The 72,089-nt window shown below is 39.6% G+C and overlaps 1 non-coding gene and 1 pseudogene across 1 annotated transcript; both read right to left on the bottom strand.

Moving 5' to 3' along the window:
- Positions 1-29,471: 29,471 nt before the first annotated feature.
- Positions 29,472-29,598, bottom strand: LOC112129996 (small nucleolar RNA SNORA25). Its single transcript, XR_002912319.1, has one exon. It is a non-coding gene; the product is annotated as a small nucleolar RNA SNORA25 (small nucleolar RNA).
- Positions 29,599-33,145: 3,547 nt separating this feature from the next.
- On the bottom strand, positions 33,146-34,050 carry LOC100938278 (transcription factor TFIIIB component B'' homolog; annotated as a pseudogene).
- Positions 34,051-72,089: the final 38,039 nt, after the last annotated feature.

Consider the following 72,089-nt stretch of genomic DNA (forward strand, 5'->3'; position numbering starts at 1 on the left):
TGGGGCCGCCTCCACTCCCGACAGCATGTGAAAAGCCCAGCTCCTCAGCCTAATTCAGAACAACTCAACACCATGCCAGCTCCCCGTGTCGGTGGGAATGGTCCCTCTTGAGGCTGTGTCTCCGCCCGGCTTTTACCTTCTCTCTAAAATTGATCCCAAGAGAGTTCCCTTCATGTAAATAAGCCCTGACATGCTGATCTTCACCTTGAAGTCAGCTTTGAATGGATGCTAACCTGTGACACAGGCTTCCACTAATTTGCAGGAGAATCAGGAGAAAACCAGATTTTTCTGCAAAAAAATAAAAAGCAAAATGGTTTCAATTGATAGGATGACTTGGTTGCTCTGCGGGGAGTGGAAATGGGGACAAGGGAAATTAGATGAATAAAGCGAGGGTCTCTCAGGTGCGTTCAGGAGAAGAAGGAGACAGCAAAGCTACACCCGGGCTTCACAAAACCCTGTGCCATAAGCAGTAACATCGCAACTTCATGGTGAGTAAACTGGGCCCAGTCAGACTAGATAATCTTCTGCAGAGTCACAAACAGGCCTTGTTCCAAGACATTATCTCCTGGTTAATCAGTAGTAAAGGTGTTGTTTATGTGATCTCAGCCGTGTGATCCTCAGAACTTCAAGTTAGGGCAAAGGAGGTCAAGACAGAGTGATTGTATTCTCTTATTTTTGTGTTTTTAGAGACAGGGTCTCACTCTGTCGCCCAGACTGGAGTTCAGAGTGTGATCACAGCACACTGCAGCCTCTTACTCCTGGACTCAAGAGATCCTTCTACCTCAGCCTCCAGAGTAGCTGGGACTATAGGCACACAACACCATGACTATTAAAAAAAAATGTGTAGAGATGTGGTCTTGCTATGTTGCCCAGGCTGGTCTTCAACTCCTGAACTCAAGCAATCTGCCCACCTTGGCCTCCCAAAGTGTTGGGGTGGACTGCAAAGCACCAGGAGCTCCACCCTCAGCAGGACAGGAGAGCTTCTTGGGCAGGACTAAGTGGCCTCTTTAGAGGACACCCACATCTCTACAGACAGAGCACCAACGTGGACCCTAAGGAAGTTGCAGGTGCAGCTGATGGCAATCAGGGCATTGCTACCTGGGGAAAAGCTTTTAGGCTGGCTTCCAAGAGGGCTGCTGGAGTGGCGGTCATTCTCTTCTTAAATTCACCCTTGTCTAGGTTCTGAGTTTGTTAATACTCAAGAGAGCATATCTATTTCTCAGTGGTAGACACAACTTAACCAAGAGTGCGATACTCATGTGTAAAGTCGAATTTGCAATAAGCCCACACCATCGACCAGTCTTTCACTGCCTTCAGTCTGAATGGAAAGCCACTCTGCTCATGATACTAAAGTGAAGACTCACTGTCCCAGAGACTGGGTGGAAAGCCACTCTGCTCATGATGAGAAGTCGTTTCAACATATTAAAGTGAAGGCTTTCTCTAACATAAAAAGTTGCTTGCACAAATGCGTTATTGAGCATTGCCACGGAGGTTGTGGGAAAGTCAGAGACATCATCTAGAGCTTTTCACCGGTACAAACCCCAGCTGGACTTGCTCTTCCCCATACCTTACACCATTGTGGTTGACAGCTCCACAAAACTTCTAAATCTCTCTGACTCTGTTTCCCTTTTCATTGACCTCCCGGCATCTCCCCCTCTCTTTTTCAGAATATTGTCGTTCTGTCCTTGCTCTTGCAAATAGCAATCCCCTCCTCCAATTAATATTTCATAGTGTATAAAACACACTATTTCCTTAAATTGGGGTTCAGCCACTATAACTAGATATCACGTGTTACAATGCTTTTGGCCTTGCAGGCTCTAAATTCTAGAATATTAACACTCACGGGGTAAATTCTCGAGGTCCTTAGCCACAGTAAGAATGGCTTCATCAAACGCATAGGAATACTAAAAAAAAATCCTAGCTTAGGCTTCCTCAGCTCTGGAAAATATTATACTTTCACGTCCGTGGTCCCGTGAGTCTCTGGCCTCCCCCTCCAGGACTCAGCGCTGGCCGCCTCTTTCTGCATGAATGCAGCATTACTTAGTGTGCAGTGGATCAACTTGGGGTGAATTGTGGCAGTCTTCGGAGACATCTTGTGTTTTAAGATTATTTGTCCATCTTTTCTCTCAGGTGTTGATTTCATAATGTAACCTTTACGAGGTGATGACATTTTCCTCATCATCAAGTTCTGGGGAGGCTTCGCATGGTAACCACCAAACTGCAATGCCTTTGAGCCAATAACAATCAAGACCAACAACAGCAAGCTGGTTTAAGAAAAAAATCAGTGCAATCCCTGATTATAGCCTGTCTGGGTTAGAGGCAGGTTTATAAAACGTGGAAAGCGTGATCTTACTCAGAATTGACAGTACCAGCCAGCCTTCCTTTTACCACGATTCCTGTATTTTATTTAGAAGGGGCTGGCGCACAGACCCATTCTGAGACCCTGATGAAGCTGAGGACTCTCTCCTGGGAAAAAAGCACAAGCTCCCTCTGCTCCCTCCACATGGACGGACACACACAAACACATACACTCGCACACATACACACAGAGATACACACATACCTACAGTGCACACTCATGCATCCACAGGCACTCATACACACACACACACACACACATACGTACACAGAGACATACAAACATACTCACATACAGAGATACACACATACCAACATCACACATCCACAGGCACTCTAACACACACACATATATACAAATAGGCACAGAGACACATGTATACATACAACACTCACATGTATCCACAGACACACACACACAGAGACACACACACAGAGACACACACAAACATGCCCATGCACATACACACAGAGATACGCACATACCAACAACACACACACACATCCACAGGCATTCTAACACACGTACTCTCACACAGACACACACATATATACATATACACACAGAGACACATATATACATACAATGCACACTCACACATATCCACAGACACACACACACAGACACACTGATATACACAGAGATATACACATACAACATACACACATATTCACAGGCACTCACACACATACACTCTCACTCATACATATACACACACACCCCTATACACAGAGATACACACATACCTACAACACATACTCACAGGTATCTACAGACACTCTAACACAAAAACGCTCAAACAGACACACACATATTTACATATACACACAGACACACATATATACATATAACACAGGTATCCACAGGCACACACGGGCACACACACATATACATGGAGACACACACTTGTACAATGCATGCTCACACATATCCACAGGCAGTCACACACACACACACTCACACACATTACTGCAGGTACCTTCAGGGGGCTCACAAACCCCTTTGGTCTGTCCAGGAATCACAGTGTTCAGAACCCCTGCTTGGAATGAGTGCAGGTAACCTGAAAACTGATGTCCAGGGCACCTGCTCAGTGACCTAGGGTCACCCATCCCACAAACACTGAGTGCCCACCGCCTAGGAGGCAGCATGAAAGGTATAAGCAGGACTGTCCAGGGCACTGACTGTGGGATTTACTCCTGTGAGTGTGTGTGTGTGTATATATATTATATATATAAAAAATATATATAATATATATAAAAATATAATATATATTATATATTTAAAGTGAAGGTCATAACTCTGGCAAGCGCAGGAGTTATGAAACTTTTGGAACTCTTTAGTTTCAAGAGTTTATGATGTATAAATGGTACACGACAAATAATGTGGTCACATTCAGTCTCAGGTATAGATGTTTCATTTTTTAGTATATTTTTAAAATTTGAGGATTAGGAAACAGATGGACAGATTTTAAAGCTTTCTGGAGAAGATGATTTCGTTATCAGAACATAACTAGTAAATTAGTAATGGGAACATTCTCTGTGACACGAGCTAAACCTATTTTTTTGAATTTTAATTGCAGTTCTAATGGGCCCACCCCTTCCATTTCTTAATGAACGTCTTGATGGTTGCTGGCTCTGGTGCCACGCAGCTGCAATGGGGGGTGGATGGAAGCAGAGATAAAATCCCTTACACAGGCCCGGTACGGTGGCTCACGCCTGTAATCCCAGACCTTTGGGAAGCTGAGGCGGGTGGATCATGAGGTCAGGAGTTCAAGACCAGCATGGCCAAGATGGTGAAATCCCGTCTCTACTAAAAATACAAAAATTAGCCGGGCGCAGTGCGCAGGAGCCTGCAATTCCAGCTACTCAGGAGGCTGAGGCAGGAGAATCGCTTGAACTTGGGAGGCAGAGTTGCAGTGAGCTGAGATGGCGCCACTGCCATCTCCAGCCTGGGCGACAGAGCGAGACTCTGTCTCAAAACAAAACAAAACAAAAAATACCCCTCACATATGCAGCTTCCCTCTCCCAATATCTGGTCAAGCTTGATGCTTTATCCATGGACAATTCAGACTCAATGTGCATTATGTACTATTTGATATTGATGTAATGACATCTGTGCTTATTGGCTGAAGTACACGATATCTTTCATGAGTAAAAATAGCTCTTCCCTATTCCACTCTCGCAATGGGGAAAAGTTGCCCCTTCTACCCTCAGGTAGTTGGCTGTTGGCCTCTCACCTGCACACAGACCTCTCAGGCCCTCACAGCCCAGCCTGCAGCAAATGTTGGCAAAGACTGTAAATGTGTTTTCTCCAGTGAGATTTTGTTATATAATCTCTTCATTACTTTGGCACATGAACTATAAACCACTTGTAATCAACTATGTGCTGTGAACAGTTAGTGATATTGTTTCCTTTCAGTCATTAAGAAACATGTGAGATATTATCATGCTGTATATAGAGCCCTGGAGAGTTTGAATTAATTCTCTTGCATTTTTCTTCCCACCATGAGACTTAGAGCATCATCTCTTAAGTGGTTGCTTTCTGTTTTCAGATGTGTATCTGAACAATTATTTTTTCAGTTTCTCTAGAGATCAAAACAAGGTTTTGAAGATCCTACAGAGGGGATGATGTTAGTACCTGCAACCCTTGCTGCAATTCTGCAAGGAATTGGGCACTAGGAGTTCTTTTCCAGAGTCTTACCACGTTCACACAATTCTCATTTTGCACAAGTTTTCATAATGCAAGTAAAATTAAAAAGGTCCATTCGTTAGAGCATAGGGTGTGCATTGCAGAGATGGCGATGGTTTGCAATGCGGCCTCGTAACATGTGATGAGGTGTTGGAGCTACGAATTTGCTGCTCCTTAAAACAGGAGTCAGAGTCATTGTGTTTGAGTGCTCACTGTGAACTGAGGAACGGGTTATTTATGAAGGTGGACTTCATGGATCAGAATGTGATCTGTCTTGGTGCATGTTGCCTGTACACTTGAGAGGATAGGAAGGACGTGTATTCTGCTGTTGCTGGATGGCATATTCTGTATGGCATATTCTGGATGGCAGACTATCTATATGGATATTCTCGATGGCATATTCTATAAATGTCAGTTACATCAAGTTGATTGACTGATAGTTTGGGTCATCTATATCTTTACTGATTTTGTTCCGTATAATACTGGAAGTCCTAGCCAGAGCAATTAGGCAAGAGAAAGACATAAAGGGTATCCCAATTGGAGAGGAAGAAGTCAAATTAGCCTTGTTTACAGACCACGTGATCTTATATTTAGAAGAACTTAAAGATTCCACCCAAATAAAGCCTGTTAGAACTGATAAGCATATGACACAAAACCAGAATCAATAAATTTCTAGGCCACCAAATGAACTTTTCAACCCATGTTGCAGCTCCGATGCAGAAAGGGCACAGAGGTAGACACTCCCTGCATGACAGCAAGAGAAGGTGGGAAACTGAGATCAATGACTTTCCTTACACCCATCAAACAGCAGAGCTTGCAAAACAAACTGCCACCCCAAATCTGAAGAAACAGGAGGATCCAACTAAATGTGGCACCAGAGGTTTGCTTCCCTGGAGTGGAAGTCCCTGAATGGTGCATGGTAGGACCTCGTGCTGGGCTGGTGGCTTTGACCAAGGTCTCAGGCTGGAGAGTGGATTAGCGGAGAGCAAATGGCTCCTCCAGGCTGCGCCATGGGTGGCCTGGGGCTCACATTCAGGGGCTCACCTTGCAGAAACCCCACCGGGTTCTCACATCAAGGACTCGGGAAAAAGCCCCTCATGACTCTGAGAGAGGGAGGGGAGATACCCTTCTATGTATCACAGACCTACCCTCCAAGGGAGACTATCCCATCTAGAGGACACGCAGAAACAGCACCCTCCTGGAGAAAGGGCTCCACTCAGCCTGCCCTGGCCTTGCTGGAGGTGGGGCTTTTCGGGAAAAGAACAAAGAGGCTGAAGACAGGGAAGCCAGTGGGTGGGGAGGCCGGGATCCTGGGGGAGGGGTGGGAACATTGTGAAGGCCACACCCCAAGCCCTGGGGCCCTGTATTGGGCCATTGTTGCATTGCTATAAAGAAATACCTGAGACTGGGTGATTTATAAAGGAAAGAAATTCTACTGGCTCATAGTGCTGCAGGCTGTACAGGAAGCCTGGTGCTGGCAGATCTACTTCTAGGGAGTTCTCAGGAAGCTTCCAGTCATGGTGAAAGGCAATGGGGAGCCAGCGAGTCACATGATGAGACCCCGAGCAAGAAAGAGAGGTGGGGAGGTGCCACATTCTACAACAACCAGATCTCCGGAGAGCTCACTATTGGGAAGACAGCACCAAGCCATGAGGGATCCGTCCCCGTGACCCAAACGCCTCCCTCCAGGCCCCTCCAGGTCTCACCTCCAGGGATCATGATTTCACATGAGATTTCGGTGGGACAAATATCCAAACCATATCAGGACCTAAGAGATGGAGACTTCATCAGAAAAGGATACACCCCTTCTGCCTGCCCCAGCCCCCACCTTACGGTGACACCAGCACGTTCAGTCTAACAGCAGCAGAGTCCAGCTGAAGGCACTGCCGGTGGCACCTCTCAAAACAAGGAAAAGGTAACCTGTTACCTTGAGGGCCAGCAGTGTTCCAGAGGTGGGGGTCCTGCCTTCCAGGCCACCCTGCAGAGCAGAGGTTGCAGCTGGCCCTGGGGACACACACATGCGTGAGGAATAAGCCTGCATGTGGCATGCTGCCGACATAGGAGCATCTTTAATATTTTGTCTAATAATGTGTAAAAACTCCTTTACTACTGACACTCCTGCAGAAAAGGAGAAACTTATTACTGTGACTTAGAAACATGTTGGGTAAAACATTATCCACTGAATCATTTTTATAAGTTGATTTTGAGAGCACTGAGTGTCTTAGAGAACACTGGCAGAGAAGAACCTACTATACTGGAGAGCAATTAAAAAATCTGTTTCAAAATGTTCTTACACTTTGTTTCTGCATTGGTTCATACACTGTTTCTTTTAGGTCAGAAACTTCTGTGTGTCATTTTGAAATAAAGGTTTAGATTCCACCGCATTTTCATATTTTAATAAATATCAGTGATGTACAAGAACTGAGCATGGATAATTAAAACACATTTCACTTTTACTTTTTACTGAAATATTATATATTTCCAAAAACATAAATATTGTAAGTTTATAGCTTAATGATTTTTTTTTTTAACAGAACGTGCCTGTGTAATCAGAACCCAGAAAAAGGAAAAGAGCATTCTTCACCACACAGAAGTTCTGGTGACAGTCTTTCTAGTTATTGGTAACCCTATCCAAACTGCGTTGATTAGGTTTTCATGTTTCATAGAAATGGATTCTTACACTACTTGCTCTTTTGTGTCTGGATTCTTTCATGCAACATTACTTCTGTGAGTTTAATCTATGTTGTTATATTTACCCTTAGTTTTCTTTCTTCTTTTCTAATGCTGTGTATTTTTTTTTTTTGGGGGGGATGGAGCCTCGCTCTGTCCCCCAGGCTGGAGTGCAATTGCTCAATCTCGGCTCGCTGCAACTTCTGCCTCCCAAGTGCGAGCAATTCTCTGCCTCAGCCTCCTGAGTAGCTGGAATTACAGGCACCCACTACGACGCCCGGCTAATTTTTGTCGTTTTAGTAGAGATGGGATTTCACCATCTTGGCCAGGCTGGTCTTGAACTCCTGACCTCGTGATCCACCTGCCCTGACCCCCCAAAGTGCTGGGATTATAGGCATGAGGCTGTGTAGTATTTTACTTTGTGCTAATTGTAATTTACTTATTCTACTGGTGATGGACATTTAGGTAGTTCCAGTTCTATTTTTTGAGTTACTACAAAGGAATGCTATTGTGAACATTATTGTACGTGGCTTTTGGTGAACATATGTAGGTATCTTCACTGGTTGTGTGCCTAAGCATCTAATGTTGGCCACAGGGCATTCAGATATTCAACTTTAGTATATGCAGGCAAACAATTCTACAAAGAACTTGCATCAGTTTAAACTCTCCCAGCAGTGCATGAGAGTTCCAGTTTCTCCATATGCCTGCTGACACTTGAAGTTATTTGTCTTTTTTATTTTGGCCATTCTTATGAGTGCATAGTGGTGTCACTTTATGAATTTAATTTACATTTTCTTTTTAAAAATTCTGGTTGACGAATAATAATCATATATATTTATGGGATACGCTATGTGTTTTGATATATGTATCCACTGTAGAGAGAGTAAACCAAGCCAATTAACATACCTATCACCTCACTTATCATTTTTTGTGATGAGCATGTTTAGAAGCTACCCCTTTAGCCATTTTGTAAAATGCAATACATTTTTATTAACTATGGTCAGCACACTGTGCAATAGATTATAAAAACATACTCCTCTTTGTCTAAGAGAAACTTGGTGCCCCTTGGCTAACCATTCCCCTTCTCCTGCCCCTGAAGATGGATAAAGCTGTGCACCTTTTAATATTTCATTGACCATTTGTTGTCATCTTTTTTGAAGTCAGTTCGGTTTTGAAAAATTCATTTTTTTCTCCTATCTGTTTTTCCTCATTCAGTTAAGGGGTATCTCATGTATTTACGATACAAATCCTTTTCTGGAAATGTGTATTGCAAACATATTCTCCTACTCTTGGTTACTTTTTCAGTCACTTTTTCATTTGTTGTTTTGCTGGCAGTGTTGTCTAAATTCTCGCCCCTATCACTCTTTTTAAATTACTACAGCTTTATAATAAGTCTTGATATCCCTTTTATAAAATTGAGCAAGATTTATTCCGAGATATATGCACAAGAGTGGGGGTGTTTGACATAAGGCATATTCATATATACTTTCTCTAATACATCATATGGTTCTTCAGAATATCTATAGGAATTGTTGCATTATCAACATTCTACTCCTAGAATGAGACTTTAATCTTATTAGTACTGTTTCTTCTAGGCAATGGGTAATCTGGAACTGCAAATACTTAAAAAAAAATTAAAGACAAACACAGAAAGATTGTGTACCATTTGTATGAATTGATGAGTTTTTCATACCGTCTGTCTCATCTTTATTCTCTGGGACACTGACAATTTTATCCTGTTTCCCAGAACAGGAGAAGCATCCCACCTGTAGTCATTCCTAGGAGTGGGGCTTAAGATGATGCTTTTCCGTTTTAAAACGAGTAGCAGCAGTACCCCCCAGGAGGCCAACTACGCTTTCATTCATTTATTTGTTAATGTAGCAAGTATTTATTAAATGTCTGCTGTTGCCAATACATCAGTGAACAAAATGAGTAACATCTCTGCCCTCCATGGAGCTCACTTTGTAGTACTTGGAGACAAGCAATAACAATGAATATTAATTAATTGCACATTTTGAAACAGGAGCTAACAAATTTGATGAAAGGTAGGATACAGAAGATGAGGAAAAGAGGATTCAACAATGAGGCTATGGTGACTGGTATGATGATGCAGCTGCCATTGACTGATATGGGGAAAATGAGAGAAAAAACAAGTTTGGATTTCAAGTGTTTATGTAGAGATGCCTGCTAGACAGCAAATAAAACACTTTGAGTAGATACACGGATGTGTGAGACTGGAGTCCGGGAGGGTGTTGTGGGGAGGAGACGCACCTTTGTGAGCACCATGCTGTAGATCTATTCAGCGCCATGGACCTCATGCTATCAACAAAGGAGTGAGGGTATTGAGAGAAGATGATAAATTCAGAACACATACTCTGGAGCACTGTAAACTTTACAATATGGAGAGAGAAAGAAAAACCAGCAAAAATAATTAAGAATCAGAAATGAGTGAGGTAAGAGAAAATCAAGGAGACTGTTGCATCCTGGAAACCAAATAGAAAAGTGTTTCCAGAAGGAGGATGTGATTGGCTTAACAAAAGCCACTGAGGTAACAATAAGCAGGATGTATAATTGGGTTGAGAGGATGACTTGTAAACTCCATGAAGGCCGTGCAATTCGGAGGACATGGGAAGAGAACTGGAGAAAGTGAGTTAGAAAACTCTCAGGAGTGACACTTTTCTTGAGGAAAAGTATAGAAAAAATGGTTGACATCTGCAAGGAGTTATAGAATCAAAAGGATTTTTGAGAAGGTGGAAAAAGTTAAACGACATTTGTGTGCTGATGCACACGACCCAGGAGAAAGGGAAAACAGGTGAGGCCCACGGGAAGGCAGAGTTTCTGGAAGGAAGTCCTTGTGTTCTAGCGCCCACGTGAGGGAGTTGAATTTAGATGGGTGCATGACTGCATCCTAAAGAATGAAAAGAGAGAAAGTGAGAATAAGATAACAGCTGCAGATGAGTCAATTGGATAGTGGGAGATTGAAGATGTTTTCTAGTGTACGAATCAATCTTTTTTTTTTTTTTTTGAGATGGAGTCTCGCTCTTGTTGCACAGGCTGGGGTGCAGTGGTGCGATCTCGGCTCCTTGCAACCTGCGCCTCCCAAGTTCAAGCGATTCTCTTGCCTCAGCCTCCTGAGTAGCTGGGATTACAGGCGCCTGCCACCAAGCCCAGCTAATTTTTGTACTTTTAATAGAGACTGGGTTTTGTCAATCTTCTTAATAAAATACCAGCTACAGGAACCAGCTGAGAGTGACAATGAGGAAAGAGGTGTTGGAAGTAGATAGTCTTCAAATGGGGGCAATTTTGCTCCCCTTTGGACATTGGGCAGTGTCTGGAGACATCTGTGGTTGTCACAACTTGGGGAAGAAAAAATGATACTGGCCTTGGGTGAGCAGAGGCCAGAGATGCGTTTCAATATCCCACAATGCACAGGGCATCCCGCACAGCAGGGACCCTGGGACAAAGTGCCAACAATGCCGAGGTGGGGACACACTATGAAAGAGTGAATGAGTGTTGTGTGTTGCCATACAATGCTGAGGGCACATCTGAAATCGATGATCAGAGATTGAAGTGAGTTCACTTAGCCAGGCGACATGCTTTTCTCCAGATTTGTTTAGCAATGGGAAAGTCGTGTAGAGCAATAGAGTTGGGGCCTGGACAGCGGTAAGGAGGTAAAAAGGCCATGGGTAGAGTTGAGCATCTGAGCGAGGGAATGACGGCCATGGCAAGTCATCTGGGGATGGAGGGAAGTGAGGATGGCGGAGGGACGGGGCAGTGCAAAGGTTTTAGGATAAACTGTAGGGCTCAGGGGGCCAAGTCACTAAGGAAGCTGGGGCACTGGACATACTGAGGTGTGGAGTTTTACCGGGATGTAGTTTTTAGCAAGTCCATCGTCATGGGAACCAGTGGCTGAGTTAGCCTAAGGGAAAGGCTATCAAAAGAGAATAAATAAAAAATGCCAGGATTTTGGAAGGATCGTGTACATTGATGTGAAAATCACAGATTATGGCAGAAATGGTGTGGGGAGTGGCAGTGACAGGAACTAATTCTAGGATTGGCAGAGACCTGGCCTGGGAGCCGCAGACAATTACCATGAGAAAGGCAGGGAGGTGGGTATGACGGTTAACCTTGAGGGTCTTCAGAACAGAGAAAAGCTGTAACATCTACAAGTGGAAACAGGGGACTATGAGGACCTCTACTCCTCCTACCATCTTGAGAGCACCAGGGTAGGGAGAGAGGGACAGTGAGGACCCTTATTGCATCCACCCCTGGAGAAGGCAATGAAGCAGCTCTCTCGGGGAAGACCCTGCTTCACTTATAGAAGAAAGCGCAGGGCATTTAGAGAGAAACATCATGAGGTAGGATATTGCTGTGAATGATGTGATCTGCAGAGGACAAAATGGACAGGCCTAGGAACCAGGAACACTGGGCAGAGGGATGAGAAAGGGAGGTGCTTGGGACGGTTTGGGGAGGTGTGTATGGGGAATGAGGAACTGGGACTCCCGAGCTTCTTGGAGAGTTCTATCAACAGGACTACACAGTAAAATACAATTATTCCAGAGGGATTCAAGGCAGGTGGTGCTGGTGAAGCACTGAGGGAGGTGGGGAACTAGAGGAGGGGTCTTTTCTGGAGTATTTGGAGGCCCGGGGTTACTCACTTCCTTATTCCTGCCATTGGTGTGGAAGCAGGTGGATGATGGTCCTGTCCCGAGCATGTAGCACTGAGCTGTGTAGACCTGCGGTTTCTCCCTTAGTTAATGGGCCATTTTGGTTGAGGTTTCTGAATCTCTGCAAAGCAGGGGTGCATGAACATTTGGAGTTCTAACTCTAACACCAGAAAACAAGGGAGAAAGTGAATATCTCTATTAGAGGCATTGTAAACACGGGCAAGAAATGCCACATTTGAGTTGAGTCTGCTGACATTTATTCCAGATGTAAGTATTCCCAGCAGGCTCAAAACAGGACGATGAATCTTTCACCTGCTTCATTAACCTGAGAGGGGCATCAGAATGATCTAACAAAACAACTACACAATGAGAAATATTTTCTTCATAGTGATTGAAAATGGAAGATGTTCCTTGGTCCAGATGGGTTCAGCTGAGACAGTAGTTGGCTGTGCACCAGGAGCACATTCCACGCTCTTGGCTGTCCGTTTCTCACAACAAGAAGTCTAAGCCTAGGAGTCGTTGATTTGTGGCTTTCCAATTAGACTGCCTAAGTTCAGAATGTTTAACCACAGATGCATCAGACTTTTTTTTTTTTTTTTTTTTTTTAATACAGCGTCTTGCTTTGTCACTCAGGCTGGAGTGTAGTGGTGCAATCTCGGCTCACTGCAGCCTTGACCTCCTGGGCTTAAGCAATCCTGCCTCAGCCTCATGAGTAGTTGGGACCACAGGTGTAAGCCACAACATCTGGCTTTCAAAAATTTTTCTTATAGAGATGAGGGTCTCACGATGTTGCCCAAGCTGATCTGGAACTTCTGGGTTTAAGCAATGCTTTCACCTCAGCCTCCCAAAGTGCTGGGATTATAGGCCTGAGTCACCGCACCCAGCCAGACATAAATTTCTTATCCGGATTTGATGGCCTTAGCAGCTCTAAATAAAAATAAAATAGTAAATATTGGTTTGTTGTTCTTCCTAGGGAGCCAATATCTTCATGTAATGCTCCGAGTGCTGTGAGATGCTCCCTGAGTACACAACAGCCATTTCTACCACCTCTTCTCACATCCAGTCATGCAAATCTCCAAAGACAAGGTCACTAGTTGCCTGTGGCTGCTGTGACAAACACCACAGCCTGGGGGGTTTAAAACCACAGAAATCCATGCTGTCGCGGTTCTGGAACCAGAGATCTGAAGTGCAGGGTTGGCAGGGCTGTGTTCGCTCTGAAGGGTCTTGGGAAGGACCTTCGTCTCTTACAGCTGCCGGTGGCTCCCGGCAATCTGTGCTTTTCCTTGCTTGCGGCCACATCCCCCAACCTCTGCCAGCCTTCACATGTGTTTTCCACTTTTTAAATTTTTTATAAGGACACCAGTCAGATTGGATTTAGGGCCCATCATAGTCCAGTGTGAACTCACTTAGCTGCAAAGACCCTGTTTCTAAATAAGGTCACATTCCAAGGTTCCAGTGGTACCTGGGTTTTTGCGGGACACTATGTGATCCAGCACAGACAGTTTCAATCGATGCCATTATTTAAGTCATTCAAGATCCCAAAGAGAAGCTCAGTTTCTTTCCATTTTGAGGTCAGGGGATTTCCTTCAATTTTAATTTAATGTCCACTCATGTATTTTTCCTGCCTTCCTCAGCAACCTGGAGCTGTGCGGACTGAGACTGAGATGCATCGCTGAAACTCTCTTTGGGTGTTTTCTACCATTTCTTCTTGGAAAAGAAGGTTTTACCTCCTGGGATTTTCAAGAACCTCTAACTCCTCCATTGGGGACCATCTCCAGGTACCACCAAAAAAGAGCACAACAGCAGCCTTGTGGATAAGTCCTGGTCTGGAGTCAGCCACGGCCGCACACATCACTCAGAGCTGCATCATCGGGTTACCCCGGCAAGGCTGCTCACACACCCACATCGAGGGGTGTCTCGTCACTGCTGATGACTAGCACGGTGAATGTTCTGCTTCGTGGAGAGACTGTCAGAGCTGGAATATCCATAGGCTTGTAATCTTCATGAATACTTCCTCTCTCAATTGCAGTGAAATAATATGGCTCCTCAGTCCATGAAGTCCATCAATAACTGAAATAGGCTCGGAAAAGCCCAGGCAAGAGGCAAGGAAGATACTAAGCCTCAAACGTTTGCTTCCATGCTACCTTTACCCTCACCTGCAAGGTCAGGGACATCCAGAGGCCTGGTTTTCTTCTGGCTTCCTTTGTGGCCCTTTTCTCCCACCAGAGCTGAAACCCTCCCCTGCTTTCCCCAGAGCCAGGCGGTAAGGGCACACCTGCACCGGCTCCATGTTACTCGGGGGGATCCAGCGTTATTTCACCGCAGCTCAGGTGGCAAGGGTAAAATCGCTCCTAAATATTTGTTCCTCTTGTGATTTTATATTTGTCATATGCTCAGCAGAGGCTGGATGGATCCAGTTCTATTTTTTTTTACTTTTTTTTTTTTTTTTTTTTCTTAGACAGAGTCTTGCTCTGTTGCCCAAGCTGGAGTGCAGTGGCACCATCTCGGCTCACTGCAACCTCTGCCTCCCAGGTTCAAGCGAGTCTTCTGCCTCAGCATCCAGAGTAGCTGGGACTACAGGCGCCTGCCGCCACACCTGGCTAAATTTTGTATTCTTGGTAGAGATGGGGTTTCACCACATTGGCCAGTCTGGTCGCAAACTCCTGACCTCATGATCCATCTGCTCGGCCTTCCAAAGTGCTGGGATTATAGGCGTGAGCCACCGCATCTGGCCTCTTTTACATTTTTAAAGGTTAAAAATATAATATGCATTCTGAAAGTTTACACATCATAAAGTGTAGAGCTCGATGAAATTTATGAACTGAACACAACCATGCAACCAATATCCAGATCAAGACCCTGGAACCCCCTCAAGCCCCTTCCAGTCACAGCCACCCCCATGTGTGGCCATATCTTAATTTCCAAGAGCTTTCTGCCCATTTTTGTACTTTGTGTAATTAGAGTCATGCAACATGCGCTTTGTCTATGTCTGGCCTCTTGAGCATAGCATCACCTTCATGAGATGCATCCGTATAATTGCTTGCAGCTGTGGGCTGCTCGTTCTCATTGCTGCAGAGTTTTATTCCATTGTGTCAGTATGCAACACTGGTTTTTTTAATGATCTTAAAGCAGCTTCACCTAACAATGTGTAGCATTATGTGGAAACCTCACATACTGTTCTAATGTGTGATTTTCCATAAACACAGATTCATCTAGTTAGTTCTTCTCACTAGTCACATTCTCACATAGTGCTAAAAGTTAGCAGGAGTTGCTGACATTTCATCGGGCACAATAAAAAATCGGCTCTGCTTCCTTATATCTGTTTGGGAGTGTGCATATCATATGTTTGCAATGGCGAATTCCTGTTTTGCAAAGCATTGTTACTGCAGCCTCAACCAGTCTTAAGGGGTGTTAGCAAAAGAATAGAAATTGCAAGCTTCCTTGATAATCTCAAAAGTGAACAAAGTAATTCTCTAAAGATCTTTGCAAAAAAAATTAGTCATTTAATTTTATGACTAGAGGACCACCTAACATATAATCCAAAAATATATAAATTAAATTCCTATAGACAAAACCACAAAGATGAACAAAAATGTGCTAGCTTTGAGTTCTCCATTCAAACTCTGCCTTAACCTTTTCTATTCTAGGAAGTTCCTGAAGATAAAGCTATTTGGATTAATTTACCTGGGATTTTCTTATAGGGGCAGCAAATTTCATGGAAGGGCAGATAGTAAATATTTTCGGCTTTGTGGATGCTGAGAAACAAGGTCCTCTAAACTTTGAGCAAATCTTCTCCATCAAAGATGAATAGCTTTGTTCTATTTTGTTTACATTTTACATAGCTTGGGAACAGTACCAAAGAGGCAGAATATGGAATTTGTTCCATGGTTCCACTTCACTGAACCTGCTGGAGGATGATGGCTAGAAGGATTCCTTCCCTCTGTGGCTTCTGGGGTGTTTTAACCCAAACTGATATTCATTACAGCAGCACCAGGAACCGTCTGCCGAGCCCTGGGGCGGCGGGTGGGGTGGGGGGGCAGTGGCTGTTGCTGATCGGGATCAAGAGTGAGGCTGAACACCTGTTTCTCCATTCTGCTCTCCCTCCAGGAACCTGAAAGCTCAACATGAGTTGAAGTGGCTGGAGGCACGTGAGTCCTGCACTGATAGAGGCCGATTCTGTCAAGCCTTACCTGGATGATGTGTGTGACTTTTCCCGTAGAAAGGAGCAGGCTCTCTCATGAAGCCTCCATTCTAGCCTTTTGTGATCACCTATGACCTTAGAGGGGTCCTCTACAACCCCGAGTCCCAAACAGGTGAATACAGAGTGGGCTCACACTTATTTCTCCACTATTCCTGTGTTCTTTCAGGAGGCTGACCATCAAACCTACTTAGAAATCAGACCTTGAATGTAAGTACATGTTGTTCATTATCTATATCCTTTGCATGGCAGAATGTCAGTTATAGGATAAATAACAGAGGGTAGGCTTTGTACCAAGTCATGGTGACAACAATACAAAGCAAGGCTGGGCGCGGCGGCTCATGCCTGTAATCCCAGCACTTTGGGAGGCTGAGGAGGGTGGTTCACGAGGTCAGGAGTTCGAGACCAGCCTGGCCAACATGGCGGAACCCCATGTCTACTAAAAATAGAAAAATTAGCCAGGTGTGGGTCACATGCCTGTAGTCCCAGCTACTCAGGAGGCTGAGGCAGGGGAATTGCTTGAACTTGGGAGGCTAAGATTGCAGTGAGCCAAGATCGTGCCACTGCACTCCAGCCTGGGTGACAAAGCGAGATTCCGTCTAAAAATAATAATAATACAAAGCAAGTGCTGAGTGTCAAGTGATGTAACTTTGGAGACAGCCATGATCCTGATTTCTCCGTGTCCTTTGTTGTTTCCAGGGTAACAATATGAACCACTGATTTCACCATTACTAATAAATATAATTATATATTCATGTTTGTAAATTCTAGACCATTAGAGATTCTAGAACATTAGGTACATGGTATTCACTTGGAAATATTTCTAGAAAGGAGTTTAATAATAGTAATTACTTGAATTTGTAACTTTTAATCTTCAAAAAATAAGAAATGCAATGCTGAAAGAAAGAGTCCTTGTGGAAAGTAAGCCAAGAGATTCTAGGGCTGCTTTGAATTGAGTTTGCAGAAAATTGTCTAGATGATACATTTCTGTCTTATAATAATTTGTAATGACTCATAATTTGTGCCATTTATTTGGCTTTTCTTTTTACCAGGCTAGGTTTTTGATAATGGCCATTATTCAGCTCATAAAATGTGCTCTGTGACTGACTTCTTTGTTGGATGCTGAGTAATATTTTACATAACACCTGAATTTCTTTTTTAGTATGATTGACTTTAGCAATTAATATATTGTAATGCTTTGGATAAATCATAAGTTTCTCAATTTCATGTTATTACTCTATATTTTTATTTTTTATATTTAATTCAATTCTTAATTTTATAGTTTATCACTTTTAGTGATTCAATATTTTGGTGAATTTTTAAGTATCCTCTCATATTGTTCAGAGGCTGAATATGATCTTGGAAGGAGGCAGCACCAGCAGGAACGGGGCATTGTCCACTCGGAGTCATTCCCCAGCGCTCCGTGCCTTATTCTTTCTCTTTGTCCTTGTTACGTAAAATGTCTTTTACTCTCAACCTGATTTTTATTCTAGAAGTATAAGCTTGGTTTCCATCATTAAATGCATGCCATGTTGTGTTGGTTCACAATGTTTGATGCTCTACTCTGTCTGCTGATCCACGTGATCTTTCTGAACGATCATAGACATGCCTAATGCTGCCTTCATACTCTATATAGACATTCAGTGAACCTCTGTTAAATTAATAAATGTCGAGTGATGTTAACATACCCTTCCTGGGTACCACTTCCAATCAAAGGTGCCTGCCCATATTATTAGGTTGGACAATTACTGTGCAACAGTAATTGTGGTTTTTGCCATTATTTATTCATCCTTAATATATTTATGCAAATTCTCTTAATTATTTTATACCTTTAAAAGTATTAAAACAACATGATTAAAATGCCCCACAAAATTTGTATCATTGTTAAATTTCTACTATGATTCTGTTTGCCTAATGTATATGGCTGTATATGCATTTATTATTACATATTTATTATTAGTTGTACCATTTATCATTTGGTAGAAATTTAGCTTATTGACATCCTTATTCAATTCTTGAATGGTAAGTTGTTTTTTAAAAAATGTTAAGTTAAAAAGAAGAAAAGCCATATGTAAGTTAGGTGTAGGCATTGATGCATCTTTCTTTTACACATACACAAATGAACACACATACAAACACACACACATAAAACTTGGTTTTGTGTATATTACCCTTTTAAACATCATGAACTTAACTAATTTTTTTTAGAAAATTCTTTTCAGGCTGGGCACAGTGGCTCACACCTGTAATCCCAGCATTTTGGGAGGCTGAGGCGGGTGGATCACTTGAGCCCGGGAGTTCGACACCAGCCTGGCCAACATGGTGAAACCCCGTATCTACCAAAAATACAAAAATTAACCAGTCTATAAGCCAGTCTCAAAATAAATAACTAAATAGGTAAAAATTAAAAAATCTTTTTCGTAATATATTTTATTTGCTAAAGTTTTCTAAAGAATATTTTACCTAATAAAACTTTTAATTTGTAAGTCCCTTTTTCCACAGCAATTATTATTTGAAGTTGTATAGAGACAAATGACAGCTGTTTGGTATGTAAAACACACACACACACAAATCTGTGTGTTTGAGTTTTATTATTCTGTGCTCTGCTGTCTACATAGGGCTAACATTGATCACTTTTTTTTTTTTTCGTCAGCATAACTTTTTCTACCCATTTCTTTGCCCCTTCAAATCTGCTGTTTCCACTGGCTGTGAACTGAGGTAGTTATGCAGGAGAGCCAGTTCTATGTCATAGGGCAGAACATTTTTTCTATTGAATTATGTTTCATTTATCTAACAAACATTTATGGATTATTATCTCTGCCAGACAATGACATACACACATACACTATTCATGTTTCCTGCATTCAATGAACTATAATGTAATGTATTATATTATTATAGGATATATACACACACAAACAAGTTTCAATTATATAAAACAGACAGTTTCAAATGCTGTAGAGAACCATACATAGCAATACATTTGTGAGTGCTTATAAATTATCTATTTCTGAGGATCCACTTTCATGATTGGGTTGTGTTTCTTTTACATTTATTTTTAAATGTATACACAATACCATTTTCACTGTTCAGGTCTATGAGTTTTGACAAATGCATAGTCATGCAAATGCCATCACAATCAAAATATAGAATTGTTTGATCACCGTTGAAAAAAATCCCCCTGGTGGCCCTTTGAAGTCAAACGCTTAATCCCTGGAAATCCCTGATTTGCTTTCCTTCATTCTGTTTTTTAATCTCCAAGAGAGTCATAAAAATGGAGTCACATAACATGTAGCTAACATGTAGCCTTTAGAATATGGCTTTTTTCATAGGGTAATGCATTTGAGATTCATGCATGTTATGTGTCTACCAATGACCCTTCCCCCTTTGTTATTGGTGAGTGGTATTCTCTACTTTATGTAGGTACTGGTTTATTAATCCTTTTCCCAGTCCAGAGATGTTGAAGATGTTCCCAGGGTTTGTGAATTGTGAGAAAGCTGCTATAAACATTCACCATTAGGGGGGTGTGTGTGTGTGTGTGAGAACACAGATTTTCCAATGTTCAAATCTGCTTCGAATGAATATCTAGAAATAGGATTGCTGTGTTCATGGTGAATATATGTTTAACTTTGTGAGGAACTGCCCAGTGTGTTCCAGATGGACTCTGCCCTTTCACAGCCCTCCCAGTGATGCATGAGAGTTCTATTTGCTGTGCATCCTTCCTGGTATTTGATACTGTCTGGATTTTTAAAAAATTTTAGCCATCCCCATAAACATGTTAGTTTTTTTCGTTATAGCTTTAATTTACATTTTCTTAGTGACTAATGATTTTCAGACTATTTTATACGTTTATTGTCATTTGCATGTTTGTTTGATGAAATATCTACATCCTCGGAAAACTCACTTATTAGTTAAAAAAATAAATGTCAGCCGGGCGCGGTGGCTCACACCTGTAATCTCAGCACTTTGGAAGGCTGAGGAGGGCGGATCACAAGGTCAGGAGATCGAGACCATCCTGGCTAACACGGTGAAACCCCATCTCTACTAAAAATACAAAACAATTAGCTGGGTGTGGTGGCGCATGCCTGTATTCCCAGCTACTCAGGGGGCTGAGGCAGGAGAATCGCTTGAACCCGGGAGGCGGAGCTTGCAGTGAGCTGAGATTGTGCCACTGCACTCCAGCCTGGGTGACAGAGTGAGACTCCATCTCAAAAATAAATAAAATAAATAAATAAATAAATAAATAAATATCATGGGATTTTAAATATAGACAATCATGCCATCTGTGAATATAGACAGTTTTCTTTCTTTCTTTAAGATTTTTGCTTTTATTCCTTTGCCTTGCCTTATGGCACTTGTTAGGACATCTAGTCCAATGTCGAATACAAGTGTTAGTGTGAATGTCTTTCTCCTGTTCTTCATTTTAGACCATCCATTACGTATGAGATTAGAATTTTTTTGTAGATCCCTTTTGTTAGGTTAAGGAAGTTACCTTTATTCTTCCTAGTTTGCTTAAGTTTTACAAATTATTATTATGAATGAATAACAAATTTTACCAAATACTTTTTCATCATGTGTTGAGATGATTTTGTAGCCTTGTCTACTGTAATCTTTTTAAATGGCGAGTTACACTTACTGATGTTCAAATGTTGAACCAGATACACATTTTTGGAAGAAATCTCACTTGGTGTGATGTACTCACCTTCTTATACATTGTTGTGTTTAATATTTGGTTGAACATGTTTATATTCATGAGGGCTATTAGTTATAGGTTTCTTTTTATATAATTTTTTCCTGGTTTGGAGTTAGGGCACTTCTGGCCTCATAAAAGAAGTTCAAGAGTATTCTTTTTTTTTTTTTCTAAGATATTGTGTAAAATTGGTATTATTTCTTTCTGAAATATTTGGTAGAATTTGCCAGTGAAACTATCTGGCCTTGAGTTTTCCTTGTCTAAAGGTTTTGCATTATAAATTCAATTTCTTAACAGGTCTAAGATTATTCAGATTATCTACTTCTTTTTCAGTGAGTTTTGGCACGATGTGTCTTACTTTTCAGAAAACGTTTATTTTAGATTCAGGGGTACACGTGCGGGTTTGTTACACAGGTAAACTTGTGTCACGTAGGTTTGTTCTTCATTTTTATAACTGCATGGTATTCCATGGTGTGTATGTACCATATTTTTTTCATCCATTCTACTACTGATGGGCATTTAGGTTGATTCCATGTCTTTGATATTACTGCAGTGAACATACAAGTGCTTGTGTTTTTTTTTTTTTTTTGAGATGGAGTCTCGCTCTGTCGCCCAGGCTGAAGTGCAATGGCTTGATCTCGGCTCATTGCAAGCTCCGCCTCCTGGGTTCACGCCATTCTCCTGCCTCAGCCTCTCGAGTAGCTGGGACTACAGGCGCGTGCCACTACACCTGGCTAATTTTTGTATTTTTTAGTAGAGATGGGGTTTCACCATGTGAGCCAGGATGGTCTCAATCTCCTGACCCCGTGATCCATCCGCCTCGGCCTCCCAAAGTGCTGGGATTACAGGCGTGAGCCACCGCGCCCGGCTGTGCTTGTTTTTATGACAGAACAATTTGTATTCCTTTGGGTATATACCAAGTAATGGGATTGCTGGATTGAATAGTAGTTCTGTTTTTAGCTATTTGAGGAATTCCTACAGTGCTTTCCACAATGGTTGAACTAATTTACAATTAACTTATAACTAATTTACAATGAATGTACTAACTGTAAATTAGTTCAACCTACCAATAGCGTATAAATGTTCTCTTTTTGCTGCAACCTTGCCAGCATCTATTATTTTTGACTGTTGAGTAATAGCCATTCTTAATGGTGTGAGATGATATCTCACTGTGTTTTTGATTTGCATTTCTCTAACAATCAGTGATGTTGAGCTTTTTTTCATATACTTGTTGGCTGCTTGTATGTCTTCTTTTGAAAAGAATCTGTTCATGTCCTTTGCCCACTTTTTAAATGGGTTGTTAGTTTTTTTCTTGTAAATTTGTATAAGTTCCTTATAGATGCTGAATATTAAAGCTTTGTCAGATTCATAGTTTGTAAATATCTTCTCCTATTCTGTAGGTTTTCTTTTCACTCTGTTGATATTTTCTTACGCTGCAAAGAAGCTCAAGTTTAATTAGATCCCATCTGTGAATTTTTGTTTTTATTGCAATTTCTTTTGGCCTCTTCATCATGAAATCTTTGCCAGTTCCTGTGTCCAGATTGGTATTACTTAGGTTGTTTCCCAGGATTTTTATAGTTTTTGTTTTATGTTTGAGTATTTAATCCATCTTGAGTTGATTTTTTATATGGTATAAGGAAGGGGTCCAGTTTCAATCTTCTGCATATGGGCATTGATTGTTTTTGTCAGCTTTGTTGAAAATCAGATGATTGTAGGTGTATAGCCTTATTTCTGGGCCCTCTATTCTGTTCCATTGGTCTATGTGTCTCTTTTTGTACTAGTATCATGGTATTCTGGTTACTGTGGCCCTGTAGTGTAATTTGAAGTCGGGTATCAAGACACCTCCTGCTTTGTGCTTTCTTTGGTAGAATTAGCCTAGGACCACCCTGGCTATTTGGGCTTTTTTTTGATTCCATATGAATTTTAGAATAGTTTTTATCTAATACAAAATTAGCCGGGCATGGTGGTTCATGCCTGTAATCCCAGCTACTTGGGAGACTGAGACAGGAGAATCGCTTGAACCTGGGAGGTGGAGGTTGCAGTGAGCCAAGATCGTGCCACTGTACTCCGGCAACAACAGCAAAACTCTGTCTCCAAAAAAATATATATATGGATATATATAGGTTTTTTTTCTAGCTCTGTGAGGAATGTCATTGGTAGTTTGATAGGAACACCATTGAATCTGTAAATTGCTTTGGGCAGTATGGCCATTTTAATGATATTGATTCTTCCTATCCATGAGCATGGAATATTTTCCACTTGTTTGTGTCATCTTTGATTTCTTTGAGCAGTGTTTTGTAATTCTCATTGTAGAGACCTCTCACCTCCCTGGTTTGCTGTATTCCTAGGAATTTTATTATTTTTGTGATTATATGTCTTTCAATGTATTGTTCTATTTTATCTAAGTTGTGAAATTTATGGGCACATAATTGTTCATAGTATTTTTTTGCAATCCATTTTATGTCTGTAGCATTTGTAGAGATATTCTTTATTCATTTTTGATATTGCTGATTGGCGTCTCCCTTCTTTTTTGGTAATTTTAACTAGAGATTTATCATTTTTCTGATCTTAAAATTTTTTAATGCTATATAATAGTTGTACATATTTTAGGGGTATATGTGATATTTTGATATACTCATATAACGTATAATAATAAAATCAAGGTAATTGGGATATCCATCATCTTAAACATTTATATTTTCATCATACCGGGAACATTTGAATGATTTTCTACCAGCTATCTTGAAATATAAAATAGATTATTGTTTACTATAGTCACTCTACTGATTTATTGAACACAAAAGCTTATTTCTTTTAACTATTTTCTTGTACCCACTAATCAACCTCTCTTTGTCTCCCTCCACCACCCTTCCTGGCCTCTGGTAACCACTGTTCTATTCTTTATGTTCCTGAGTTTCACTTTCTTAGCTTCCACATATGAGACAGAAAGTGCAATATTTGTCTTTCTGTGTTTGGCTTATTTCACCTAACATAATGGCCTCCAGCTCCATCTATGTTGCTGCAAATAACAAGATTTCATTCTTTTTATGGCAGAATAGTATTCTATTGTGAATATGTGTCACATTTTCTGTATCCATTTATCCATGCATAGGAACTTAGGTTGACTCCACATCTTGGCTATTGTGAATATTGCTTTAACAAACATGAGAGGGCACATATCGCTTCAATATATGGATTTTCATTCTTTTGGATATATTCCAAGTAATGGAACTGCTGGATCACATAGTAGTTTTATTTTTAGGATTTTGAGAAAGCTCCATACTGTTTTCTCTAATGGCTGTCCTAATTTACATTCCCAGCAATAGTATAAGAGAGTTCCCCTTTCTCCAAATCCTCATCAACATCCATTACTCCTTGTCTTTGTAATAAAAACCACTTTTAACTGAGTTGAGATAATATCTGCCATTGCTGAACTCCTTCTTGAACATCAACAATTCTTAGATTTGGTCTTTTCAGTTAATTTTTTATATCTTGTAAGTGTTCTTCATTCCTTTATATTCTTTTCTCTGTTATTCTCTCTGACTGTGTGTTTTGAAATAGCCTGTCTTTGAACTAACTGATACTTTCCTCTGCTTGATCTGTTCTAACGTTGAGAGCCTGTAATGAAATTTTCAGTTTAACAAATATATTTCTCAGTTTTGGAATTTGTGCTTGATTTTTAAAAATTATTTCAATCTCTGTTGAAGTCAGGTAGCTTGATGCCTCCAGCTTTGTTCGTTTTGCTTAGGATTGTCTTGGCAATGAGGGCTCTTTTTTGGTTCCATATGAATGTTAAAGTAGTTTTTTCCAATTCTGTGAAGAAAGTCAATGGTAGCTTGATGGGGATAGCATTGAATCTATGAATTACCTTGGGCATTATGGCCATTTTCACAATATTGATTCTTCCTATCCATGAGCATGGAATGTTTTTCCATTTGTTTGTGTCCTCTCTTATTTCTTTGAGCAGTGGTTTGTAGTTCTCCTCAAAGAGGTTCTTCACATCCCTTGTAAGTTGTATTCCTAGATATTTTATTCTTTTTGTAGCAGTTGTGACTGGGAGTTCACTCATGATTTGGCTCTCTGTTTGTCTATTTTTGATGTATAGGAATGCTTGTGATTTTTGCACCTTGATTTTGTATCCTGAGACTTTGCTGAAGTTGCTCATCAGCTTAAGAAGATTTGGGGCTGAGATGATGGGGTTTTCTAAATATACAATCATGTCATCTGCAAACAGAGACAATTTGACTTCCTCTCTTCCTGTTTGAATATGCTTTATTTCTTTCTCTTGCCTGATTGCCCTGGCCAGAACTTCCAATACCAATACTATGTTGAACAGGAGTGGTGAGAGAGGGCATCCTTGTCTTGTGCCTGTTTTCAAAGGGAATGCTTCGAGCTTTTGCCCATTCAGCATGATACTGGCTGTGGGTTTGTCATAAATAGCTTTTATTTTTTTGAGATAAGTTCCATCAAAACCTAGTTTATTGAGAATTTTTAGCATGAAGAGGTGTTGAATTTTATCAAAGGCCTTTTCTGCATCTATTGAGATAATCATGTGGTTTTTGTCATTGGTTCTCTTTATGTGATGGATTCCGCTTATTGATTTGTGTATGTTGAACCAGCCTTGCATCCCAGGGATGAAGCTGACTTGATTGTGGTGGATAAGCTTTTTGATGTGCTGCTGGATTTGGTTTGCCAGTATTTTGTTGAGGGTTTTTGCATCGATGTTCATCGGGGATATTGGCCTGAAATTTTCTCTTTTTGTTGTGCGTCTGCCAGGTTTTGGTATCAGATAATGCTGGCTTCATAAGATGAGTTAGGGAGGAGTCCCTCTTTTTCTATTGTTTGGAATAGTTTCAGAAGGAATGGTACTAGCTCCTCTTTGTACCTCAGGTAGAATTCAGCTGTGAATCGTCTGGTCCTGGGCTTTTTTTGGTTGGTAGGCTATTAATTACTGCCTCAATTCCAGAGCTTGTTATTGGTCTATTCAGGTATTCACCTTCTTCCTGGTTTAGTTTTGGGAGGGTGTATGTGTCCAGGAATTTATCAATTTCATCTAGATTTTCTAGCTTATTTGCCTAGAGGTGTTTATAGTATTCTCTGATGGTAGTTTGCATTTCTGTGGGATCAGTGATGATATCCCCTTTATCATTTTTTATTGTGTCTGTTTGATTCTTCTCTCTTTTCTTCTTTATTAGTCTGGCTAGTGGTCTATCTATTTTGTTAGTCTTTTCAAAAAAACACCTCCTGGATTCATTGATTTTTTGAAGGGATTTTCGTGTCTCTGTCTCCTTCAGTTCTACTCTGATCTTAGTTATTTCTTGTCTTCCGCTAGCTTTTGAATGTGTTTGCTCTTGCTTCTCTAGTTCTTTTAATTGTGATGTTAGGGTGTCAATTTTAGATTTTTTCCTGCTTTCTCCTGTGGGAACTTAGTGCTATAAATTTCCCTCTACACACTGCTTTAAAAGTGTCCCAGAGATTCTGGTACGGTGTATCTTTGTTCTCATTGGTTTCAAAGAACTTATTTATTTCTGCCTTAATTTCATTATTTACCCAGTAGTTATTCAGGAGCAGGTTGCTCAGTTTCCAAGTAGTTGTGCAGTTTTGAGTGAGTTTCTTAATCCTCAGGTTTTTTTTTTTTTATTATACTTTAAGTTTTAGGGTACATGTGCACAACGTGCAGGTTAGTTACATATGTATACATGTGCCATGTTGGTGTGCTGCACCCATTAACTCGTCATTTAACATTAGGTATATCTCCTAATGCTATCCCTCCCCCTTCCCCCAACCCCACAACAGGCCCCGGTGTGTGATGTTCCCTTTCCTGTGTCCATGTGTTCTCATTGTTCAATTCCCACCTATGAGTGAGAACGTGCAGTGTTTGGTTTTTTGTCCTTGCGATAGTTTGCTGAGAATGATGGTTGGTTTTAATTTGATTGCACTGTGGTCTGAGAGACAGTTTGTTATGATTTCTGGTCTTTTGCATTTGCTGAGGAGTGTTTTACTTCCAATTATGTGGTCAATTGTAGAATAAGTGTGATGTGGTGCTAAGAAGAATGTATATTCTGTTGATTTAGGGTGGAGAGCTCTGTGGATGTCTATTAGGTCTGCTTGGTCTAGAGCTGAGTTCAAGTTCTGAATATCCTTGTTATTTTTCTGTCTCGTTGATCTGTCTAATATTCACAGTGGGGTGTTAAAGTCTTTCACTATTATTGTCTGGGAGTCTAGGTCTCTTTGTAGGTCTCTAAGAACTTGCTTTATGAATCTGGTATATAGACCAATGGAACATAACAGAGGCCTCAGAAATAATGCCACATGTCTGCAACCATCTGATCTTTGACAAACCTGACAAAAACAAGCAATGGGGAAAGGATTCCCTATTTAATAAATGGTGTTGGGAAAACTGGCTAGCCATATGTGGAAAACTGAAACTGGATCCCTTCCTTACACCTTATACAAAAATTAACTCAAGATGGATTAAAGACTTAAATGTAAGACCTAAAACCATAAAAACCCTAGAAGAAAACCTAGGCAATACCATTCAGGACATAGGCATGGGCAAAGACTTCATGACTAAAACACCAAAAGCAATGGCAACAAAAGCCAAAATTGACAACTGGGATCTAATTAAAGAGCTTCTGCACAGCAAAATAAACTGCCACCAGAGTGAACAGGCAACCTACAGAATGGGATAACATTTTTGCAATCTATCCATCTGACAAAGGACTAGTACCCAGAATCTACAAGGAACTTAAACAAATTTACAAGAAAAAACCAACCCCATCAAAAAGTGGACGAAGGATATGAACAGACACTTCTCAAAAGAAGACATTTATGCAGCCAAAGGACACATGAAAAAATGCTCCTCATCACCGGCCATCAGAGAAATGCAAATCAAAACCACAATGAGATACCATCTCACACCAGTTAGAATGGCGATCATTAAAAAGTCAGGAAACAACAGATGCTGGAGAGGATGTGGAGAAACAGGAAGGCTTTTACACTGTTGATGTGAGTGTAAATTAGTTCAACCATTGTGGAAGACAGCATGGCAATTCCTCAAGGATTTAGAAACAGAAATACCATTTGACCCAGCAATCCCATTACTGGGTATATACCCAAAGGTTTATAAATCATTCTATAAAGACACAAGCACACGTATGTTTACTGGAGCACTATTTGCAATAGCAAAGACTTGGAACCAACCCAAATGCCCATCAATGATAGACGGGATAAAGAAAATGTGGCACATGTACACCATGGAATACCATGCAGCCATAAAAAGGACATAAATGAGTTCATGTCCTTTGCAGGGACATGGATGAAGCTGGAAACCATCATTCTCAGCAAACTAACACAGGAACAGAAAACCAAACACTGCATGTTCTCACTCATAAGTGGGATTTGAACAATGAGAACACACGGACACAGGGAAGGGAACATCACACACCAGGGCCTTTCAAGGGGTGGGGGGCTAGGGGAGGGATAGTATTAAGAGAAATACCTAATGTAGGTGACGGGTTGATGGGTGCAGCAAGCCACAATGGCACCTGTGTACCTATACAACAAACCTGCACGTTCTGCACATCTATCGCAGAACTTAAAGTATAAAAAAAAAGTGAAAAAAATTTCAATCTCCATTATATTTATCTAATACATTTCTGAGTTGCTTTTCAGTGTTATTTTGAAGATCACTGAGTTTTCTTAAAACTGCTATTTTGAATTCTTGATCAGAGAGCTCATCTACTCCTGTCTAGTTAGGGTCAGTCACTGGCAACTTGATCTGTCTGTTTGAGGAGGTCCTGGTTTCCTGTTTGCTATTGTTTCCTGTGGATGTACATCTGTTTTTGCATTGAAAGATTAGCTAGTTATTTGTTTTCTCTGCCTGGCTTGTTTTGATTTTTATTAGGTAGGTTTGTTCAGAGATTTCTTTGCAATATATCTATCTTTTTTGCTAGGTCACTGCCTCTTCTTGGTCTTTTTAAAGAACCAGCTTTTGGTTTCATCAGTTTTTTTTCCATTGTTTTTCTGTTTCAAATTTTATTGATTTCAGTTCTTATCTTTATTATTTAACTCTTCTGCTTATTGTGGGTCTATTTTTTTTCCTTTAAAAAAAGAAAATCTACTTAAACTTTGAGAAATGTATTTACTTTCCCACATCAACAGTTATGGATTATCATGTCATAATTATAAATGGCTAAGTCTTATACTTCCTTAGGAAAATATAGCACTATTCAGTGCTATGGATCCTATAGAGAATTTCAATCCTTGGTCATAGTGTTAATAGCTCTTGGCTTCACAGCCCCATGAGCCCGCATTGAAATGTCCTTTATTTTTTCTATTTTCTTAAATTGGAAGCTATATGATTGAGTTTAGACCTTTTAATTTTCTAATTAAATATTTAATGTTCAAGTTTCCCTGTAAGCACTATTTTAGCAAGGATTTTCATATGTTATATCAGCATTTCATTCAGTTTAAAAAATATTTTTCAAAAATTTCTGTCAATCTGTTCGTTGGCCCCCTGGCTATTTTGAAGTGTGCTTTTGATTTCCAGGTACTTGGGGATTTAAAAATGTGTTGTCTGGGGTTTTATTAACTTTTAGTTCTAATAGTTTTTCCTTCATGTATGTTGGAGCTCTGTTAGGTGTATGCTGATTTAATATTCTTATGTTTTCTTGATTACTTTATCCTTTTTTGTATAAAATAACTTCTATTTACATAATATATATATACATATATAACATAACTGATTTCTTTAGAACAAGAAAATTTATAAATGACATGATTTTTTTTTTGTCAAAGACTTCTTCAAGCAAGAGAGTACACATGGTCACTTTTGTTTCAAAGAACATGATGGTGAACAATGGATATTAATATTTTTGTTGTGCTTCAACCATTTACCAACAATTAGGCGTCAAACTCTCATGTTGATCACTTGCTAAAACGTAAGTATTCAGGAGAAAAAATCAAGAAAAGATAACAACCTTTAATCATATCTCCTTTAAGATTTATGAAATAAATTCTTTGCAACATCTTGTTTACACGAATCAGGCCTAACGTAGTTCTTGCTACCACGTAAGGTAAATACACTGATTAACTTTCTCTTTTCCAAATAGGTTTAAGGATATAACGGTAGGATAATTTAGCTGGCTGACTTGATTCTCTAGTACAATGAGTCCCTGTATTCTTTATATAGCAAGAAATTCTATCTTCCATAAAACTAGCTTATTATAGATTAAAAAGAGACAGTTGTTAAAGTTAAAAAATATTATTACACAAGGATAAATAATAGTTTAATCATGGCAATCTAACTCCCAAACTAACATTAAGGGAATGAAATCTTTTCAGAATATGAGTTTTAAAAACTTACAAAAACAGGGTATTAAAATAGCAATGTGATTTACTGCCATGATTTCTCTGACATATTAATCACGAAATAAATGCCTACTTGTAGACAATTTCCACTCAGAATTATATAGCCTCCTGTCTGACAAAATGATAAGCTGTAAATTTCACTAAAAGACAATGAGAAAGAAGTGCTCTAACAGCAGTAGTTTCAATAAATTAGCATTACTGTTATACCTGCTGAGACATAATTCTCTTCCATTAAGGAATTTAAAAACTGGCCACCATTTTTTTCAATATACAAACATAATTATCTAGACTCTAAAATATCTTCCCAATTGAAATACTGATCATTATGTAATACAATGAACACAGTTCTAACTTTTAGGCACAACTCATAACTTCAGTGACAAATAACTCATACATACAGACATCAGCACTTTACGGTAAGAAAATCTGGGGTCTAATATAGCGGTCAAACTAAAAGGCCAATCCAGCCACAGTCCTTCATTCAAGTACTGTCTGTGGCTTCTTTCACACTGAAATTGCAGAGCTGAGTAGCTGCCAGAGAGACCATCTGGCCTGTAAACCCAAAATAGTTTGCAGAAAGTTTCCAACTCTGGAGCTAATATATCACCAATCTAAGAGGCTTTTCAAACAAAATCCGAGTAAATTTGCTTTTTGAGAAGTCTGATGGGAACCACTACAGATCTGCTTGGGTAGATCACGGAATTACACGTGTCAGTCATCAAATCTGGAAATTAAAACCTTAAATTCATATTGATGATCATTACTAACTTTATTTTTTTTTTTATTCTTATACTTTAAGTTCTAGCGTACATGTGCACAACGGGCAGGTTTGTTACATATGTACACATGTGCCGTGTTGGTGTGCTGCACCCGTTAACTGGTCATTTACATTAGATATTTCTCCTAATGCCATCCCTACCCCCTCCCCCACCTCACGTCAGGCCCCGCTGTGTGACGTTCCCCACCCTGTGTCCAAGTGTTCTCATTGTTCAATGCCCACCTATGAGTGAGAACATGCGGTAAATCTTATTTTCTGTTTTTAACATCACGATTGTGTTCCATGCTTAAAGATCTAAGTGTTTCTTGAGAATGTAATGGTAAAAAAACTATGAAGAAATTGGCTTTTTAAAAACTAATATATGTCTGTGTGTGTATAAAGGAGATTGCATTTTATATGAAAATTTGTCTCATAAAGTTGAGTTTCCCTTACCCTCATGAAAATCCTGAGAATATATCAGAAATAAGAAAAACAAAAATTCACGGTACAAAGTCAATACACTAATCTGAGGGAAAAAAGATATTCCAAACATATATTAGCCAAACATTTTTAGTTATATCATTTTAAATATATTTAAAATTAAAGAGAAAAAGGAGACAAACATAAAATCGTTAAGGCCTTCTTCATCTATAATCTGAGGGGTGAAAATAGCTAAAACTGAATATCCTTTTAAATAAAAAATGTAAAAATAAATAAGCTCTTTGTTGTGTCATCTTTATAAACAATTATGTTTAAATACTAGTTTTTCAATTAGGACTAATGTTACATCACCATAAACTGAAAAAATATGTATTTTTCAGTCAGACAAACAGCTGATAATAGAAAAGTTCTTTAACATTTACCATACTAAAGTGGAGTTTGACAATTTGTTTTCACATACAGTCATGTTTCCCTTAACTATATGTTCTAAGAAATGCCTTGTTAGGTGATCTTGTGTGGAATGACGCAGAGTATACTTAGAAACACTCTGATGTACAGACTGCTACACACCCTACAGACCGAGGCTACGCGGTATACGCTCTTTGGCTACAAACCTCTATAGTGTGTTACTATGCTTAATACTGCAGGCAGTTGTAACACAATAGTAAGTATCCGTGTATCTAAACATGTCTAAACATAAAAGAGGAACGCACTATGTTATGATGGCTATAATGTCACTAGACGAGAAGAATTTTTTGTCTCCATTTTAATTGTATGGGTCTGCTGTCATATATGTGGTCTGTCATTGACTTAAACATCATTATGCGAAAAATGATTGTACTTAGAAGCAACTGAAAAGGGCTTCATCCTTCATCATCTTCCTCTAAAAGTAAAAATAAAAAAATCTTCACAAAAGAAGTTTCTAAACGTTAAATATGATACAATCAACCCCCAAATCTGTCTGCAATGCAATTCATACAGAGACATATATCCACAACATTCCCAAATGTCCATGTGTGCTTAGCACAGGAAGAGTCAAAATGTAAACAAGAGTTGTTATTTCTGTCTGAGAAAGCAGTCTTAATTGCCTGCTATTTGCAAAATGCTAAATCAATCAGAATGAAAGGAACCTCAGAAATGTTTTCCACTGATTACAAAAGCTTCAAATCAAGCTCATTAAATATTCAAAATCAACCCAAAGAAAAATAGACAGCGATGTTTTGCTCTAAATACTGTTTTGTTGATGTAATTGACTCTGGAAATCCTACACTTAATTTAAAAAAGAAAAAGGCAAAAGATTGTTTTATTCTTTTTCATCCACTTTAATGAAGACATCATTGAAGAAATATTCAGAGACTGTGGTTGGCTTCCCTTCAGGGGCCCGCTTTTGGCCACTTTTATGTCCTTTCAGTAAGGGCTGATCACAAAAAAACTGAGTTGCTGAGCTGCTAATATTCTCAGATTGAGTATTACTAACACTTGGAGATGCAAGCGGATCAGAGGACTCCTGCTTCTTTTTCTGGCTTTCATTGGATGGATTGGATCTTTTCAGATTCTGTCTTAATGCAGGGATAAGAGGCTTTAGGCGTTTCTTACTGTGGACCTGAGTAGGTCCATCAGACTCCAAATTATTCTTTGAACATATGAGAGATAAAAATCCCAGGGATCTTCTGCCAGGTCTGGATAGTGGGGCTTTTGAAGGTGGTGTTCTGCTGTCCATTTGCTCAGACTTAGGAGCAGCATCAGTTCTTTCTTCCTTATCAGACACAATCATTTCATTCTGAGGTAACTGAGGCACATTCTTGTCTATGTGTGTATCGGGAGATCTAGATCCTGTACTCTGAAAAGTTGGTTCAACTTGCTCTTTTTGAGGTTCTGGAGTTGTCAATGTGCTTCCTGAGATAGGAAAAATATCTTGTCCCTTGTGAGACTCCCCTGTTTCCTCAAAAACATCTGTTAATTCCTTTGAGTGCACCTCAGAGGTCTATGCTTGACAATCTTTTCTTAAAGTGAGTGAACAGTTTTTGGCAGGAGGAACGTGGTCATTTTCACCAAGCCTGCAATGAAATCTCTTCCTAGATACAAGATCCAAATTATCAGGAAGCTTTTTAGAAAAGCTATCTCTTCCAGAAATAGATAAACCCATGTCATCTTGACCAACTGAAGTTGCTGGTAAACACTCATGCCACCCCTTTCTTCAGTATTCATTGATTTGACCAATATGGGAGCTGGCAGTGAAGGGTTTGGCATTAACTGTGCAGTGGCTTTGGTTATTTCTTCTACTTTCCATTAGTTTAGTGGAGAAAGTAAAGGAGATTTGTTGAGATTTCCACCAGAGTTAAAATAAATGCTTGTTCATCTTCCCCATCTTGAGGTACATTAGCAACTAGATTCACTGTTAGGTCTTGAGGATTGATTATATTTTCTTGTTGGACTTCTGGAATACTTCTTGGTGTTTACTCTGGCACAGGAAGTGTAAGCACGTTGTATCCTTTAGAGTCCTTCATCTGGGGCTCTTCAACAAAATTTTCACCAAGACCCCTCTCCAAACCAAGCATGCGGGGCCCTGTCTCAGAGGAAGCAATTGGAGCAACTGACAACATGTGAGCCTCTTGAGAGCTCTCTTCTTGATTTTCATTTCTCTCAGTTAGGTTTACTTCTTGAGAAATACTGGTCCCTTTGATACCATGTACGCATGCCAATTTGCTCTGTTCTTTATTCTCTGCTGTTGTAACTGGTCAGAGGTTTTAATCTTCCAATTCTGTTGCTTTGGAAGCATTTGTCTCTGTTTCCCTTTGAGTTTCCAGTTCTTCCCCTTTGGTTACACAGAAACTGGAATCTTCCTGATAATCATCAAACTTGTTGGTCCCTAAAATCTTCTCAAGATTTGGTTTAGGCTTGGCAAATCTACTTCTTATTCTCAAATTACTGGTCACTTTTGAAGTTATATTTCTGGTTAGTGTAGCATTCTCCTTTACTTTCTCCATTAAACTAATTTCTTCTCTGGAACTTTGTTCCTCCAATACAATTTTGTTTTCTTCAAATGATGAGGGAGATGTAGTAATGACAGGTGAAGAGAGCTCCTGACATTCATGAACAATTTTGTGTTTTATATTATCTAGGCTAAAAGGAATATGGCTTTTATTCTTTGAATGAACATGAGGAAGTATACATACTCCTACATCACCCTGTTCAGTACTGATTTCTGACTGCAATACTAGATCTCCCATTGTAAGTAAAGTTATTGCAGCTTCAGTGCTTCCATCATTGGTACCTGGTCCATCTTGGATATGTTCACCTGAGCGTGTGTGTGTGTGTGTGTGTGTGTGTGTGTGTGTATGTGTGTGTTATCCCTCGTAACTTTTTTGTTCTAAACTTGATTTGTTTTTATATTAATAGTGACACTCTAGTTTTCTTTTGCATTGTGGATACTTGTCCTTCCATTTACTTTTAATACATCTATACCGTTATGCTTAAAGTAATTTTTCTTAAAGTAAATTTTCTTAAGACAGAATACAGTTGGATCTTGTTTTTTTTTTAAGTCAACCCAGCAATTTCTGTCTTTTAGTGTGTTTAGATCACTTAATTTAATTATTGAAATGAATGTGTTTAGACCTATCATTTTATTATTTTATTTTTATTCTTTTTATTTTTCTGACCTCCTTTCCTTGCTTTCTTTTTTATTATTTGAACGTTTACATTTATATGTATTTTCCTGTTGGTTCTTTTTCTCTGGGGATCTCTGACTAATTCATTTTTTTTTCTTTTTTCAACATCAGTTTTGCTTTCAGAGCCTTTGCTCTGTTGTTTAGAAATATTTTCAGAGTTTTAGCCACTGTCCTTGGCACACAGTGCTGTTGACTGGTCCTACCTGCAGGGTGAAGCAAGGACAGAAAATAAATAGAAAAAAAAGGATTTTTATCCTCCTCAATCTGTATACAACTGGAGCTTCCTTTTATGGTTCTTCTCTTTAATGGATGAGTTTTCTCTTATGATTTATATGTAGTGCAGCTCTGTAACTGAGGCAGCCCTCATGGCAGGCCTGGAGAGAGAGAGAGACAGAGAGGGAGAGAGAGAAAGAGAGACAGAGGGGGAGAGAGAGAGAGAGGAAAAATAATTTCTCCCATTCTCTGGAGGCCCATTGTCCCAGTTCTTTGTTGATAAGGACACTGTTTTTTTTATTATTATACTTTAAGTTCTAGGGTACATGTGCACAACGTGCAGGTTTGTTACATATGTATCCATGGGCCATGTTGGTGTGCTGTACCCATTAACTCGTCATTTACATTAGGTATATCTCCTAATGCTATCCCTCCCCCCTTCCCCCACCTCATGACAGGCTCCGGTGTGTGATGTTCCCCTTCCTGAGAAGGACACTCTTTTCTTAAGATTTTGTTGTCCGTTTGTATTGTTCAGTGGCCTATGCTTGGCTCAAAGCTGTAGATAAAAGAAAAACACAAAGCAAACAAAACAAAACAGAAAAAAAACAAGAAATGCACTGTGGTCTGCTTGCTGTTATTTTTGGTATATCAGTATTCGTATTTTGTTTGTGGTTTTTGGTTGCACTTTGTGGTATCCATAGTTTGTAGTGAGTTACTCCATTTTGGGTGGAGTTAGAAACTTGAATCCTTCATTTTTTAAAAATTATTTAGCAATTTGGGATTATTTCACAACTCGAAAGCAATGAATCATTGAAAGTATTTCTGAATCTTTAATGACACCTTACTTCTAAGGAAAATCCATGAAACGTGTTAAGTGTAGAATGAGGAAATTTTGTTTTCAGTTTTTATGACATTACCAATGTAATAATTTTCCATAACAAAGAAAGAACATCATATTTCTTACATTTGAAAATTTTTTTCCCTGACTACAATAAAATGATAGATAAATCAGTGTGAATACAAGTAATTAATGCCTTTAGAGAGATGAACAAGGAGCAACTACTTGGTTGGAAAGCTCTTGTTGAGTGTATGGCTACTATTAGCACAGAGGCTGAAGATGCTTAGTTTACATGTATTATTTTCCTTCTGTTCTAATAAATGTCACAAAACAATATTAAGGAGCATCATCTACTAATGCAGTATGGAACATACATCTTGTGGAAATACATTGCCCAATAGAGGCATTGTATGGTCCATAAAATAAAATAAAACAAAACATTATAAAAGAGAAACAACTAATGATTTTAGATCTGAATTATAGTGTTTTCTGTCTTTAAGGCTAATATAGAATTTTATGATGAGAATTTTCAGACCATTATATATATTTTTCATGTATATTTATAATAAATAGGAGTGCTAAAAGCCCTTTTACATACAGTGGGTTAAATTAGGTTTAATGTCATATATTCCAGAAACAAGGTAATAAAATGGGTTCATTCTAGACCCCCTAGAAAATCAGTGATATAGCATCTTACCTCATGATCAAACCTGGCAACAAAGAACCTAGCCCCAAAACACACAAGGAGATTCTTTTAATGAACAAGAATGCTTACCTTTTTAAAAACATAATTTCAACTTTTATTTTAGATACAGGGGGTTGTGTAGGTTTGTTACATGGGTATATTACATGATGCTAAGGTTTGGGGTACAAATGATCCTGTCACCCAGGCAGTGAGTACAGTACCCAAGAGGTAGTTTTTAAACCCATCCTCCACTCCTTTCCTCCCTTCTCTAGAAGTCCGCAGTGTCTGCTGTTCTCAGCTTTACGTCTCTGTGTGCTCAATGTTTATCTCCCACTTATAAGTAAGAACATGTGGTATTTGGTTTTCTGTCCTGCATTCATTATTTTAGGGTTATGGCCTCCACCTACATCCATGTTGCTGCAAAGAACATGATTTCATTCTTTTCATGGCTGTGTAGTATTCCACAATGTATAAGTAACCACATTTTCTTTACTCAGTCCACCATTGATGGGCACCTAGGCTGATTCTGTATCTTTGCTATTGTAAATAATTCTGTGATAAACGTGGAGAATCTTGTCTTTTTGGTAAAATGATTTATTTTCTTTCGGATATATACGCAGTAATGGAATTTCTGGCTTGAATAGTAGCTCTGTTTTTAGTTATTTGATAAATCTCCAAACTGCTTTCCACAGTGGCTGAACTGACTTACAGTGTGTAAGCATTTCCTTTTCTCTGCAGCCTTGCAAGCATCCATTACTATTTGACCTTTTTATTAATAGCCATTCTGTCTGGTGTGAGATGATATCCCATGGTGGTTTTGATTTGCATTTCTCTGGGCATTAGTTACGATTAACATTTTTTCATATGTTTGTTGGCTGCTTGTATTTCTTCTTTTGAGAAGTGTCTGCTTATGATCTTTTCTTATTTTAGACTCACATGTTGTTAACCTACCCTGTGTAACAAGCAAACTATGAAATGCTTTCAGGTGTTCAATACATAAGTGTATGAAGGTACCAAAAGCAACATTATAAATATAATGATTTAACTCACTGAAAAAAAAAATTCATGTATTCAGTGTCAGCTTTAATTTTGATAAAAAATTTGTTTAAAGAATAACAAAATGTTACTATTTTTCAAATGATGGTAATTGTCAATTTTAGATTAAATGATGTATAATAGTATATCTTATATTAATGGAAGATATGATTTGACATAAAATCAAGCTTAGTCCATGAAAATCAAGGTTTTTTTTAAAAATAGTAAACCATGTTCAAATAGAATTTATTTTGTAAATGTAAGAATGTCTAGGCTGGGTGTGGTGGCTCACACCTGTAATCCCAGCACTTTGGGAGGCCGAGACAGGCGGATCACAAGGTCAGGAGATCAAGACCATCCTGGTTAACACGGTAAAACCCCGTCTCTACCAAAAAATAAAAAATAAAAAAAATTAGCTGGGTGTGGTGGCAGGTGCCTGTAGTCCCAGGTACTTGGGAGGCTGAAGCAGGAGAATGGTGTGAACCCGGGAGGCAGAGCTTGCAGTGAGCTGAGATTGAGCCACTGCACTCCAGCCTGGGTGACAGAGTGAGACTCCAACTCAAAAAAAAAATAAAAAATAAGAAATAAAAAGAATGTCTTAAAGTTAGGATATATCTTGTATTATTCATTATTATTGTCTTTGGAGAAAAAAATCTCATCACATAAACCCTGACCAGGCATTTAAAAAATTACAGGCATTAAAAAAAATCTATCCTTGATAAATAAACCCACGATAGAAAGATCAATTATTTTTTTAAAAAGGAGAATGTAAACACATGTCAAAGCCTAATTTGTTAGCTTATAAATATGGTAATAACCAAAGCTTGCACAGTTCTTGAAGAGTATGGGCTAGGTATCAGGTAGATATCAGAACAGAAAGATGAATAAGATCTCATGTCTGCTTCTGAGAAGCTTGACCTGCAGATTCTTACAGTCCAAGTTTTGCTGTGGTATGTGAATGGAGTAGCAGGATCACAGAAGAAGGAATCATCTCTGCTGACTTTTAGAGAGGATGTTCTGTAATGAAGGTATTTGTTTTTTAATTATCATGGTACCTAATATCATTTTTTTGCAAAGATAAATTACTAAATACTTGTAAACTAGGTCAATTGCAGTGGCTCATGTCTGTAATCCCAGATGTGAACCACTGCGGTTGGGAGGCCGAGGCAGGAGGATTGCTTGAGTCAGGAGTTTGAGTCTAGCCTGGGCAATATAGTGAGACCTTGTCTCTATAAAAAATGCAAAAAAAAAAAAAAAAATAGCCAGATGTGTAATGCATGCCTGTGGTCTCAGCTACTTGGGAGGTTGAGGTGGGAGGTTCGCTTGAGCCCAGGAGGTTGAGGATGCAGTGAGCTAAGATTGCACCACTGCACTCCAGCCTGGGCAACAGAGCAAGACCCTCTCTCAAAAAACAAAGCAAACCAAATCAAATTAAAACAAATAAAAACACTTGAAACCTAGCAGAGCCAACAAATGTACAGCATCTTCTATAGACTGTTAGCTTCCAGTACTAATAAGGACATCCTGCAAGGGTGATCCTCCATGTTTTCTACATAATGGTTTCAATGGGCTCACTGGTTTGAGTCTTTACTGAGTAGGTTCTCATTTGGGCCTGCGTGACCTCTCCTGATTTTGAATTGTAATAATAAAATAATTGTGTTATATTTTCCATTGTGAAGTTCCCCATGTGTTTGAACATTAAAAGCATTATTGGAGATTTCCACTTGTGACCAAGGAAACTCAATTAGGTTTTACCTTTAATTTTTTATGTTGTTGTGGTTGGTATAATGAAAAGGTTGTCCAAGCCTTTGAAACAGAAGTGCTCGTCTTTGTTCTTTCTGTCTTTGTGGAATCCTTGCCCTGCCTGTGTCTAAGGAACACTGCCATTTTGTGGATCAGAGCACGTAAAAAGCCAAAGAAATGAGAAAAACCATTTGAATGTCATGTTTCTCCCCAAGCAGTAACATTAACGTGTTTATATAATAAGCACATTTACCGAATTTGCTTATTGAGGCACCTCCTTGCAGGTGTGACCCTGTGATGGTCTTGGATGCCCCAGGATCCCTCTCAGGTCTTCTGATGGACGCATGAACCTGGCAGGGCTAGGGAACCCAGTCCCAAGGGCAAACAGAGCCTGCATATTAGGACTCCCCTCCCAGGCACTCAGATGGGGCAGCGACTTGCATGCTCATGGCCCTGCACGGTGCCCTGGTCCATGAAACCCTGGTTCTTGCAGAAGAGACCAGCTCCATTGCACACTCTTGCACTCTTGTTCTTCCTCTGCTGTTTTGCTCTTCCTCCTCCCTCAGGTCTGCAGTCCCCTGAATCCATGCTGTTAATTCTGTCCGGGCTCCAGCACCCCTCCCTGCCTCCGTGGACCAATTGCTGCCACAGCCCACACATGGACTGACCACAAATCTGCAGGTCTCCAGTTAGAGAGGGTTCCCCAGAGAGCGTTCTCCTGATGTCCTCTGAGCAGTGCCTCTCTGTTTCACGGGCTCCTAACACGCCACGTGTCTCCTTTGTAGAACTCATCACAGTTCTGGAAATGGGCTCATGCTTCCTGCTCTATCCATGGCACAAGCACTCTGTCTTTCCCATCACGTAGTAGACAATCAATAATTACTGCCCAATACATGGACAGATGGGCTTTCAATTTGATTCCCTCCCTTCAATCATGCCCACTGTAGAATCATCCTCCATATCACGGCGAGTCAGCCATTCAAAACTCAGCCCTGCCCACGGGACTCCCTTGCTCTCCCTCCTCAGGGCGTCTTTATTAGCTGCAAAGGCCTCTCCTGGAGAAGCCTCACACCCATCAGGGTCTCCTCCCCACTGTGCCCCCACGTACCTCTGCATGCACTAGGCATCTTCATCCATCTACCTTGGCTCCTCCGTCTCAGTCTCTGGATGACCCTTGGAAGCTTTTACTTTCCTGGTTACCCTCAATCACTTGGCCAGTAAATGCCTCTTTGCACCTTTAGTGTGGAGATACGCGTCCCACTCAGTGACTCCCTAACATCTTAAAAAATAATTCCATAGGTTATTGGGGAACAGGTGGTGTTTAGTTACAGGAGTAAGTTCTTTAGTGGTGATTTGTGAGATTTTGGTGTACCCATTTCCCACAGTATACACTGAACCCAATTTGTAGTCTTTTATCTCTCACTCCCTCCCCACCCTTTCCCTGTGAGTCCCCAAAGCCCACTGTGTCATTCTCTTGGCTCTCTTATCACTGACCGCATTACCTGGCAGTTATCAGTTTTTGTGTTAGTTTCCATGATAGACTCTGAGTTCTTCAAGGTGGATTCTTTGTTCCTTTTCCACATCTGCCTCCATCATCTAGCATGACACAGCAGGAGCTCTCCAGAGACATCTTCTGGGTCATGGTCTAATTTAGGTGAAGAGTGAACTGGACAGAATTAGAGTGTGGCCTCTGGAACAATAGTGCCAGGTCCTGGGCTATCAGCAAAGCTGGTGCTTGGCTGATTCCAGTGAGCTGGGGGAATTTTTCCAGCAACAGAAGGATCGTTTTTCCCAGATGGTAATTCTATTGCTCATCAGGGTCAAACATGTGCAATTCTGATTCCACATGTGCAGAAGGTGGTGCTGTGCGCCTCTGGTGATATGCGGAAATCTAGCACACGCTCAGTGATGATTGCTGAGATTAGGTTCAGGGACCGTCCTGGAGCACCTGAATGCTTGGTGCATCTGCCATTTAAAAATGACAGGATTTCCCACAATGACATTGTGACACGTGTCTGCCTCTCTCACACTTTGGCATGGGACTGGGCATGACTTGTTATTTTCAATAAGAAAAAATTGGTTGGAAAACAGGAATGAGGAGTTCTGTGTCTAGGTGGCTCTCGGGGGACTATTGCCATGGATGGAGCCTCTGGCATAGGACGTCCACCCTGCTGGATAAGCCTTATATTTGGTGGACACTGGCACAAGCAGGCAGTAAGGAGTCCAAAAGACAGTGACCAGACATACCACAGGCTAAACAAAGGATGGTGGCCAGGAATCCAATGGGCAGTGCTCACAGTTGGGAACCAGGAGTGGGGCTGCCCTGTGCCCTGGGTACCCTGCACAGTGTAGCCATCGGGGGCATGGAGGGCTGTGGTCAGGGGCTTCGCTAGGGGAGGGCACGCTGGGCTCCGCGTGGAAAGGTGCAGGGGCGCAGGGAGCCCCTGTTTCGGGCTGAGGTTTCTGCTGGCTGCTGGAGCCGAGATTAAACACAGTGACAGAGACTTTCCACAGCTCTGGGAAGGCAAAACCCCATGTCTACTAAAAATACAAAAATTAGCCAGAGGTGGTGGCAGTCGCCTGTAATCCCAGCTACTTGGGAAGCTGAGGTGGGAGAATCGCTCGAACCCGGGAGGCGGAGGTTGCAGTGAGTCGAGATCACACCACTGCACTCCAGCCTGGGCGACAGAGCGAGACTCCATCTCAAAAATAAAAAATAAAAAATAAAAAATAAAAAAAATAAAGATTTCAGTGGTTCTATTTTTTTTTTTTAATGGGAAAGAGATTCTGAAGATAAATAAGAGGTGACCCTGTTTCTGATAGGAAGTCGCCGGGGAAATGGTTGCCTGTGGGTTCTTGTTGCTGAACATGCTGGGCAGGTAGCAGAGCAGAGAGGCTGCGACTGGGGACGTGATGAGAACAGACCCAAGAAGCAAAGTGAAAACCCAGCCGCAGGTCAGCGCAGTACCCTCAGGTCAGTAATGTTACATCAAGGACTCCGTCGTTAAAACTCTACATGTGTTCACAAAACCCAAACTACTGCTTGAGAGGGGAATGAGAGAAGCAATAGTGTTGTTTTTTTCTCAAAGGTTTGAGTCTGGATTATCCCATTAAAGAGGACCTTGTTTTCTTTAACATTGTGCTATTTCCCTCCTAACTGAGGATTCACTACCCTCTTCCCAAATTCTACAAACCTAAAAGGAATCATCACCCAGTTCCCCATAAACACTTAGACAGCCTCATTCTCCTGCTTCTCTTCCAATGCTTCCTTCTGCAGCACCTGTTCTTCTGGCTGGCCTTTCCTACTCAGAGGTCTTCATGTGGCTTCAGTATTTCTGTTATCTTATATCATGTGATCTTATGAAAATGTTTCTTTTTAATTTTTAAAAATTTATTTCAATAAGTTTTGGGGAACAGGTTGTATGTGGTTACATGAGTAAGTTCTTTAGAGGTGATTTCAGAGATTTTGGTGCACCCATCCCCTGAGCAGTGTACACTGTACCGGATGTGTAGTTTTCTATTCCTTGCTACCCTTTCCCCTGAGTCCTCAGAGTCCATTGTGTCATTCTTATGCATTTACAACCTCATCTCTTAGCTCCTACTTATGAGTGAGAACTTACGATGTTTGGTTTTCCATTCCTGAGTTACTTCACTTAGAATAATGGTCTCCAATCTTTTTTAAAAAAAATTTTCCCTTCACATTGAAAGAAGACTGCTGAGATCCTCTATTGCTACTTCAGAGTTCTGAAAACACTTCACTGAGTTTTCAGATTCCTTGTAGAACTAGTTCAGTTTACCACACTGTTCTCTGGGTTTCATATTTTAGTCTTCTACCCTCAATATACCACCCAGGAGCTCATGGGAAGGTCATGGCTCAGACTGGGAAGAAAGTGCCAAGACTGGACCGGGTGCGGTGGCTCATGCCTGTAATCCCAGCTCTCAGGGAGGCAGAGGCGGGAGGATAGCTTGAGCCCAGGAGTTCAAGACCTGCCTGGGCAATATAGCGAGACCCTGTTCTCCACAAAAAGGTAAAAAAAAAAAAAAAAAAAAAAAAAAAAGAAAGTGCCAAGATTGGGTTGGTGGAGACACCAATAGAAAGGAGGAATTCTGGAAATCCAGTGCTTCTAAATTTCCTAGGTTTGCACAATTTCTTCCTGAGTCTGTCTGAATTGATAAAGCTAAACAACAGCAGTGGAAGAAAGACAGGGCTGGCTAACCTTCAGACTCAGCTCTCCCCGTCAGCAGCTTGGCTGGTGCTGCTGCGAGGTGTGAGCGCCCATCTGAGGGCCCGGCTGGCTTCATGGCATTAACTCACTGTCTGTGGGCTTTTGTGTGTGTGCATGTCATTACAGCTGTCCTCTAACCTTGGTTATGACCCTGTGTTACAATTTGTGGGCAACGGTTCTAGTCCTGGTTTGCATGTTTAAAGCCTTGGTCTAATGAGTAGCTTCACTCACTTTAAAAACAAATTACCTTGTTCAACAGCTGATACACCAGCTCTATTTCTTTCCATTTGATGTAGTCAGATTTCTGCTTATTGAAAAAATTGTGAATTGAGTAAGGAGGTAGAAGAAAGTTGTGAGGGCAAACTAGGGACTATATCTGAATTAATTTTGAAATGTACTTTCTTCATAAACTGTTTTTGATTTATTTGCAAGACACTCATGATTTCAGGTATATTTAATAATGGGGTTACTAGGACAATATATATCCTAATAAGGAAACTCATTCTTTAAATTTTCAGCTATGAAAATGCAGGCTAATAGACAATACATTTGTTTTTTTAGAGCGAATTCAAATTATGTTAAATGTACCAAACCATCGGGTACAACTTCTGACTTGAACTATTATGGAAATTTTGGATCTCTATTCCAAAATGAAGAATTTTCAATAACACAGATGAGAAGAATAAAGTTCAGATTTTTTTTTTCTCTCTGTCACTAGGGATATTGATAATAAAAGTGTCTTTCAAACTCAACTGTAAAAATTTTCAAAGAGGTTTTCTCTGCACAGCACATTTGATTTTCAAAGAAGCTTAAAATATTATCAACATTGATAATTTTATTTTCTTAAGGAAGGCAGGGCCAGGCGTGGTGGCTCACGCCTATAATCACAGCACTTTGGGAGGCCGAGGTAAGCAGATTACGAGGTCAGGAGATCGAGACCATCCTGGCTAACATGGTGAAACCCCATCTCTATTAAAAATACAAAAAATTAGCTGGGTGTGGTGGCATGTGCCTGCAGTCCTCTCTCCTCAGGAGGCTGAGGCAGGAGAATCCCTTCAACCTGGGAGGAGGAGGTTGGCAGTGAGCCAAGATTGTGCCACTGCACTCCAGCCTGGGTGACACAGCGAGATTCTGTCTCAAAAAAAAAAGAAATAATAATAAATAAATAAATAAATAAAAAGGGCAGGACATGAACGGTGACTCCATATAAGAGATTGCAGGTCTTACTGTGTGTTTCTAACAATCTCCTCTTTCTTCTGCTCAAGCCTGAGCCACAGTATTTCAGGATTGTGACCTCTAAAACTCCAGTTTGAAAAGCCAAATCAAACCAAGCCAAAACAGAAACCTGACCCTATTACCCATTTTAATTTTTCTCTATGGATAAAATAATACTGAACACAACATATTAATAAACACTAAAATTCTTGGAGTGATTTCTTTAAACCAGATATTGTGTAAGTGTTCCCTATAGATTATTTCAAATAATCCTGACATGAATGCTTTGAGGTGTAAGTTATAACTAAATGACAGCTTTATCTTTTACAGCACACCCAGAAAAATTATGGTACACTGGAAAGATCAAACAATTCATCCTTGACTCCACTGTGCCTTAAGTGTCCAACCCTGACTTAGTTACTCTGCCCTGAGGTTTGTTTCCCCAGGTATAATGGAGACAGTAATTCCTACATCAAGATGAGTGTTGAAAGAATGACAAGCTAACGTGTGTAGGGCCTGGTGACCCCTTCTTGACTATAAAGTTTGTATTGACGGGACAATATATATTCACAAATAATGTTAAGGAAACTATTGGAATGATTAATATTCTGAGGCTTTCTTTTTGTCTGTAGTGAGTGAGGAATTCAATATGTTAGGAAGGCAACGAGAAGGACAAAATATTTACCTTCACTATGAATGTGTTGGGAATCAGGACATGTAACTTTTTTTTTTTTTTAGATGAAGTCTTGCTCTGTCACCAGGCTGGAGTGCAGTGGCACCATCTCAGCGCACTGCAACCTCTGCCTCCCGGGTTCAAGCAATTCTCCTGCCTCAGCCTCCCGAGTAGCTGGGATTACAGATGCATGCCACCATGCCCAGCTAATTTTTGTATTTTTAGTACAGACAGGGTTTTACCATGTTGGCCAGGATGGTCTCAATCTCTTGACCTTGTGATCCACCCGCCTCAGCCTCCCAAAGTGCTGGGATTATAGGTGTGAGCCATCATGCCCAGCTGTAATTTGTTGTTTTAGTTTGATATGTATGCATATATACACATAGTTGTGTGTGTATATATATATAAATTATATTAACAGTAAAGTATGTAAAGAAATCTTATTCTGTAACAGAAAATCAGCTGTCATTTAGAACTTAGTTTTAGTCTAAAAAGATTCCTGCTGGTTTGGCTTAAACTTTAATAGAGAATCTCTAAGAAGCCATAAAATGTATCTGAACATTTAGGTTTTTAAAGATTTAGTATTGTAAAATAAGTTTTAAAATGAGAACTACACTAGTAAGAACCTTAATACAACTAAAAACCCATGAGAATTACTTGAAAAACACAACTTGCTTTTAAACAAGTCAGGTCCAGGGAGCTGAGGGAGGTGGTGCCAGCTCAAGAGTGATGAGCAGAGACGTGACCATGCCTACACTAGCCCTTGATTAAGGTGACTGGGCCTCGGTAATGACCGTTTCTACCACGTGGGACTGTTGTGGAGGATAAAGTGGAGGTGCTGGCTGAGACCCTGAGGGAGAAGGTGCTGATGCCACAGAGCTAGGAGAGAGAGGGGAGTCACCCCTGCAGGATATGCAGAGCCAAGTGGCTCAGAACTGGCAGCCGCTTCTCAGCACTGCCCTCAGCAAGCAAGAAGCCCAGAGCTGGAGAGGGGATGAAGAAAGCAGGCTTTTTGGGTCATGTTTTTAAAGTACTGAATATACATAAATACTTAGAGACTGTGAGTGAGGATGGACGAATACAACCGCATGGGACCACACGCAGTTTAAGGCAATTGCTGTTCATGTTGACGTCCTCCGGCGTTTTCTCCCCATTCCTACAAAAACAAAACCCTCAATCATCTTTCTTTGCCTTTTCTTTGTGTTATACATGCATATTCTTTTCAATTCAAGATGAGACAAAGCTAGTTATGAACCTAACTGGAGTTTGATTCGTTTTCTTTGTAGGATGCGTTCTGTGAGTACCCTGCAATGCTTATTTGTTTTACCCTTTCCGTACCTGCCCTCCGCATATTTTCCTATGATGCACTTTTGCTGCTGTGAACTTTTCCGTACCTCCCTCCCGGAGCCCATCAGCAAGAATTCTGTGTTTAGCACCTGAAAGTAGAATTTCTGAGCCACAGGCTGTAAACATCTGCAATCTTGCTACATTAACCCAAGTAATGTTCATCCTGATTTTACACATTTACATTCCTGCCAGGGATGAACTCTGGGTGTCCACATTTTAATGTTGCTTTCATGCCTGCTAACCCAACATCCATTCTGCAGCTCATGGATCAAAGAGTAATTTTGACTTTTGAGTATTATTATTTAAGAAATATAGGAAATGTGGTATATATAACCATAGAGTACTACTCAGCCACAAAAAGAATAAAATCCTGTCATTTTTCTGCATCATGGATGAAACTGGAGGACACCATGTTAAATGAAATAAGCTAGAACAGAAGGTTAAAACACTGCATGTACTCACTCCTATGTGGAAGCCAAAAACAGTTTACCTTGTAGAGGTGAAAAGTAGAACAGAGGGAACTAGAGGCTGGGAAGGGCAGGAAGAAGGGAGGAATCGGGAGAAATTTGCTGAAGGATACAAGATTACAGCTCGAGAGGAAGAATAAGTTCTAGGGTCTGATACTACTGTGGGATGACCATGGTCAACAATAACATATTACACAGTTTCAAAGGGCTAGAAGGGGGATATTAAACTTTTCCAACATGAAGAACTGATACCTGTCTCAGATGATGGATGTGCAGTGACCCCAATCTGATAACGTATATTACATGTATCAAAACATCACTATGTGCTCCATCAATATGTAAAATTATTAGTTGTTACTAAATAAATACACAAATACATAAAAAACTTTTAAAAGGAATATACAAAAAGAAAGACATTTCATTAGACTGTCATAAATAGTAATTCATCTGATGGGTCTGAGCAAGGTAAACTGGAAACCAGGAAAGGATTCATCATTTTAGACGCCAGTAGGAACATTTGTGAGTCATGGGAGGGGATCAAAATATCAACGTTCCTAGGAGTTTTTAAAAGTTTATTTGAGTTCTCCTGGATGACTTTGCAGGGTTCAAGACTTCAGTGGAGGAAGTGACTGCAGGTGTGGAAATCACGAGAGAACTCGAAGGAGAAGTGGGGCCTGAAGATGGGGCTGAATTGCTGCAATCTCGTGATAAATTTGAAAGGATGAGAAATCGCTTCTTGCAGATGAGCTAAGAAAGTGGTTTCTTAAGTGGAATCTACTCCTGGTGAAGATGCTGTGAACATTGTTGAAATGACAACAAAAGATTTAGAATATTAGGTAAACTTAATTGGTAAAGTGGTGGAGAACTTTGAGAGATGGACTCCAATTTTGAAAGGAGTTCTACTGTGGGTAAAATGCTATCAAACAGCATCGCATGCCACCAGGAAATCTTTCACAAAAGGAACAGTCAATTAATGCAGCAAACTTCATTGTCGCCTTATTTTAATAAAATTCCATAGCCACCCCAACCTTCAGCAGCTACCACCCTGATCAGTCAGCAGCCATCAACGCTGAAGCATCTCCACCACAAAAAGATTATGGCTCGCTGAATGCCCAGATGAATGCCAGCATTTTTTAGCAATACAATATTTAATGAGGGTATGTACATTGTTTTTTAGACACAGTGCTTTTGCATGCTTTGTAGGCTACAGTATAGCATAAACACAACTTTTAAATGCATTGGGAAACAAAAACATTGCATGATTGGCTTTATTGTGATATTTGTAGAGTCTGGAACTGAACCCACAATATCTCCGAGGTCGGCCTGCATGCCGTTCCTTGTGTTCACATCTACTTGTGTGTCTTTCAGATTTTTATCAACTTCTATTTATTTGTTTTTGCTTCACTTTTCCTGTTAAGAGGACTCCAAGGCATTTTCTTATCTGCTTAGTTGCTGTTCTTGCTAGTAGTATCTTTTCTTCCCTTGCACCTTCTAGCTGGTTTCTGTGGCTCTGGTTGTTGATGTTTTAACCATTACAGAGGGGCTGATTTCTGCACTTCATTTTGTCCTGCGACCTTACTGACTTTTTATCCTTTGTAGTAGTTTTTCAGTGGATTCTGTTGGATTATATATGTATAAATATAATCTGAAAAAATTAAAATAAATGAATATATTTTACTCCTTTTTATTAGTTTTTGGACATCCAATTTCTTTTATGTCTAGCTGTTTTAGCAAACATTTGCAGTGGTTACTAGTAGTGATAGCGGCGATTCTTGTCTTTTCCCTGAGTTGAGTAAAAATATTTTCTTTGATTCACAGTAAGTGGAATCCAATACCTTCTTAATATTTAAATTTTTAAAATCAAGGATAGACATGTTTTGTCAAAAGAGTTTTCAATATGCATAGAGATGGTCATATAACTTTTTGTTCTTAGACCTGCTAATATGGATTATAGAGCAGATTTCCTAATGTCCCTTTGCATCTCTGGAATACACTCTCCTGGTCACGACATATTTTTCTGTAGTGTGCCGTTGGATTGTGTTTGCCAACCTTACAGAAGGTCCCTGTGGGCAGCTATATGGTCAGAGGTGCATGGGGGTGCAGCCATGCCACATCTGTCTCTGAGGACCCAACCAGACTCAGGACCCTGAAGAGTCCCTGATTTTTAGAAGGTGCATTGTTACGTTGCTTTCTGATATCTGCCAGATCTCCCCCTTCGGGCATCCCCTACCTCCCCTACCCTGCAGACCTGGTGCCCCTCTAAGCTGATGCTGCCTTCAGTGGGTTCTTCTCGGGTGGCTCTCTCCTGGCTGTGCTTGCTCTCCACAATGTCTGAAATCCCTGCACCCCTTTTCTCACCTGTTAGAATGTCTTGGGCTCCTTTGAAGATCTATGAAGACGTTCTTGGTCTTTGTTGTTTTTGGCAGCCCTTACATGCAATTGAGAGTTCACAGATTTCTTTTACTTTGTGATAATTGGGTTGGTGGGCAATTTTTTCCTGTCTTTCTTCTTGTAGCTTGTGTGGTTAGAGGAGAAGTGAATGGATTCAGAATGACGCTTTCTGCATGTTTCTAGTGGAAACCTGTGATTGAGAAAGCACATTCGGGAGGTGAGCTCTGTGCCCCATGCCCCTGTTCAGGGGCTGTTTCTAGTGGAAACCCATGACTCAGAAAGCACTTTCGGGGGGCGAGCTCTGGGCTGAGTGCCCCTGTTCAGGGGCTGGAGGAGGCTCCTGCTCCCTCCCTCAAGGATGCTCTTCAAGTGTGGGGAGCCCCCAGGAGAGAGCCCAGGGGCTTCCTCCTTCCCCAAAGGTCAGAGAGGGGTTTGGGGGAGACAAATGGAGCTTGGTAGGGATCCCTTTGGGCAGTGGGACACAGGTTGACTTGGCTTGCCTCCTTTTAGGTGAGATAGATACACACACACACACACACACACACACACACATATCTGCCTTACATGCACAGCTGTCTTCTGGATTAAAATTCTTATATCACTTGCCACTTACTCTTTTGCATTAGCCCCCAAATTACCGAATCCAATCTACTCAGCTCCCTGATACTTTTCTGTACTCCTGTCTCCTAGGTCGTGCCATCCTATAAAATCCATTCATTCTATTACTCTGATTTTGTAAAAGAAGCAACTCCGTACATCCGTGACTCAAATATCTACTTTCTATAATTTGAAAGGAGTTTGGATTTTTCCCTGGCTATGTAAATATGTAAGTTGTGTTTTTCTTTCAGATGGCTGAGAATTGAGTTCTTATCATTCCCATAGTTTATCATTCCCACAGATTTTACGGTCCAGCGTAGACAGCATGCATGCCGGAGATATGATGGAGTGTGGTCTAAATGTAAAAGGTCATGCTCAAGCAGTTCCCTGCCAGAGCCTTAACACACCCCTCCAGCTCTTTATTCCTAGCTGTCCTTGTGATGAAAACCATTTTCAAGCGAATCTGTCGTTACCCACATGTCACTCAATAGGGCTCAGTACGTTGTCCTCATCGCAGGCCTCACTGGAATGGAGGGAACCGTTTCACCACCTCCTTGCTATTCAGTGCAGCCATTTCTCTGTCCAGTCTTCGTGTTAGGATAATAAGACTCAAACTGCGTCATGAATAGAACTTAAGGAAAATAGGGATGGACAAGAGAAGACGGCATTTCTTTTTCTTTTTCTTTTCTTTTCCTTTTTTTTTTTTTTTGGCAGCACGAAGAGGTAATTATATGTAATTTGAAGTAAAACTGTTACTTGCCCAACCTCACAACATGTTCCTGCCAGCAACATGACAAGAAGGGCCACAAAGTACTCGCTTGGGAAACTGCATTGTTTCTCGCAAGATCAACATACTTCTATTCATTTTTCCAGAAAATTTACTGATTTCTTGTTTTGTAGACACAGGGTTAAACACTTCTTTAATGCAGTTATTCATGTCATCCTATTTTTATTTCAGTTTACATTCAATATGATAAGGGAGCCTCCGTATTACAAGTCATTCACATTCCCTGTTATAGAAAGAATGAGCACATTCACGTCTCCTGAGTGTTGAAGCCGCCCAAGACATCAATTTTGATTAGTCAGAGAAAGTGTACAGAAATCCTGAATATATGATCATAAACAGCAATTGTTTCTAGGAATTTACATGTTGACCTTTTAGATAATACATCTTTTATTCGTGTGACATTTTGAAACTTTTTGGAAATATGGATAAACATTATTTACATAATAAGGTATACATTTGTATTAAAACATGTAGTTCATATGTGTAATAATTTGGGAAGAAAGTTGCATTTAAATCTTCACAGCAACAACAACAGCAAAATGCTATTCTGTAACCTTGAACTAGTACTTTGCTGTGACAGTTGGAAAACGGGAATTGTGCAACCATTTGCTGGTATGAGGTTTGTTCACCTTATGATTTGATATTTCTGCAAGGGCCCTATGAGGTTCTCTAGCACAAGACTCTAGTTGAGTGGGGAGTGTTGTGTCCAGCATTGTTGGAAGCTCATCCATTCTCTGATTGAACACCTCCAGCCTTTGTGCCATTGTTTCTCCCGTGATTTTGGGTGTCTGAAGTGAGTTATCAGAAAGAATCCTCAGGAACATTCCACGGGAACACAATTCTCTGAGTTCTTGATTGTTGATATTCCTTTCTTCTTGAAAGACAATTCAGCTGTACGTGAAACTGTCTCACATGTTCTTTTCTAGAGGGTTTTTTTTTTGGGGGGGGAGTGTTGCCCAGGCTGGAGTGCAATGGCACAATCTTGGCTCACTGCAACCTCTGTCTCTCGGGTTCAAGAGATTCTCCTTGCTCAGCCTCCTGAGTAACTAGGATTACAGGCATGCACCACCACGCCCAGCTAATTTTTGTATTTTTAGTAGAGACGGGGTTTAACCATGTTGGGCAGGCTGGTCTCAAACTCCTGAACTCATGTGATCCACCCACCTTGGCCTCCCACAGTACTGGGATTACAGGCGTGAGCCACCGTGCCTGGCCTTGAGTATCTTAAATATGTAACTCCACTGTCTTTGACATAAAGCATCACTTTTGAAAGTCTGATGTCAACACGATGATTTTCTTTCCTATATAAGTCACTTCATATTGTTGGTGTTAGTAATAGTATTGTTCTTGTGAAACTTTTGTAGGCATATTGTGGAATAAAGAGCATGCATTAATTTGTTGGTTAATGATCTTGACAAAAATGTATCAGTCTTTTCCAGATAGTTACCCCTGCTTCTGACATTTGATATGATAATTATTTAGATACAGTGTGGTCATGAATTTATAAAATATATTTAAATAACTACTATCTGATTGGAAAAAATATTTTGTGGAAGCATTTTACTATGAATGTCTTTTCTGGAAGTGTTTCATTTACATAATTTAAAATATACCTTCTCTATGGGATACTAATTCAAATAGCACTTAGGAATACATTTTTAAAATGAAACAAAATAAAACAATTTTTTATCAAAGCATTGCAAGAATGCAATTTTAAATTACTAAGCCTCACATTTTTACATGAAAAAATGTGCTGTGAAGGAGGTTGTCTTTCCTCAATTTAAAGAAATATTTTATTAGAAAAGAAATGTTCTTTAAAAATCAGTGTATAATTCTTTTTTGATAAATACACATATCAAAGTGAAGATAATCTATAGAGTCATTTTCATGATATCTAATGGTTTGCTGGATAAAATACTAGATGTCACAATTACATATTTGATTCATGGTATTACCAACCAAAATGTAGACATTACAATGTCTACCTAGTAAGTAAAATGTGTTTTTTTCTTCCTTTATAATTAATATGCTGAGGTGCAGAATGACCTCACCATAGTGTTGGAAATGATGACTTATTTTCATGACTGAGGGGCAATATAACACAGGAACTCAGTCCCTGACAAGAGCCAGAAGCCCTGGATTTGAATCAAGTTTTTTTTCAATTAGCAGGACAAGTTATTTATTCTTTCTGTGCTTCACTTTTCTCATCGGCAAAATGGGGATAATAATGGTACACAGGTCATAGGATCATTATGTTAATATATGACAATATTTGGAATGGTGGCTAGTGCGAAGTAAGCCCTATAGAAATATTTTCTTTGCTAATTGTGATGGCAATAGTGGTGATGATGTTGGTGATGATGATGGTGATGATGATGATGATGATAATGGTGATGATGGCAATAGTGATGATGACAGTGATGATAAGAATCATGGTAATGGTGATGATGATGATGGTGATGGTGGTGATGATGATGGTGATGATAAGAATCATGGTAATGGTGATGATGATGATGGTGATGATGGTGGTGATGATGGTGATGATAAGAATCATGGTAATGGTGATGATGATGATGGTGATGGTGGTGATGATGGTGATGATAAGAATCATGGTAATGGTGATGATGATGATGGTGATGGTGGTGATGATGGTGATGATAAGAATCATGGTAATGGTGATGATGATGGTGATGGTGGTGATGATGGTGATGATAAGAATCATGGTAATGGTGATGATGATGATGGTGATGGTGGTGATGATGGTGATGATAAGAATCATGGTAATGGTGATGATGATGATGGTGATGGTGGTGATGATGGTGATGATAAGAATCAAGGTAATGGTGATGATGATGATGGTGATGGTGGTGATGATGGTGATGATAAGAATCATAGTAATGGTGGTGATGATGATAATGATGATGATGATGGTGATGATAATGGTAATGATGATGATGGTGAATATGTCTCCTTTCAGGATTTTATCTATTTCTAGGTAGTGCCTACTCAAATTGCTACTGTAGGTTTCACAGTACCTCATGCCAACAAACTAAAAAGTTTATTTATTTATTTATCTTTGGTTAGAAAGGTTTTTGGTGTATATTAACTGAATTTGTCTAATTAAAGTTCAAATGTATTTTCTTAAAGTAAAATAAGGATATTAGAATGTAAAGATCCCCTATTTTCCTCAATTAAAATAAAAAATAAATATTAACTCTTATTTTAATAAATTAGATTTCTTTGTTCACAAACTTTATCATGACTTCAACAAACTGTCTATGAAATGCTTGGACCTTTTGATTTGTCCTACACTATCTTTTTTAAAATAACCAGTTAGTCATTTCATTTTAGGATAAAAATTCATCATATAAGGTGCTTTCTCATACAAAATTATTTTTTCTTTTTTGAGACTGAGTTTCGCTCTTGTTCCCCAGGCTGGAGGGCAATGGCACAATTTTGGCTGACTGCAACCTACGCTTCCCGGGTTCAAGCAATTCTCCTGCCTCAGCCTCCTGAATAGCTGGGATTACAGGCACTTGCCACCATGCCTAGCTAATTTTTTATTTTTAGTAGAGAAGGGGTTTCACTATGTTGGCCAGGCTGGTCTTGAACTCCTGACCTCAAGTGATCTGCCCACCTCGACCTCCCAAAGTGCTAGGATTACAGGCATGAGCCACCACGCCAAGCCCAAAATTATTTTTTTTATAATCTTCCTTATCAAAAATACATCTTTATATATCTAACCTTTTTACCTCCCTCTCTCTTACTTACTCTTTTTATACCTTGTTTTATAAATAACTTTTAAATAATCTCCAAATTACATAAAATTATCATTTATTTTTCCAATAAGAATACAACTTACAGAATTTTATATTCGTTAGAATTCTTATTCTTGGTAACCTTAAATTTTAGTGAAAACCTAGGAAGCAAGAAATCCTGAGCTGTTTTTCAGCTGTTAGCATTTCATAGATGAAGTAATTCTGCAATTTTTAGAAACATGTGTTTTTTCATATCATAATCCCTTCTTAACTGGGAATAACCCATAAATCCAATGAGCTTTTATCAATTATTTAATTCAAAATAAATTTAAAGATATTAAATTACACAAAATGTTTACCTACAAGCATTTATCCTATTTATATATAATTAGTTCTTTCATTTTTTAACAGTTTATATGACTTCTGAAAACTTAGATATTAGACAAAGCTGGTCATTATTTCAAGTTAATTTTTCTATTAACCATTTTTATAGCCAGTGAATATCAGGTGTTCATCTAAGGGAGAAATTTAAAGTTAAATACATGGGTATTTTTACCACTAACCTAGAAGATTTAGCTGTTTTTATTGAATCAACAACACTAAATTAGTCTTATTTGTCAAAAAAAATCACATAAAGATTATGTTTGAATGGGATTATATTATTACAACCTTGTGCCAAACCCTGACATCTTAAAATATCCAACAGAGGTAAATATAAAATAATTAGTAGACCCAGGCAAAAATGCTAACAATTTTGAAGACATTCAAAATTTTTTTGATTTTTTTTTTTTTTGAGATGGAGTTTCGCTGTCGTTGCCCAGGGTGGAGTGCAATGGCACGATCTCAGCTCACCACAACCTCCGCCTCCTAGGTTCAAGTGATTCTCCTGCCTCCCAAGTAGCTGGGATTACAGGCATGCACCACCACGCCCAGCTAATTCTGTATTTTTAGTAGAGACAGGGTTTCTCCGTTTTGGTTAGGCTGGTCTCGAACTCCTGTCCTCAGGTGATCTGCCCACCTCGGCCTCCCAAAGTGTTGAGATTACGGGCGTGAGCCACTGCACCTGGCCTTGATTTTATCAATAATTTCAAAACAATTTTTATTTATCAAAGAGTACTAAATTTGTGTGAACTTGAAGAGCATGTGGACTTAATTTATGAGTACTCGTTACTTATAAACCATTTGGTAGTATGCTAGACATAACATACAGCATAATACACATACGCACACACACACACAGAGACACACAAATATCCAATAGCTTTTACCTTGGAATTTTAGCCATAAAACAGCAATACTAACTCACCGTTTTATAAAAGATAGCGACATATATGTATATGTGCATAACTACCTCAAACTTCATTGAGAGAATAAATTGCCTTATTACTTATATTTACAAGATAATATATGTCCATATTGTTTATAATGTTGTCATCTTTAAGAACAATATTTAAAATTGATTTTTAGTCTGTTTTTAGGATCTAAGCAAACTAGGGTTGATCCAAGTTTTATAGTAAATAGAAAATAGTAATGTCTACAATCCCTTAGAAGGTTTGCGTAAGGTTTAAGTATTTATATTGATAATAGTTAAATTTAAAACTAACTGATCTCTGCATAAAGCTTGCTGTGGACAAGGTTATGATGAAGATGAAGTGTAGTTTTAAAATGTTTCCTGCCTTTCTTTTTTTATTCCACGTTCAGATGCTCTCACATCAACACTACAATGTCCCCTGTGAGGAGGCCTGGAGCCAGGCTCTCTCCTTCCAGGCTTCTTTGTCTGCTAATGTGGAAATGGGCCTAATGATTCAAGAATGCACATCTGTAGACAAATGAGGAACTTTTTTTGGAAATGCCTTAAACTCACAGAGACATATTTCCAGTAGAATGCTAACCAGCACAGCAGCCCAGCAGGGTAGGCAAGATTGCTGGTACACTTATGTCAAATGATATGCTAATATAAAATGACTGATATATATTTTATTCTAATCTGACTTTATGTAATTAAGTCTACTTCTGGTATGTATATATCAATGCATGGCTGAATTTTCAGAATATTATTACTTTTACATAGTAAGTTCTGCTATGGTTACAGCAGAAATTTGATGTTTCCATTCTATATTTTATTACTTTTCACACGTATACATTTTTTTTAGACACAAGCTTCTGACATGCCATTGCAGATATTATGCAAGGAATACATAAACTAGAACAGCAGCTGGGAACACGGCCCGGAAAAGATTCCTGCTCTGAAAAATGTTGCTTTCCCTTCAGATTGCTAGCACCCCAGGAAACCACTTGTCTTGATGTATATTCAAAATAATTGCAAATGTGTAAACCCTTTAATCAATGTATAAGGAATAGGAAAGTGAGCTTGTCTAAAACATCAGTTTATCAGCTGTAGCTGGCTTCATCTCCTGACTGACATCTGAAAAACGAACTTTAAGTTTAATGGAGGTTCTAAATGTCTCTGAATATGAAGTCTTTATAACAGAAATATTCAGATGATCACATTTTCCTTTTTTTTTTTGTATGGACATTGTGGTGGCACATATCTTAGATCTCTTAAATTCTCAGCTTTTCTCAGCTGGCTGATCTATAAAATGAAGAAGTTGATGTTAAATTCTTGAATAGCTGCCATGTTTAATATTCTATCTTTGGCCCCGTATTTAAGGCCCCATATTGCAGGCATATCCAAGAACAGAAGGGGGTGGGAGCTTTTCTGCAATAAGCTTGTAGTGTATTCGGGAGGTGAGGCATAAACTTTGGAAACATTAAGGAGTCCCATAAAAGCATATGCAGTGATTTGTCTATGAAATTCAAGCTGTGATTTCAAACAGAGACTGAAAATGCCCTGCACTTATCTCTTGATGACCCAAGGAACATCCTTTCCTAGTGTCACCTGGCAGAGAACCCAGGGGTCTTGCTGGATGATGAAGAACCAGGCTGGTGCAGGCAGATCAGAGACCCAGAAGATTCCCAGGCCTGGAGTCTCTAGAAACTCTCTAGATGTCTGATCAAAAGGGCAGTACCACCTGTAATCCCAGCACTTGGGGAGGCCGAGGTGGGCGGATCACTTGAGGTCAGGAGTTCAAGACCAGCTTGGCCAATATGGTCAAACCCTGTCTCTACTAAAAATACAAAAAATAGCCAGGTGTGTAATGTCTACAATCCCTTAGGAGGTTCACGTAAGGTTAAAGTATTTATGTTGATAATAGTTAAATTTAAAAATAATTGGTCTTGTGTAGAGCTTGCTGTGGACCAGGTTATGATGAAGACAGTGTAGTTTTAACCACCCATGTTTCTTGCTTTTTGTTTTTTATTCCACCTTCAGATGCTCTCATATCAACACTGAGGGTTCTCTGTGAGAAGGCCTAGAGCCAGGCTCACTCCTTCTGGGCTTCTTTCTCTGCTAATATGTCTTCCACTCGAATCCATTACTACATGGGTTCTTCCTGCCATGTCGCCTTCCTTTTCTGTGACCTTCTCTCCAACAGTGAGAAACTTGGCACCACCAGCCACCATCCATTCACATCACTGTTCAACTTCAGTACATGCATAGCAGACTCAGAATTGTTACCTGGAACCCCGATGGGGAACAGTCTGTCAACTAGGGCACAGTACAGTGCAGCACATTTTGATTTTAGTCTTGCAGACTCTGCTCATTCTCAAAGTTCCTTAGGTCAGTACCTTTCCCTTTCTCCTTCAGTGAGGTTTCAAACATTTTCATACAATTGATAAAATTTGATACAATTAGAGTCTTCCACCAACACCAAGCTGTCACGATTACTTTATACCTATCTGATTCTCGTATTTAATGTGTATTCTTGTAAACAACATATAGTTGAGTCTTATTTTCTATTCATTCCTTCCCTAATGTTCTTCTTCATGCAGATGCAAGTTTCTGACTAATAATATTTTCCTGTCTGAAGAACTACTATCATTTTTTGGAGCGCAGGACTACTGGAGATGATTTCTGTTTTTGTGTATTTCAGGTCAAAGAAAGTCTTTTTTGTCCTTCATTTTAAAGGATAACTTTACTCCATATAGAATTTTAAGTTGGTATTTCTTTTACTTTCAACAGTTTAAATATTTCACTCTGTTTTCCACCTGAATAATTTAGTGCTGATGAGAAGTCCACAGAAATTCTTATCCTGCTTCCTCTGTAGTTAAGATTTCCCCTCCTCTGTTTTAACACGATTTTCTTATCGTCTTTAGTTTACCGTGGTTTGAATATGATCGGTCTGTGTGTGGATTCTTTTTTGTTTTTAATATGTGTGTTGCTCCACATTCTCTAACACCGTGAGTCTGTGGTTTGGTATGTGTTATTAATTTTGGCCATTATTAATTCAAGTATATCTTTGCTTGGTTCTTTCTCACCCTCCTAGTATTCCAATTAGTTTGTATGTTATACTTGAGAGTCCTTGGGCATTCTGTTCTGTGTTTTTCATTATTTTCTTCTACATGTTTCAGTTTGGGAAGTGTCTGTTGACCTATCTGCAGTCTCAATGATTTATTTATTTATTTATTTATTTATTTTTGACAGAGTCTCATCTCTGTCACCCAGGCTGGAGTGCAGGGGCGCAATCTCGGCTCACTGCAACCTCTACCTCCTCGGTTCAGGCAATTCTCCTGTCTCAGCCTCCCGAGTAGCTGGTATTACAGGCATGCGTCACCACACCCAGCTAATTTTTGTATTTTTAGTAGAGACGGGGTTTCACCATGTTGGTCAGGCTTGTTCCAAACTCCTGATCTCAAGTGATCTGCCCGCCTTGGCCTCCCAAAGTGCTAGGATTACAGACGTGAGCCACCACCCTCAGCCTCATTGATGTATAACTCTGCTGTGTTGAGTTTACTCATGAGCCTATCAAAGCCTTTCTTCATTTCTCTCACTATGTTTGACTTATCATGCTTTATCTTGATTTTGAGAGTTTTAATCTGTCTGCTCACAGTATCTGTCTGTTTCCAGCTCTTTTCTGCTTTTTCCATTAACATTAACATGTTAAGAGCCCTAATGGAAAAAACAGAAAAGATAATTGTATGATAATTCCAACGTGTGTATCATATCTGTGGCTGTTCCCGATAATTACTCATCTCTAGCCTTTTGGCACTTCTTGTAATTTTTTTTGAAAGCCAGACATCGTATTGCATCACAGGAACTGAAGGATATACACTTTTAGTGTGAGGATTTATGCTCGTCTGGCTAGAGCTGGGCTGTTTCTAATGTGAGCTACAGCTGTAGTTCCTGGAGACTTTAAAATCCTCCATTGTCCTTGTCTTTGCCTCTTCTCTTGTCTTTGGGCTTCCCTAGTTTCTGTTCTTCAGAGAGCACCTTGGAGCTCCTTCAGCTGGAATCCACTGTTATGGTGAGCCCAGCTGGTGTGGAGATAAGGTGTGGGGGAAGGGAGCATCCCATACCCTCCGGATTAAATCTCAGCATTTTCTTGGCCTGTTTCTTGAAGCTGGGACTTTCACAGTGTTCATCGTGGTGCAGCCTTTCCTCCTCCACTTCCCTACTCACTTCCTTGGGTGCAGTGCTCCCCAGTCTGTTTCCTTAAGGCCCTCACTGTGTTGGCTTTGTTTTATATACTGTGTTGGCTTTGTTTTATATACATATACGCATATGTGTTTGTGTGCGTGTGTCTGTGTGTGTGTGTGTGTGTATGCATATAGGTGAGACAAGAAGACTAGAGGTTCCAGAGTGGGAGGGCTGTTCTTCCTACCTGGTGTAAAGCTCTGACAGAGTCTTTCCTCTTGTAGAGTAGGCTTTTGCTATAAAGAAGGTTCTGGATGAATTTCAACGTGATCACTCTTCCTCTCTGCTGAAGCCATGAGGAATCTTTCATGGATCTCTATTGTGAGAATTGGTAGGATATCTTGGTGGAAAGTGACAGCAGTAGGTGTCTGGTTCTGCAGGCCCCAGATACTGGGGTGCACAGTCAGCCCCAGCAATTCATCAGAGTGACCATTGACATGTCCCTAACAGTTCATATTGCCAGTGTCTTCTGCTCTAGGTGAGCAGATCCTGGTGACTTTCTGGACACAGCTGTCTCTAAGATGTCAAGGTGGTACGTGGCCCTGTAATCTCAGTCTCTGATGGCTCTAAGAAAATTCATTGATTTTTTTTCTGTTTGTTTCTTTTCTTATTGTAAGGTTGGGAGTGACAACTTGTAAGCCCTTTGTATGTCAGACCCTCACAGTCCTGTTTCCAGGGTCATGCTTAGATTTTGCTTTTAGGCTTATGCTAACCTCATAAAAGGAATTAAAAATGCTACAATTTTTTTTTCTAAAAGACAAAGATAATTTTGCTTTTGAAGTTAATGTTTAAATTTATATTTAAATTGGGGTTATGAAATAAAAATATTACTAAATAATTAAAAATACTAAAGCTTTGTTTCTTTTAAGAAGATATTCTGATTTGATAATATGACTCTAAAATAATTTTTAAAACTATATTTGATTGAGGCTTTTTTAGCTTTCCCTGGAATTTAGTTTGTTGTTCTAAGTATATTTTTCATAAATTTTTAAATATTTGGGCTGAAATTTTATATTGAAGTACCACACAGACTGTAGGAAAAACTCTAGGGTAATTTTGCTAATTGATGCAGAGGAAGGAAGTTTAACTTCCTGGTAGAGCATCTTTCTGTTCATTTCATTTCACTTTAATCCAATAAAAAATATACATACTAGTCTCCACCCTTGAACATTAATGAATTGACTCATTTTTTTCAGGTACCTGTCAAGTACTGGGCACTGGGCACTGGAGATACAAACTAATTAGAATTGTTTATCTGATCTAAGTAAGGAGTAATCTTCTAGACAGATAGAGGAGGGAGAAAGAGAGGTAGACAGAGAAAGAGAGAGAGACACAGGGAGAGGCTGACCGAAAGAGAGAGAACATGAGGCTTAGAGCAGGAGAGTAGTCTGGTAGATGCTGTAACTCAGCACAGGCTTGTCTGAAGAGAAGTCAAGACAGATTTTAGCATGAGAAACTCTTGACAGCATCCAGGGACAACATCAGTGCAGTGATTTTTCTTGATGCGACTTAAGAGACGAACAAGACTTTCATGTTTGTACAAGAAGGAGAGAGACATCATGGGCAGATGAACCAATTTCTACAGAGACCAGTAGGCATGAAGCAGCATGATAAAACCAGGGAAGGTAAGTCTAGCGTGAGGCTGGAATTAAGATTCATAGAAGTCAACTATAGGGGATGTGAGATTGGAGGAGACAGACAGGGATTGTGTTACGAAAAGATTTGTATGCCATGAAAACTAATTTGAGTTCTATCTTGTAGGCAGCAGATCATGGATGTGTCTTAAGTTACAGAAGATTCTAACCAGACTTTCATAGAAGAAGGATTCTTCTTGTTGTGGTGGCATCGATGGATAGTTCTTTTCCAGGAGTTCACTAGAGAGATATTAGAATATTTGACAATGTGCTGATTCATACAAATATGGTTATGGCATTTCCAAATTTTCTGAGAAGTTCTAAAGTGTTGACAAATAAATTAGACCACTAAAGAAGTCTACAATAAGTGCTAATGCAATAGTAGAAAAAGAAAAGTTCTATGAGCAAGGAATTGGGAAGAAATTTGTTCAGTTGCAAAATAGAAGGGGTTCATGTAGAAACATATCTTAATGTAAGTGAAACAAAGCTCCCTTTTTAGACAAGAAATATTCATTACTGCTTATGATTTTGAGCAGATATTCTGCTGGTTTCTCATGGGACATTCGTGCAGCTGTGTTCAGGGGTGGTGACTGCAAGCCAGGCTCTGTGAGTTTTGGTTGCCTCATTGAGCTCTCCCCTCCATGAGCTCAGGTATCCTACACCAGGAACAATGAGGTTGGATGTCTTGGGGATGCATGGAGGGATGGGGTAGTGGTCCCTTGCCTAGTTTACCTTTCTACAGTTGACTTTTAGAACAAACTTAATGTTTCACAGTCTAAAAGTGAATAAATACATAAAATCTACAAGTATGGAAAAAGAGAACTACAGAAAGAAATAAAAACAGAATAAAATGAGTGAACTTAACGTTTTTCAAATGAGTGGCCTCAGCACACTGAAGCGTGAGGAGAGGAGAGTGAGTCTAAGTGGCTCTGGGATGCACTGTTTGTGAGCACCATGCTTTGGCTCTGTAAATACGGTGGTGTGGTTTAGAAATGATGCAACTACTCTCTGCAGCTTTTCAAAAGCAAATAAGTAAATAGATTGTGGTACCAGGAATAATGTGAGTGGGGCAAGCCTAGAAGAAACCGTCTGGTGTTGGATTGGGATCAGAGAGATCAGTGTAAACTCATGATTTTTAACACACATGTATAGAATTTAAAAAATAGATACAGATGATAAATGGAAATGGACATAGATGTAGACATAGAAGTGTGTGTATCCATATCTGCATTTATGCATACACATTTCCTATCTTTGCCCTGTATATACATACATTTCTAGTAGCAACAAGCATGCCTAGCCCTCAGTTCTGGCTTGTAAATATTGTTCTTCAGTAAAGGTAACCTGGGTTCGTTAGAGATGTGGCTGATGCTTGTGCTGGGGTAAGAAAGGCTCCAGCTGCCCCCATTACCAGATGGTTAGCAAGGGCTCCTGAGATGCAGGGGTCCCACTGGCCAAGTCTGGGACAATTTGAGTGACAAAATAATTGATGGCAATGGGTTATGTCCCCCTGAATAGAATAAGAATCTACAAATGCACACTAGGTATGTACAAATAGATAACAAATAAATGGAAGAGAAGGGAAACCTCTTCCATATGGTAGGAATCTAGCTAATAAAGATAAAGGGAAGATGGAATTAAAATCTCACCATTTGGTAATGACTTTAGTTGGGGAAGAGTCACCAATGGTCATTAAAATTATGCAGAAATAGGCAGAAAAACAAGATACCTATATATTTGTTAGTTACAGAATACCTAAATATTTATTACTTGCCAAAGGAAAAATAGGAACTTTATAGCAGGTTCCATCTTAATGGAGTAATCACGTGATCAAATTAACATTGCAGTGATGGGATGAGCTGAGCTCCTGTGCCCTCAGACACAAGGAACATACTGACAAGAACACATCACATCGCCTCTGTGCATCTCCTCCAAAATTTCATAACCTAGATCTGATCAGGAGGAAGCGTCCAGTGAACCCAAATGGAAGTTATTCTTCAAAACAACTGTTCTCCACTCTTTAGTGTCAAGATTGTGAAACGTAAAGAAAGACGGAGGAATTGTCCCTGCTTGCAGGGGACTAAGAAGATGCCCAAGTAAATGTGTGGATGGTCAGGTTTGGCTTCTGCACCAGATCAGGAGCACGAGGGTAACTGGCAAACCCGGATCAAGTCTGTGGGGGAGAAAATAGGATGCTGTCCACATTCACCTCTTCATTTTCAGAATCAGGCTGTGGTTATGAAATGGTCTATTTTTAGAAATACACACTGAAATTTTAATAGGTAAAGCATCAATTATGTCTGCAACTTGTGCTCATAATTTTCTGAAACATGCAAACATGCACACACACAAACTGCATGTGTAGACAGTAAAGGAAGGGTCGTCACATGTTAACGTGGGAATTCTCTTTTGCAGCTTCTTTGTAAACCTGAAAATATTGTGTGTGTGTGTGTGTGTGTGTGTGCGTGCGTGTGTGCCTGTAGTTCTTTGCAGTTTTATCACGTGTAGATTTATGTGACCACCAAGACAAGAAAAAAACGCACAAGGGCAAGCCCAACGCAAGAGCCCCCTGCACACCTCTTTTATAGCCACAGCTGCCTGTCTTCCTCTCCACTCCCTAGTAATTGGCAACCACCCATTTGTTTCCCATCTCCACAAATGCAGCATTTTAAGAATGCTATATAAATGGATTCAGACAATAGGGAATTCTTTGAGACTGGCGTAGTTAGCATAATTCCTGTGACGTCCGTTCGAGTTGTTGTGTGTACCAATACTTTGCTCCTTTTCATTACTGAGTCGTATTTTTTGCTGTGAATGCACTGCAGTTTATTCATCCATGGAAGGATGGTTACGTTGTTTTCAGTATGGGCTCTTGTGAATAAAACTTCTGTGTTCACATAGGCTTTGTATGAACACGTTTCCATTTCTCTGGGTCAAATGCCAAGAGTAAGAAGCCACCATGCTGTTTTCCTGAGTGGCTGTTCCATGTTAAATTCTCACCAGCAATGTATGAGTGACCCAGTTTTTCCACCTTCCCAACAGCATTTGGTTTTATGACTATTATTTTTACGTTAGCCACAGTGATATCTCACTGTGGTTTTATTTTGTGTTTACCTGCTGCTAATGTCGTTGAACATCTTTTCATGCATTGATTTATCATCTGCATAACCACTTCAGTGAAATTTATCTTGGATTTTGCTCATTTTTGAATTGGATATTTGCTTTATTAATGTGTAATTTTGAGTTATTTATTATTCTATATGTTAGCCCTATATTGGGTCTGTGGTTTGCAAATATTTTCTCTTAATTTGTAGGTTGTCTCTTTATCCTCTTAATGCATATTTCACAGATAAAACTGTTTAATTTTGATGAGGTCCAATTTATCAATATTTCCTTTTATGAATCGTGCTTTTGGTGTGAAGACTAAGAACTCTTTGCGTAGTCTTAGTTTCCATAGGTTATGTCCTATATTTTTTCCTAAAAATTGTATAGTTTTATATTTTATATTTAAGTCAATGATTAATTTTGAGGTTTTATTTTGTATAAGGTGTAAGGTTTAGATCAAAATTCTTTTTTTCTTCCTCCATTTTTGCCTTCTCTTCCTCTCCCTCCTCCTCTTCCTTCTTCTGCTTATTATTGTCCAATTGCTCCATTATCATTTGTTACAGGCTATTCTTCTACTGAATTGCTTTTGCTGCTTTGCCAAAAGTCAGATAGATGTATTTGTGTGGGTTGGTTGCTGGGTTTTTAAATTCTTTTCTGTTGATCTCTGTGTCTGTCCTCTGTCTATACCACACTGTCTTGGTTACTGTAGCTCTAGTGATAGGTCTTCACATCAAGCAAGAATGCTCAATCCCACTCTGTTCTTTTTCAAAATTGTTTTAGCTACTCTAGGCCCTGTGCCTTTCCAAAGAAATTTTAAAATAAGCCTGTTTATATCTACAAATACCTTGTTGGGATTTTTCTAGGAATGGAATTAAACCTATAGATCAATTTGGAGAGAACTGACATCTTTCCTGTATTGAGCCACTATATGCCTCTATTTCTTCATCTTGCCTTCTTGTGCTAGTTAGAATTTCTAGTAGTATGTTGAATGAGTGCTAAGGTCAGACATCTTTTTATCTCCCTCATCTTAAGAAAAAATTTTAAGTCTTTCACCTTTAAGTATAATGTTAGTTGCAGGATTTTTGTAGATGCTCTTTATTAATTTGACACTTGTTCTCTATTTCTAATTTTTGGAGAGTTTTTATCATGAGTGTTACTTTTGTCAAATGCTTTTCTGCTTCTATTGATATGGTAATACATTTTTTCTTCTTTATCCAACTGATACGGTGGATCACATTGATTGATTGTGGAATGTTGAACCATCTTTGCACACCTGGGAAAAATCCACTTGGCCATGGTGTATTTTTTAATACACTGCTGCCTTTGATTATTAATGCCTTATAATTTGAATGGTTGGAAAATATATCCACTTTTAGATTTTGTGAATTCTCTCACCAGAAGAGTTCTGTTACAAATGGAAAACTGAAAACTACCTGGTGGAAATTAAAAAACAAGCAAACAAATAAAGTCCATGCATCAGATAGGTGAGTTAGATAAAATAGTTCCTTTCCAGTCCCAAAATTTCTATCTTATTAGTATTTTTATAAATGAGGGTATTTTGCATTCTCAGACTGAATGCTCTATTGGAAAATCTTTAAAAAATTCAGATGAGAAGTCCTAAGTTGAGCTAAGTGAGTGACAATGGTGTGGGCAAATGTGGATACTTAATAGAGATATGAGTGTTGTAATGATACAACAAACAGGGCATGACTACTGACTGTGTCAGGCAGAGTTCTTAACAGTAAGGAAAATACGTTAATTCTTGAGACTAATGTACAGTATTAGTATGATTTGTAACCATTGCAGAATATTAAATGGCACAAATATGGTGAGGTTAATAATAAAACGTGTAGCTGTAACTGAAGAATCAAGGTCCTGAGTTAGCCTGGAAGGAAGCTGTTTGGAGAAATGGTGTTTCTTCTTGTGATGGAAAAGCAGAGTGGGTTAGATGCAGATGGGGCTTGGTGGTAATTTACAGGGGCAGTTAGAACATCTGAACATACAAGCACAGATTTGGAAGGATTTGGCAAAAAGAACTGCGCAGAAGAGTTGGAGGAAAGTAAACAGGTGAACTCAAAGTCAGCAAATGGTGGCAATGAGGAACTAGCAAGTGATGGGACAATTACCTTGACCTTTGAACTTTATTTTCATGTGAACTACTAAATGAACTTACCTGAATTCTTTAACACAAAATTTACAAAACTTGCATTTTGTAAGACTGTCTAAGAGGCCTTTTGTAGTGACCTGTCAATCACATTTATGTGTGCTAGAATTAAGATCCATGAAGGCAGGGTGCTCTGTCTGTTTTGTTCATGATGCTCACTCAGCACTGAGAACAGTACAGGCACAGGAAGGACTGCCAATAATCATGTGTTGAGTTAATTAATGAAACAATAAATAAATGAATACCAAGCCAAAATAGAAAAATTCTTTTTTTTTTTTTTTTTTTTTTTTTTATTATTATACTTTAGGTTTTATGGTACACGTGCGCAATGTGCAGGTAAGTTACATATGTATACATGTGCCATGCTGGTGCGCTGCACCCACCAACCCGTCATCTAGCATTAGGTATATCTCCCAATGCTATCCCTCCCCCCTCCCCCCACCCCACAACAGTCCCCAGAGTGTGATGTTCCCCTTCCTGTGTCCATGTGTTCTCATTGTTCAATTCCCACCTATGAGTGAGAATATGCGGTGTTTGGTTTTTTGTTCTTGCGATAGTTTACTGAGAATGATGATTTCCAATTTCATCCATGTCCCTACAAAGGACGTGAACTCATCATTTTTTATGGCTGCATAGTATTCCATGGTGTAGATGTGCCACATTTTCTTAATCCAGTCTATCATTGTTGGACATTTGGGTTGGTTCCAAGTCTTTGCTATTGTGAATAATGCCGCAATAAACATACGTGTGCATGTGTCTTTATAGCAGCATGATTTATAGTCCTTTGGGTATATACCCAGTAATGGGATGGCTGGGTTGAATGGAATTTCTAGTTCTAGATCCCTGAGGAATCGCCACACTGACTTCCACAAGGGTTGAACTAGTTTACAGTCCCACCAACAGTGTAAAAGTGTTCCTATTTCTCCACATCCTCTCCAGCACCTGTTGTTTCCTGACTTTTTAATGATTGCCATTCTTCATTGCTTCTGCCTCACAAATCAAGTCAGGAAAACATTGCTACGTGTTGTCATGGTTTTCATATTATTCCCTAGAAATTTTGAAAATGTCAAAGCTATGAAAATGCCAGTGGTGCTTGGACAGTAATGGGACCTACATAAATTTAACAGGTTTAATATTTTAAATATTAACAGGCAAAGACACCACTTGGAGGGTGAAATAATAATTGCTATGATTCTCATATTTCAAGTTGTTTTCTTTTATTTATTAAATGAAACAATAACTTCAGTTCAGAAGACCCATGTTTTTCTATTTCACCAAGATCCTTCAAAGTACTGTTGAAAAACAACCAATCAAATAAAGTATGCATTTTTAGCAAAAGCACCCATGTCATTTTATGAAATTTATCTTATTAGTTCATCAGTGCATGAGAGGTAACTGTCATTTTGCTGGAGCTCATCATTACAAGTAGAAACTATACTCAGCTTCAGCGTCGGAATGGCTCTCTCAGGGACACTTAGAGATGCAATATCTCATCCTGATGGCTTTCCATGCACCAGCCTTGAAACAATCATGCATTTCCCAGTTGCAATTAAAACAGGTTCTCTATAGAAACTTAGGAAGAAACAGGATTGAGGATGTTACCTACACCTACACGTGGGGACATACATTGTTCTGTACTGAAATGAACTCTGAAAGACTAGAGACCTATTTTAGTGGCCTTATTGCACCAGTTCTTAGTTTCTTATTTTCAGATATGTTAATTAATTGTTTTGAGCCCAGTTTCCAAAACAGGGATATTAAGAATTAGCCCATGTGAAGCTCGGGGGATGGGCTCAAAGATTCCTTAAGGTACAATTTAACTCTGAGGTTCCTCTCAGCTTTTTATTTCCCAGGAAGCCCTTCTTTCTCTCCTGTTGTCTTTACATTTGTGTCAGGATCCATGGAAAAGACACATGGAAGTAGGGGACATTGCCTACCTCACAGGTTGTCCCCTGAGTCATTGGTTTTGGAGTTATTTAGGGTCAAACATGTGGTTCTGTTTCCTTGTAAGGCTTGGCTAAGGGAACTGTCTTTTAGAAGGCCCAAGCTCATTGCTTGAAACCAAAACAATTAAATACGTTGATTTTTATTATGTAAATTATTTTATCCTCTATATCTTAAAGTATAATGTTAGAGTTGATTCGTTGGCTGGGTGTGGTGGCATGCCTCTGTAATTGCAACACTTCAGGAGGCTGAGGCAGGAGGATCGCAGGAGCCCAGGAGGTCGAGGCTGCAGGGAGCTGTGTTTATGCCACTGCACTGCAGCCTGGGCCACAGAGTGAGACCCTGTCTCTCTCTCTCTCTCTCTCTCTCTATATATATATGAATTATGTATATGTAAATTATATATTTGTTGAGGAAATAAATGCCAGTTCTCATAATACACCATTCTTTTTAAAGTAGTTTTTCTGAGGAAATCACTTTTTAACACAGTTGAAATATAGTGTTTAATTCCTATGCTGATTATTAATTTTTTTATTTTTTAAACTTAAAATGTCTAATTCTAATTATTTTTCTTTCCAAGTAGTAATTTCTGATATGATAAAATTTCCTATTTTCTCTGAATTTATCCACTTGCATTAATTGTTACAGTACTGCTCTAAATGAAAAAGATAATTCAAATTAAATATTATCATTGAAAAAATGGTACATTCGAAAATGAATCAATCACTGTCTTTCAGTTTTTTTTTTTAAGTTAACCAAAGAAACTTTTTTTTTTTTTGAAATATTAACAGCCTGAAAAGTGACCAAAGAGAAGGAAGTGAGTGTTGTGAGACTGCATATTCTCAGGGCACCTAGTCCAGATGAGAACCTGCTGGCTGAGGGCACTCGCTCAGTTCTGGGCACTGCCTGGTCCAGCTGTTGGCCGCTCGACCTTGGGCTGGGCATGGGCCATCGCTTGGTTCAGTTGCAGGAATGATGAAGCTTCCCATCTCAAGGCTGTGGTGAGGATTAAATGAATTAACATACGAAGAGCACTTGGCATAGCTCTTGCAACTTTGTAAGGAGGCAGAAAATATTAGCTGATTAGATAACGATGATGGTGATAATTCTAAGCCCCTAGGCCATGTTGCCAGAAATGATTTCTTGTAGTAATTTCTATAGACCCATGATTTCTCCTCTTGATAGTGGCTGATATTCATTATTCAGGGGGAAGGAATGTGTGCAAATTCCCCACGTGGCTGTTGGATGTCATAGTAAAGATGTGGAAAAGACTTACGGAGTTAACAGTCTAAAGCCACCCAACCAGCCTGTGGCCGGCTATTTCCCTATCAGACCCTCCGCTGCTGCTCAGCAGGGCTCTCTCTGCTGTTTGATTCCCAGCATTATTTGAACGGTGTCTGTGCCTCATTGCTGCTCTCAGATCCTGCACTGTGGCACTCGGCTTCTGCTCTGCACAGCAGACTCCCCGAGACCTGGGCTTTTCCCTTCTGGTGCAGAGGGAGGGTGGGGGGCGGTTCTTCTTGGGCTCAAAGCTCTTTCTCCACCACGCCATTTGTACCCTCTGATTTTCTCTGGAATCCTGTTTTGTTTCCTTTCTCTCTTGTATTTTCAGCTTGCCGCTTTTCCTGACTTAATCTCACCTTAGAAACACACACGCATACTCAGTTCCCCTTCACTGCTTTCTTTTTCCCATGGCACAGCTAAGCTTCTTGAAAGAGAAGACAGCAATATCCGTCTCCCCTGCTTCCCACCTTATTATTCACTTTTAGCTCAATGCCTTGCATCTCTGTCCTCTTCACTCTGGTAGTTTGCAGTAGCATCATTCAAAGATGCCTTTTTTCCTTACTAGAATACTTTGCTGACGACCCCAGACTTTTCCGGATATCTTTTCATGTTCCTGATTTTTACATTTTCTTCTGCTGGTTCATCTTTGTGTGAATGATACTTAAATAACAGTATGACCAGGGCACTTTGCTGTGCTCTTTTTCCCACTAAATATTCTTCTTGAGGGATCATATTCATTATGATCTATGTTGATTGTCATCAAATACATCTTGCATATAACAATTTTCTGATCTCCAAATTGGCATATGTAGAACACACCTAATGCCCCACACTGACAAGTTGGTTATGAAGGTCATGCCTCTTCTATTTCAAACTAGGTATCATGATATCATCTTTTCTCTGAGGTCAACGTACTGTTTTATCTTAGTGGTCTGCATTG

This window comes from Pongo abelii, chromosome 17, assembly GCF_028885655.2.
Source record: "Pongo abelii isolate AG06213 chromosome 17, NHGRI_mPonAbe1-v2.0_pri, whole genome shotgun sequence".
Lineage (NCBI taxonomy): Eukaryota > Metazoa > Chordata > Mammalia > Primates > Hominidae > Pongo > Pongo abelii.